Below are 64,546 nucleotides of genomic sequence, written 5' to 3'. Positions count from 1 at the left end.
GGTTAATTATAGTAAACATAATTCAATTATTTACTAACTCACATTTAGTTTCTTGAGAAAAAGACCCTCTCCATAGCCCAGCCTGTCCTGGACCTTGCTAAATTGAACAGGCAAACATTGAACTCAGAAAGAGCTGCCTGCCTTCCCCTCTCCCTTTGTCTCCATGTCAACCTCAGCCTCCACTACTGCGTCCACCTCTGCCTCTTCCTCAGCCACTGCCTCAAGAGGGCTGAGACTAAAGGAATGCAGCAAGAAGCCATGTGGAATCAAGGTTCTTTCTGTAAGGTGGATAACCACATTTTAGTGCATGACTTGATGACGAGGCCATGTGTACTCCAGGGTGCATTTTTGGAACATACCTAAAATCCACAGAGACTAAACCACATGTATTTCCAAATGGAACTTAACTCAGATTCATTTTTTTTCTGGCAATCTACCTTGTTTCAGTTGTAGGCTGTACTTGCTACAATACCTGTGAATCACTAACCTCATATGAGATGTGCTAATACTATCTTGGATATTTATTGCTTTTATGTTAAAGTTATGATTGTTTTTCTACTTCTATGAAGTGGGGCATCTGATTTTTAAGAAGGAATTGTATTCACCCTGTAAATAGAGTTTCATGGTATTTCTTTCTTCACACTATCTAACCCGCAACTAATGTGTAGGCCCAAAAGTGTACGTTCTAAAAAGAGCTATGTCCAGACTCACCCATCTAGAAAATGATAACAAACCCAGCATGGAATAATTCTACTACCTGTATGCAATGATTGTCACAGGGACAAATTTGAGTACACAAGAATAATGGAAAGCAATGGTTTAGGGAGACCTCTGGTTTTTATAACTCTCTATATGTGGTTTTAATTACAGATTTGCACACTGACATGAGATTACTGTGCTTCACTTTACACCTTAGGAGTAGTGGAAACACATTTGTCTGGATATCTTCTAACCTTGATATTATTGTTTTAATCTTTATGTATTGAAACTAAGGGTCTTGTAAAATAATCCTTATTAAAGAAGCTCAGGAAGCATTTTTTATATTAAAGCAATTCACACAATGCTGTACTTGTATTGAATCCTCAATGTCATTAATTCTCATTGTACTATTCATTGAACACATTCTTTTAAAACTATACATTGCATATTGAGCCCAGTAACTTTGTGACCAAGGCCTACCCATTCCTTAACTCTCACCAAAAATCTTAGGCATTGGTCATATGCTCAACAGCATTGCCTTCAATGTCAGGAATGGAACATGGAGGTGTGAGTAATCTAGCATCCATATATAGAGACAGCATCAGGAGATATTTGTCTGGGACTAGATACATATGGTATAATATGATTACCACGAGTTACAAGAACTCTCCTGCAATCACCTTGACTACATTCATCACTTTAGCTGAAATGGTTCTGCTGTGTGTAGACATCACATATTCCTTCTCCATTGCTCTCTTATTGGACAGCAAGATCAGCTAACAGATATTCCTGAAAAATGCTGCGATCTGTATTGATGTACAAAGCAATAATATGTTCAATTCCTTGGAATAGCATAGATGGAAAATGAGATAGACCTGGTGTTGGTGTTTAAAGTCACTCCATACTGAAATAGAGAGAGGGTAGAATACTTCACATTATACCCACCAACTTATTGGTGTTTCCTGTGGAAGAAATACTTGGAAGCCCCCTACTTTCAGTTAACTCTCCATTTCTATTCTCTAGCATCAAGAAAGACCATTTTCTAATGGGCCTGGTGTTCAAATTCAAGTAATGTCTAGAATGACAAGTCAAGTTTTCATGAACCTCCATGGATCCTTTTACTATGTACAGTAAAGCTTCACAGCCAAAGACCTGTCTGTCACTGCATCCATCTCTTCAATTACTTTCAAAGTTCTCCATCCAACTGATCATCCATCACCATGGGATGTTCCTTTGATTTTGGAATAGAAAGCCATGCCACTCTATTCTACCCCACTGCTCTAGCTCTCACTGCAATTGGGCTCCTACTTGCAGGACACTCCCTGAGCTTTGGATGAACTGCTTTGTGCATGATCCATTTCTGAGTACCAGCCTGCCATCTCACCACAGCAGCAGGAGCTGAGTCTCATCAGCCTAAACAGTGACAACTCTCTCCATCAGCAACAGAAACAAATACCAAAGGAAGGCCAGCAAGGAGGCAGACTGTAACAGTTACATCTGCACCTGAAACTACATTAATCTCCTGCAAAATTGCAAAGGTTTAGAAAGGAAATGTAGAGACCCAACCATTCCAGTCAACAAAACAGTAGCCTTTGTCTTCCCTGTAGACCTGGAACTCCTCAGTCACCAGAGATTTTGTGGTCAGTTGCAGTACAAGATTAGAATTCCCTTCTGTGCATGTGTACACATATCAAATTGGAGAGTTATTTCCAATATACCTCTCAACTCTGCCTTCTCTGTCCCAGTGTATACATCTCTCTTGACATTTTAGTATGGGGGAGAGACAGCCAACATCCTAATAGCAAATACCAGACAATTCTCCTGCAAAAGGATGGAAGAGGCTAGCTTGGTCTATGAAAGCCAGTCTGCAATCAAAAAGGGGGTTCCAGCTTGTGGCAAGTCTTACTCCTTCATAGCCTGCTACTCAATCAATTCAGCGCTATTCTACTTTGGGCTCATGACTTACACAGGAATGAAATAGTTTTCATATTCTGGGAAGTCCTAAGGACCTTCTTGGCCAACATCTCCTGAGGATTAAGCACCCCCTTGGCACTTAGCATTTAGCAGGCATATGTCTTTAGGGAGTGTCATTTTTTCACCCATGCAGGATACCGTCTTTCAAATTATTTAACTTACATTTATTTTCCTGGAGATACTGGCCTAAAATTTTATTTTACAATATTTATTTCTTACCTCTTGAAAGCTCTTTTCTAGAGAGCAAACATAAAGATAGTAGGAACTGAGAAGTGGGGACTTGGAAAAGAATTAAAAGGACTCGAGGGTTCAGAAACTAAAAACAGTATAGGCTCTTAGAGAAAAGAAGATATTTATAACACTTAATAAAAAATAATGTGCAAATGTTTAAAAATAAAAAGCACAGAAAAGATGGGAATTAAACACAGAACACCATTCTGTCTATGTATCTACATCTCTCTCTCTCTCTCTCTCTCTCTCTCTCTCTCTCTATATATATATATATATATATATATATATATATATATATGCCGTATCTATGTATCTCTCATTTCTTCTCCACTCTCAGAATTCTCAGTAACACAGGGCCACTCATGTTCTGCTCACTTGGTTCTATGCTGCTACAAGAGGACGCATTTTTCAGATTGGTCTTTGACCAGGAGCCTGGACGAACCTTCTGAATTTCAGTAATTGCCACTTGGAATGTGTCACATAATCTGACAAGTGGTCAGTCATGAAGGAAACTGCAAGGGTGAATGACATAGGCAGCCTAGTCACCTATGAAAAATGACATTCTTATTGCAGAGTTTTGCCAAGCAATCCAAAACATGAAACAATCTGCATGCAGGAACAGTTCTACTGAGCTGGGCCTGTAGTTGCTACCTACGGCACTAGCTCAGTGTAAAAGAGGTCCCAAGGGAAAGTGCTGACAGCTCATGTGAACGCAGGAGGAGAGCTAAACAGGATCCAGGGTCATTTTCAATGAGGACTGACAGACACTGTCATAGTAGTGCTTGTTGAGGAAGTTAGAGTAAGAAATGTATATAAATGCACACGACACCCATGCCATAAGACAGTCTATGAATTCACCAGTGAGTGACCAAAGAGAATGATAACAATCAAAACCAAAATGAGGAAACACACAAGATTTACCCATATTTAAAGAAAATATCATATTCCTGTCAGTGAAGATACACTGAGATGGGAAATGGGTTGTTCTTCTTTTCAAATATTAAGTGAAATTGTAGGATGAAAAAGCCAGCCAAAGGAACACACCCTAGCCCTGAAACCAGAGTGAAAATGGTAAAAAGGGCCTGTGAAGGAAACATACTTTGGCCCTGAAACCAGAGTCAAAGAAACACACTCTGCCTCTGACCCACTCAGCACAAAAATCAAGCAATCCCTAAGCAGGAAAACCTACAGACCATAATTGAACCAATCTCTGGGTTTGTCCAAACTCAGGGATTGGAATCTGAGCAATTCTCATCCTGCAAAGCTTCGCCCTGGAAAAGCTCCCCTACTAAGAAACCATACATAAGTCCTGTACCTGTTCAGTTGGTAACTGCCTTTTTCCATTCTGGCAGAGGAAGTTACCCTCCTGGATTCTTCCCCTCCAAAATTTTCTTGAATGAGGTTTAAGTGCGACATACTTTTGTTTGAAGGGAGCAGAGCAGAGAAGTAACAGTAGCCACAGTGGAGCAGAGCAGAGCAGAACTGTAACACTTCCCTAGGGGAAACATTCCCCTAAAAAGAAGAGTTGTTACATTGGAGGAAAGATTTCCCTGGAGCAGGGATGTAAGCTGCTATGCTTAAGTTCACCTTGTGCTATTCCTTGGCTCTCAACAGCTAAGATCCCTTGACACCAAGCTGCAACACTTACAAAAACACCTACATTGCTTATTTCATGTAACCCACCACCACATACCAACAAATGCCTTCCTGCTCCAGGCGTTCCTGTCTCTTTTTAGCCCTTTCTCAAAAAAAAGCATGATAGAGGATGCTAGAAGCACAGGATTCTGCAGAGACTGTTGCCAGGAGGAAGAAGCTCCAGTAACTGTCACACTCATTATACTTGTGGAAGAAGAGAGAAGGCAGCCAGAGTCAATAACAAACAACCTCAATACTGTAAAAAGGGAGGCAAGATACAAAGAATGCCCATGTGTCTGAGACCACAGTGAGATACAAGATGAGCACCCAAATAGGGGTTACCCCTCAAGTGCTTGCTATAACCATCGGCATCAAATTACAAGCATCTTCACAAGGAACAGAAGACCACTGCTTCTGGAAGTTCACCATGATACTTCCCACCACTCTAAGGATACAGGTTCAGCCTAGTTCAAGAAACAAACCCTACCAAAAAGGGATGAACAGCAGAGAAGGGAGATGTGAGTCCTGCCTGGACCAACACAGATTAAGGAAGGCATCTAGGAGAAGAAACCCAAAGAGAAGATTCTTGAAGTTCATCATCCAATGTGATCTCATTACACTCAGCCCTGTCCTTCAACACTCACAATGGAGCCCTTTGATCTCTTCCTTGGGTCATGGACTGATGATGATGGCTCATAAACCAGATCAACTGATACAGTTTCTCACCCAAATTCCCTCCTCCCATGTGGTCCTCTCCTTCCTGCCCAAGGCTACTGACTGTATGTACAGTGTATGCTGAAAGCACACTCACTCCTGGAAGGTGACACCTCATAGGAACCATAGACACAGCTTCATCGATGATCTTTATAAGAAGCTCTACCAATATCCTGAAATACCCTCCTGAAAGGGGGATTTCCATGTCAGGATTGCCTTCTTTCACTAGCACACACCACAGCCTCCATGGCTACTATAAGTCTCCTGGCATCCTTTCCAACCAATCCCATCTGTTAGCTCAGAATCTGACCTTCGCATTGGCTGCTGCCCCGTTTATGACATCATTCTCCCTCCAACCCAACCTACCAACCCTGGTAGGTTCTTGGGGTTGCCATGGCAATGCCTGTAAACAAATTTGGATCATCACAGGTCACCTGTGACCAGTGACCAGTAAATGCTGTCTGATACCAGACACACTTGCGACTTAGGTCAGCTGATCAGATAAGAACAACCAATTCTCTTGCTCCATTGTACTGTGGACTGCTGATACTCTCCCTCTGACCATGGCGGGTAAGGAAAAAAATTTTAAAGTATTAAAAAAATATGGGATCACTTCTCCCTTATTTTTACTACACTTCTAAATTTTTGTGTAATGGTTATATTATTGATGCTGATAGAGATACTGGAAATGAATGTCACATTTAGATTTGGTTCTTACTGGGGTTAGAAAATATGGGTAAAGAAAAAAGACAAATTGCAGAGATGACCCTGATGTACACAAAGGCAGTTGGGAACTGCATGTTACAGATCACTACAGATTAAATAAAAAGAAAGAGGACATTATCATGTCGCAACCCATTATTATGCAGCCACATTGTTGAGATTAATCTAGGTAAAGGTTTCCTGTCACATATAGAATACAATATCCAGCTCTAGTCCCTGGCTCTTATACTCTATCCAGCCCATCTTCCACATCATCCTCCACAATATTTGGTTGTGTTGGATGTTATCAACATGGGCTGGGTACTCCACAGTCAGTTGTTCTCTGGACAAGAACTGACACATTAGTGTGTTGCAGGAATTTTCACAAGGATTCCCAACTAGGAGAGTTACAAGAAATTAACAAATACTGTGGAAGTGTTCATTGAAGAATCAATTTAACCAACTTTTAATTAAGAAACAAACTTATTCAGAGATGAACCACGTGCTACATTAGAAATCTCAAACTGTCACTTGAAATATAGGCACTCAACATGAAATGTTATCAGCAGGTTTTATTCATGTAGTCATTTTGGATGTGTGCTGAATTTATACAAAAAATAAGAAGTAATTACTTACATAAAAAGTAGTGGGGAACAAGAGAAGGTAGATGGGATTCTTAGCTAAATACACTTCTTATCTATGAAATTCCTGATACATCATTTCATTAAGAAAGCTCACAGTAGAGCCAAGCTTGGTGGACATGGAAAGAACCTACAATGCCAGCACTCTGATGCAGAGGCAGGCCAGTCTGTGTGATTTCAAGGTCAGACTGATCTAGGTAGAGAATCTCTCTCTCTTTCTACATAGAGAAAGACTTGCATAGAACAGGACAAAGGCACAGGTATGAGAAGTTGTCTAAGGTTCTGCTACTTTAAACACTTCTGTTCTGGGACACAAGTGTGACAGTACCACATCAGGTATCAGAACAACACAAAGCAGGGCAAAGAAGGGTGTTGTCTAGTCAGAGCAAGGGTCAACGTGGATCAAGCAAGGAAGTGCTTGCCCACACAGGAAGAACAGGCAGCTCATCAAATGAGTGTCATCCTATCCATTACCAAGAATCATTCTGAACCATTTGTTTGGATTATGTGAGGGAAAATAGGTCCCAGACTCTCCTAGACAGGACAAACTGCAGATAACAAAGCTTCTCACATAAGCTACACAGATTCCATCTCACTGTTCTTTCCACTTTCCTCTTCCTTCCTACAGAAAATTTCCAAAGTGCACCTTTCCTTGGGAAAGAATGTGCTCTGCATTCCCCTGTGCTTGTGCTGAGGAATGCCACGCCCTTAGCAGGAAGTGTGTGCAACTTCTCCAGGGTCTCCACCCCAGCTGTGAGTTCAGCATGGCTGCTGCCATCAGACTCCAGCACTTGTTGACAGCAGCTCATGGACAGTGCCTACTCCTACCTACCAGCTGGCACAACCATGGTGACTGCGCTGACTGATCAGGGCCAGAGCTCTGCCTCAGCACTCTCCTATCCAGGTGTTCTCCAGTGGGATCCCACGGGAAGCACTGACAGGAGGGGAGCTGCACTCCAGGACTTCACTGTAACTGTCATTGACCAGAATACCACATTCTCTTCCTTTTCTATGACAGCCCAGGGTGACAATATTTTAGATCCCAATTCCTTAGTCCTCTCGTATCCAATACTATCTGCCAGCCTTGTTCAGGCCACACCACGATAGGTACCAAATCAAGGATACAGCCTGGCACCTTCCTACCAGGAGGGCAGCCAGGTCTATTACAATGACCTCAACAGCCTGGGCCCTCTGATGTCTGAAGAACTCAGGCAGTGCCTGCAGGCCTGTGGCTCTGTGTCCTACTCTGGGGGTCAGGCCTCTGCCCTGCAACCAGGGACGGTGATGATGCCAAAGGAGATTCAGCCAATGAATGTCCAAACACCTTTCTCCACCTCTGCCATCTACTATCCCACACCTGCTCAAGACATGGCAGACACCAGTCTTCAAGGTGAGTAAAGCCAGGAGGGGAGGACTGAGATCAGCACTCAAAGCAGACACAGCTCGCCCTTTCAGCAGTGGATGTCCTCAGGGAGAAAGGATGGGAGTCCTGAGAGCTCAGCCTTGGCCTGGCTCACCATCCTCATCTTCAGTCTCTATAATGACTGACAATTCAGGGCAATGAGTGGCACCCATCCTCCATTAAGACATGTCCAAGGACACCACCCCAGACACACACATCACTGACCTAGCTTATTAGTCCCATGCAAGGTTACACAGCAATCACCTCCATCCTAATCTATTCCACTCCAAATCTGTCCTAGAAGAAGTATTACTCACAGATTCCAAGTGCTGGAACCACAGTTCTCTTCAAAGCATAAGTGCATTGAGAGTCCAGTATACCCGGTGTACCAGTGTACAACTGCTAAGTTGGGCAAAGCTTCTCTCTCTCTCTCTCTCTCTCTCTCTCTCTCTCTCTCTCTCTCTCTCTCTCCTCTCTCTGTTTCTCTCTGTCTCCATATTATAAATGCTAAGTTGGGCTAAGATTTTCTTTCTCTTCTCCCTCTACCATTCACCATGCCCCTCCTTCTCTCTCACTCTCTCTCTCACTCTCACTCTTTCTGTCTCTCTCTGTTTCCTTTGTCTCTCTGTGTCTCTGTGTCTCTCTGTCTCTCTGTCTCTGTCTCTATCTCTCTCTTTTTCTTTGCTATGGTTATTCAGAGGTGACCCAAGGCTATGCATGATCCCTAGGATATGTTCTAAACTACAAACATAACACAAGCTAAAGATTTCACCTTCTTAAACCAATTTTCACATCATTAATAACAAGACTGTGAAATGAGAAGCTGGACGAAATCCAGGGTTGTAGAAATGATTGCCACGCAGGAGTGAGGAACTGGGTTTGGTTACCTGAACCCATTTAGAAAGTCAGGCAACTGGGGGCATTTGAGTAATGCCAAGAGTTGGAAGACAAGGGTAAGTTCTTGAAAATTGTGGACCAGACAACCTGCCTGATAGCAAACTTCGACGGAAATCAAGGTCACTATTACAGAGACATGGGAAAGGAAAGGGAGGACCACACCCCAAGGGAATTCTGTCACGTCCCCATGATCACTATGCATGCACACAATACAAAAACACCAAGGAAAACACAAACATCTGAGAAAACATGATATCACATGGTTACCAGAAATACGACAGTGGTCACAAGTCTCCAAACAGAGGTGCCGCCTGTGCTACTCAAGCAGAGCTCATAGGAATGCCTTCCCCACTGCTGTAGGGGTCTGAGTACTGAGGTGCACTGAAAAGTGGGGAGCACCTCACTTACCAGGCACTGACTTCTTCCTTGACTCTTTTTCAGTGGTGAAAATGGAGACAACCCTGGGATTGACAGCTTCAGGCCAGACACTCTATCTGCTGCAGAGTCCAGACCTCTGCAGTGCCTGCACCCAGGATGTCCAGAAGACACCACCTGTCCATGGGGACTAGTCATTAACTGCCCCCATTGACAGTTTTTTGGAATTCCTGCCCTTGCCTCCTGCTCTGAGCTTGGCACAAACAGAGAATAATGACTTGGATTTGATGACAGCTGATCTATCAACTCCTCTGGATATCTATGAGGGCATAAAAGAAAGCCAAGATCCATCACTTCTCCCTTTAGCACATGCCAACATGCAGCAGGCCCTGAAATACACTGATTCAGGGAGCCTAAAACAGAAGCTTTCTCCTGACAATGCCACCTTGGGAAGCAGCAGCCTTGGTCAGGATGAGCCTGGGGTGCTGCAGAGTGTGATGGGCTCCAGCATGGACTTTGCAGACATGACTACACTGGTGGCAGATATTCACCTTCCCCGACTCTTCAACTTAATCACTGAAATGAACCAATTGCAAGATCCCACAGCAACCCAATCCAAAGACACCAGGAGTGATCAAGCCCAGGAAAGCTCCAGCATCATCAGAGTACCTGTGGACCAAGTGAGAAAGCATGGCCAAAAAGCCTCTGAGATGTTTGATGTGTCTTCTCAGGACAGAATCCAGCTCCAGGACCTGGTGGAGGAAGAAGAGGCTGTGGGCAGTGCTGGGTCCAGTGTAGGGGCTATTGACAACATGCCTAAGCACATGGAGGCCAAATCCCAGAGAGCCACACCTAGCATGCCCAGCAGAGCTAGGGCTCAGGGGCAAGACAAGACAAAGAGAACCAGAGAAAAAAACTCCAAGAAAACAGAGGAACTGAAGCAGTCGAGGAACAGAGCCAAGGCAGAAGAAAACACCACCATGCCACAGAACAAGAGGAAGAGGAATCCACCCGAGCTCATCCATGACAGCTTTAAAAAGCCTCGAACTCACCTCGGCATGCACATGCTAGAATCTGTGCAAGTCTTTCACCCACTGGGGAAGAAGAGTGAGAAGAAAACTGGCATCTCCTCCCAGGCTCAGCTAAACTTCAGCAGCAACAAAGATCCTAGAAGATGCCCAGCCACCTCATCCCTTCTGGATGTGCCATCTGATGACGGGAGCCCTGGTAAAACCCCGAGCAATGCTCAGAGACCAGAGAGCAATGCTCACAGGGAGTGTCCATCTCCATTCCAGTATGAGCTGCCCCCACCTGGGAAGGTCAAGTTAGTACCTCTGCCTTTTCCAGCCCTGGACAAGCCACAAGCCAGACTGGTTTCTAGAAAGCCTCTCTCCCTGGCTTCACGCAGGGCCCCTGCAGTATACCCTGTGAGGCCTCATTCCCACTCGGCTCAGCCTTCCACATTCAAGCCATCTAAACCAGCTCCTGCCAGCACTTCTTTGGTGGCCTCTGACAAGACAGTTCTGCCTATTGCTACCAGGGCCACACGAGCTAACATAACCAACCCCATCCAGTCTTGCCCTGGGCCTCAGCTAGCTCTCCGTAGGCCAGAATCCTACAGGGCATCATCTCACACTTCACTACAGAGGGAGCTTGCCTATGCTGAAAAGAACAAGGCTCCATCACCTCCAAAACCTCAAATCCAATATCTGCTGCAAGACTTCAGCCGCCAACCAATTCCATGGAGGAAAGTCCACATTCCAGGGCCAGTCATCTCACAGCCCATCACAGAAGAGCAGAGACCAGAGAGGGAGACCATGAAGAGGCAGGCTCAACGGGAGAGAGAGAATGCTGCCAGGTACACCTCTCTGGGAAAACCACAGCTCTTCCTTCAGAGGCAGAAGGATATGGAAATTTCTACATATTTTGGCTATGTCATGTAAGGGCTACCCTAGACTTTGGAACACAGTACTATTCAACATAGAGAAGGTAAGATATAGAGACACATATACATGTATACATTGGATATAAAGACTTGGATGTACATGTTGATATGAAGGTATGCATTGAGTTAACGTGAATAATATGTACATCCAGATTTAATATATAAATGGTCAGACATAGTTTCTATACTTGTAAATATCTGAAGACACTAAAAGTGACTGGAGAAACTAAAGTCAGTTACATTTTATTCATTAGTAAGTATATATAGAGGGTTTTGATGGTTTCTTCGTATATTTGCTGTTATTCATTTATGTTGTCTAAGTATTAATATATGTTACATAAATACATCATATGATATAAGTCCCCTGGTAGTGTTATTTAAGGTAAAAGTAATTAGCCAAAACCTGTAGTGGTAATAAAATTATTCTTCTTGACTTTTATTTTTAAATTAAATAAAAATCTTTGAACTTGGTATGTTCCCTATAGTGTATACTGTTATAGTTAACACACTCCTATTCTCACCACACTTCCTCCCATTTTGAAACTCTCACCTCATCCCTTTAATTATTACTAGTCTGGGACAGAGCTCCTCCTGAAGTTTCATGAAATGAAATACAGGATTCCATGTGCACAACATCAAGCACCCACCATAAAGAGAAAATACACAAGGTTAACCAATTTCCTGAGTAGGGTCTCATTTGATTACTGTTTGTCTCAAGTTTTATCCATCTTTGAAATCATCCACTAATACTTTATTTTGTGTTTGTGTGTTTGTTTGTCGTCCACCTGAATTCCTGTGGAACACATGTGTGGAGTGCCCACAGAGGCCAGAAGAGGCCATCGGATCTCTGAGGTCTGTAACCAATAGAGACTGAAAGCCTCCAGGAGGTGTTCTGGAGTAAGCCTGGGGATACTTCCAGAAAAGCAAGTGTTCTTATCTACTGAACCATCTCATGAGCCTCAGTTGAACCCACATACTGCAAACAACATGACTTCATTTTCCCTATGGCTGAAATGACTTCACGTTCTACAAACATCCCATTTTCTTCACCCATGGCAATGCTCTTGGACACCGTGCTTGGTTCCCTAATATTCTTGAAACGGTTCTGCAGTCAACGCTGATGGGCAAGTACATCTGTAATATATTGAGTTCTTTGGAAAGGCATATATGAACCATGTGGTGGGCCAGGTTTAGGCTTTTGGAGGATCCTCCGCATTGACATCCAGTCAGGCTGGAAATCTTTCCATCCTCTCCAGCATGGTATAGCATTCCTTTCTGTGAACACTCTCAGTGGTGTCTGTCATTTCTTTTCTAATTGGCCTTGGGTGACATCTAGGAGGTTCACTATGCATTTCCCTGGTTCCTCCTCCATCTGAACCTTTGTATGTCCTCACTCTCCTTTTTAAGAAATCAGGGAGGATTCTCTTTCTCTTTGCACTTTACTACCTGGGTTGCCTTCTTTCTAATGACTTCTGTGTTTTATCTAATTCTAAATAATCTAAATATGAATCTTCTCACTGGCATAGCAATAACAAAGATGTCCTCCTGTTCTCTAGGACCCCCTCTTAATAACTATTACCTTTTTCTGGCAACAAATGCTTTACTCCCCTGAGAGACCATCTGTCAACTACAGCCAGGATTTCTGAGTGGCTGGTGTGTTGCTCCATTCTGGCCTGTCTGTGAACATTCAACTCTTACACATACTCTGTGCTCTCATACTGTCAGGGTTACTCACACTATTACCTCTGAGGCATTTGACATTTCTTGCACAGGGTGACATACAGGAAATATAACTCATTGACTTCTTAATTTGCTTTTAGTTCCTTGAGACAGGTTCTCTCTCCATGACCCTGCATGTTCAGGAACTAACTATGTTGATCAGGCTAGCCTTGAACTCACAAACTTCAGCCTTCCTCTACCTGATACTATCTCTGACTCTGCCTATGACTCTGTGACTGCCTCTGCAATTTCCATGGTACGGATCATGACACAAGAGTGTTGAGACTAAAGGAATGCTCCCACAAACTAAATGGAATCAAGTTTCTTTCTATCTATGTGGATATCCATGTTTCCCAGCATGTGATCAAGAAGCCATGTGTAAGCCAAGGTGCATTTTTCTTATCTACCCAAAATCTGAATATCTGAATATCTGCTGCCTTAGCAGAGATCCTAATAATGTCATCTAGCTGTTGTAGGAGCCTAAGTACAGAGGTGCACTGAAAGGAAGGGACATCCCATTAACAGGGACTGACTTCTTCCTTGACTCTTTTTCAGTGTTGCAAAGGGAGACATCCCTTGGAATTACACGTCAAGCCAGAGATTCCCTCAGCTGCAGAACAGAAGGAACTCTGCTACTCCTGCTCCCTGGATTACCAGATGAGGACACGACCTGTTGATGGTGGCAAGTCATTAACTGCCCCCATCACAACCTTCAGAATTCCTGGCATTGCCACATGATCCCTGCCTGGAACAGAGAATAAAAACATGCATGAGATGGCAACAAATCTGTCAATGTCTCTGGATGCCTATGAGTTCATGAAAGAGAAACATGATCTATCTCTCTCCCTTTAGCACACCCTGACATGCAGCATCCCTTGTACTTCACTGATGCTGGGAGCCTAGGACAGCTGAGAGTCAAGGATAGAAGCTTGCTTCTGACATTGTGACATTGGGAAGCAGCAGTCTTGGTCAGGATGAGCCTGGGACATGCACAGTGTGTTGGCCACCAGAATAGACTTGCAGACATGACTACACTGGTGGTAGAAGTTCATCTTCCAAACTGCTCAACTCCCTCTCTGAACTAAACCAATTCCAGGTTCCCACAGCCACCCAATGCAAAGACTCCATAGTTTTCAGAAGCGATCAGGCCCAGTAAAGATCAGGTGTCATCAGCACACCCTTAAACCAGTTGAGAAAGAAGGAAGAGCAAAGCCCTAATCTGCTTGATGGAAATTCTCTGGCCAAAATCTAGTGTCAGGACCTGGTGGAGTGACAGAGCCTTAGAACAGTGCTATGGATAGAGAAGTTGATATTGACAACATCACCCAGCATATAGGGGGCAAAGTTCAGAAAGCCACACTCTGCAGACACAGCAGACCTGGGAATCATAAAAGACAAGACCAAGTGTATTAGAGATAACTCCAAGAAAGCTGAAAGAGTTGATGCAATTAAGTCACAGAGTCAAGACAGAAGACAAGCCCACTGTCCTCAACAACAAGAGGATGTTCAATCAACTTGACTCAGATTCATTTTTTTCTGACAGTCTTCCTTGTTTCAGTTGTAGGCTATACTTGCTACAATGCCTGTGAAGCACTGATGCTATCCTGGGTATTTTCTACTTTTGTAGTAAAGTTATGATTGCTTTTCTACTTCTATGAATTGGGGCATCTGAGGAATTGTATTCACACTCTCCATAGAGTTTCATGGTGCTTCTTTCTTCACAATATCTAACCCCCAACTACTGTGTATGCCCCAAATTGTTCATTCTAACAAGGGTAAGTACAGTCTAACTCACCTAGAAAATGTTAACAATCCCAGGATGGAAAGATCCTACTTCCTGAATGCAATGATCCTCACAGGGACAAATTTGAGTACAGCAGAATGATGGAAAGCAATGGCTTAGGGAGTCCTCTGATTTTATCACTCCCTGTGTGTGGCTTAATGACAGATTTGCGCACTGCCATGAGACTACTGTCTTCATCCTACAGCTTAGGAGCAGCAGAAACACATTTGGATGTATATCTTGTAACCTTGATATTATTATTTTAATCTTTATGTATTCAAACTAAGGGTCTTGTAAAATAATCCTTATTTAAGAAGTTCAGGAAGCATTTTTCATATTAAAGCAATTTACACAATGCTATACTTGTATTGAATCCTCAATGTCATTAATTCTCATTGTACTATTCTTTAAACACATTCTTTTAAAACTATATATTGTATACTGAGCCCAGTAATTTTGTGACCAAGGCCTACACTATTCCTTAACTCTCACCAAAAATCTTAGGCATTGGTTATATGCTCAACAGCATTGTCTTCAATGTCAGGAACGGAACATGGAGGTGTGAGTATCTAGCATCCATATATAGAGATAGCATCGGGAGATATTTGTCTGGGACTAGATACATATGGTATAATATGATTATCACGAGTTACAGGAACTCTCCTGCAATCACCTCGACTACATTCATCACTTTAGCTGAAATGGTTCTGTTGTGTGTAGACATCACATATTCCTTATCCATTGCTCTCTTATTGGAAATCAGGATCAGCTAGCATAGATATTCCTGAAAAATGCTGCGATCTGTACTGATGTGCAAAGCAATAACATGTTCAATTCCTTGGATTAGTATAGATGGAAAATGAGATAGACCTGGTGTTGGTGTTTAAAGTTACTCCATACTGTAACAGAAAGAGGGTAGAATACTTCACATTATACCCACCCACTTATTGGTGTTTCCTGTGGAAGCAATACATGGAAGTCCCTTACTTTCAGTTAACTCTCCACTTCTTCTATTCTCTAGCTTCCAAAAAGACCTTTTTCCACCAGGGCCTGGTGTTCAAATGCAAGTAACATTTAGAATGACAAGTCAAGTAATCATGACTCTCCATGGCTCCTTCTACTATGTACAGTTAAGCTTCACAGCCACAGACCTGTCTATCACTGCATTAATCTGTTCAATTACTTTCTAAGGTCTCCATCCATCTGAGGTAATCACTGCTAAGATATCACAATGGGATGTTCACTAGATTTTGGAATTGAAAGTCATGCTACTCTATTCTACCCCACTGCTCTAGCTCTCAATTCGATTGGGCTCCTACTTGCAGGACACTCAATGAGCTTTGGGTGGACTGATTTGTGCATGATTCATTTCTGAGTACCAAGCAGCCATCTCACCACAGCAGCAGCCACTGAGTCTCAGCAGCCTAAACAATGACAACTCTCTCCATCAGCAACAGAAATATCAAAGGAAGACCAGCAAGGAGGCAGACTTTAACAGTTACATCTGCACCTTAACTACATTAACAGATCTACTGAGCTGGGCATGTAGCTGCTAGCTATGGCACTAGCTCAGTGTAAAAGAGGTCCCAAGGGAAAGTGCTGACAGCTCATGTGAACGCAGGAGGAGAGCTAAACAGGCCCCAGGGTCATTTTCAATGAGGACTGACAGACACTGTCATAGTAGTGCTTGTTGAGGCAGTTAGAGTAAGAAATATATATAAATGCACATCACACCCATGCCATAAGACAGTCTATGAATCCTCCTGTGAGTGACCAAGGAGAATGATAACAATAAAAACCAAAATGAGGAAACACACAAGATTTACCCATATTTAAAGAAAATATCATCTTCCTGTCTAAAAAGATACACTGAGATGGGAAATGCATTGTTCTTTTTTTTTCAAATATAAAGAAATATTGTAGGACAAATGAGCCAGCCAAAGAAACACACCCTATGAAACCAGAATAAAAATGGTAAAAGGGGCCTGTGAAAGAATCAAACTTTGGCTCTGAAACCAGAGTCAAAGAAACACACTCTGCTCCTGACCCACTAAGCACAAAAACCAACCAATCCATGAGCAAAAAAACCTACCCAACATAATCCAACCAATCTCTTGATTTTCCAAACTCAGAGATTGGAATCTGAGCAATTCTCACCCTGCAAATTCACCCTAGAAAACAGTCCCCGCTAAGAAGCCCTACATAAGCCCTGTACCTGTTCAGTCGTTAACTGCCTTTTTCCACCCTGGTAGAAGAAGCCACCCTCCTGGATTCTTCTCCTAAAATAAATCTCTTGAATGAGGTTTGGGTGAGACCTTCTTTTGTCAGAAGGGAGCAGAGCAGAGCGGGAACATTAGCCACAGTGGAGCAGAGCAGAGCAGAACTGTAACAGTTTCGCTGGGGGAAACCTTCCCCTATCAAAGTAGAGTTGTTACTTTGGGGAAAGCTTTCCCTGGAGCAGGGATGAAAGCTGCTATGCTTAAGTTGACTTTGTGCTATTCCTTAGTTCTTAAATGCCAAGATCCCTTTCCACCAAGGTGCAACACTTAGAAAAACACCTACATTGCTTATTTCATGTAACCCACCACCACATACCAACAAATGCCTTCCTCCTCCAGAGGTTCCAGTTGCTTTTTAGCCCTTACTCAGAAAAAAGCATGGCAGAGAATGGTAGAAGCCCAGGATACTGCAGAGACTGTTGCCAGGAGGAAGAAGCTTCAGTAACTGTCACACTCATTATACTTGTGGATGAAGAGAGAAGGTGGCCAGACACAATGACTGACAATTTCAAACTATAAGAAGGTTGAGCATTCCTTGGGTATATGCCCAAGGGTGTGGTATAGCTGGATCTTGGGGGAGATGGATTCCCAAATTTCTAAGAAAGCGCCATATTGATTTCCAAAGTGGTTGTACAAGCTTGCATTCCCACCAGCAGTGGAGGAGAGTTCCCCTAGCTCCACATCCTCTCCAGCATAAGGTGTCTTCAGTGTTTTTGATCTTAGCCAATCTGACAGGCATAAGGTGGTATCTCAGAGTTGTTTTGATTTGCATTTCCCTGATGATTAGGGATGTTGAGCAATTCCTTAAATGTCTTTAAGCCATTCAAGTTTCCTCTGTTGAGAATTCTCTGTTTAGTTCTATAGCCCATTTCTTAATTGGACTGTTGGGCATTTTGATGTCTAATTTCTTGAGTTCCACAAGAGCACTTGTTCAGCTATGTTCATATCAGCATTGTTTGTAATAGCCAGAACATGGAAACAACCTAGATGCCTTTCAACTGAAGAATGGATAAACAAAATGTGGTACATATACACAATGGAATACTACTCAGCAGAGAAAAACAATGACATCATGAGGTTTGCAGACAAATGGATGGATCTAGAAAAAATCATCCTGAGTGAGGTAACCCAGGCTCAGAAAGACAAACATGGTATGTACTCACTCATAGGAGGATACTAAATGTGGAACAAGGATGACTGGACTGCTACTCACATCACCAGGGAGGCCACCTGGAAAACAGGACCCCAAGAAAAACACGGGGATTGCCCAATGATGGAGAAATGGAAGAGATCTACATGAAAAGCCTGGACATGAGTGGGGGGTAGTGAAGGGTGAGGGTCGAGGGAAAGAGAGCTTGGGGAAGCAGAAGATCCCAGCTGGATCAACAACACAGAGGGAGAACAAGGAATAGGAGACTATGGTAAATGAAGACCACATGAGAATAGGAAGAAGCAAAGTGCTAGAGAGGCCCACAGAAATCCATAAAGATACCCCCACAACAGACTGCTGGCAATGGTCGAGAGTCAGCCCAAACTGATTTCTGGTGATGGGATGATTAAACACCCTAATTGTCATGCTAGAAACCTAATCCAACTACTCAAGGATCTGGATGCAGAGATCCATGGCTAGGCCCCGGGTGGATCTCTGGGAGTCCAACTGGCGAGAATGAGGAGGGTTTATATGAGTGAGAATTGTTGAGACCAAGGTTGGATAAAGCACAGGGACAAATAGCCAAATGAATGGAAACACGTGAACTAAGAACCAATGGCTGAGGGGTCTCCAACTGGATCAGGCCCTCTGAATGGGTGAGACAGTTGATTGGCTTGATCTGTTTGGGAGACATCCAGGCAGTGGGACCAGGTCCTGTGCTCATTGCATGAGTTGGCTGTTTGAAACCTGGGGCCTATGCAGGATCGCTTGGCTCGGCCTGGAAGGAGGGGACTGGACCTACCTGGACTGAGTCTACCAGGTTGATCTCAGTCTGCAGGGGAGGCTTTGCCCTGGAGGAAGTGGGAATGGGGGTGGTCTGGGGGGACCAGGAGGGGGTGGGAGGGGGGAGAACAAGGGAATCCGTGGCTGATGTGTAGAACTGAATTATATTGCAAAATAAAAAAAAAAAACTATAAGAAGGGAGACAATATAGAAAGAATGCCCATGTGTCTGAGACCAGAGTGAGATACAAGATGAACACCCAAACAACAGGGGTTACCCCTCAAGTGATTGCTACTACCAGCAACACCAAATTACAAGCATCTTCACAATGAACAGAAGACCACTGCTTCTGGAAGTTCACCATGATACTTCCCACCACTTTAAGGATACAGGTTCACCCTAGAACAACAATCAAACCCTACCAAAAAGGGATGAAAAGCAGAGAAGGGAGATATGAGTCCTGCCTGGACCAACACAGATTAAGGAAAGCATCTAAGTGAATAAACCCAAATAGAAGATTCTTGGAGTTCTTCATCCAAGGTACTCTCAATACACTCAGCCCTGTCCTTCAACACACACACAATGGAGCCCTTTGATCTCTTCCTTTGGTCATGGACTCATAAACCAGATCCAGTTTCTCACCCCGAGTTCTCACCCCGAGTTCCCTCCTCCCATGGGGTCCTCTCCTTCCTGCCCAAGGCTACTGAATTTATGTACAGTGTATGCAGAAAGCACACTCACTCCTGGAAGGTGACACCTTATAGGAACAACAGACACAGCTTCATCGATGATCATTATTAGAAGCTCTGCCAATACCCTGGAATAAACCTCATTAAAGGGGAACTTCCATGCCAGGATTGCCACCCTCACTAGCACACACCTCAGACTCCATGGCTCCTGATGGTTTCCTGGAATTCTCTCCAACCAGTCCCATCTGCTAGCTCAGAATCCCATCTTCCCATTGGCTTCTGCCCTGTTTATGACATCATTCTCCCTCCAACCCTACCATCACCTGGTAGGTTCTTGTGGTTGGCATGGTAATGCCTGTAAATAAATTTGGATCATCACAGGTCACCTGTGACCAGTGACCAGTAAGTGCTGTCTGATACCGGACACACTTGTGAGTCAGGTCAGCTGATCAGACATAGACAACCAATTCTCTTGCTCCATTTTACTGTAGATTGCTGATACTCTCCCTCTGACCATGGCAGGTAAGGAAAGAAATTTTAAAACATTAAAAAAATAAGAGATCACTTCTCCATTATTTTTAATATACTTTTAAATTTTTGTGTATTGGGTATACTATTGTTGCTGATAGAGACATCTGGAATTGAATGTCATATTTAGATTTGGTTCTTACTGGGGTTAGAATATATGCAAAAAAAAGACAAACTGCAGAGATGACCCTGGATGTATATAAAGGTAGTTTGGAACTGAATGTTACAGATAACCACAGATTAAATTAAAAGACATGAGACATTATCATATCCCAACCCATCATTATGCAGCCACACTGTTGAGATTTGTCTAGGTAAAGGTTTCCTATCACATTTAGAAAACAATATCCAGCTCTAGTCCCTGGCTCTTACACTCTATCCAGCCCATCTTCCACAGCATTCTCCACATCTTTTGGTTGTGTTAGATGTTATCAACTTGGGCTGGGTACTCCACAGTCAGTTGTTCCCTGGACAAGAACTGACACACCAGTGTGTGCAGGAATTCTCACAAGGATTCCCAACTAGGAGAGTTACAAGAAATTAACAAATACTGTGGAAGTGTTCATTGAAGACTCAATTTAACCAACTATTAAATTAAGAAATAATCTTATTCAGAGATGAACCACATGCTACATTATAAATCCCAAGATGTCACATGAAACATAGGGACTCAACATGAAATGTTACCAGCAGGTTGTATTCATGTAGTCTTATTGGATTGGATGTGTGCTGAATTTATATAAAAAAGTAAGAGATAATGACTTGCATTAAACGTAGTGGGGAACAGGAGGATCTAGATGACCAAGGGATTCTTAGCTAAATACAGTTCTTATCTATGAAATTCCTGATACATCATTTCATTAAGAAAGCTCACAGTAGAGCCAAGCTTGGTGGACATGGAAAGAACCTACAATGCCAGCACTCTGGTGCAGAGGCAGGCCAGTCTGTGTGATTTCAAGGCCAGACTGATCTAGGTAGAGAATCTCTCTCTCTACATAGAGAAAGACTTGCACAGAACAGGACAAAGGCACAGGCATGAGAAGTTGTCTAAGGTTCTGCTACTTTAAACACTTCTGTTCTGGGACACAAGTGTGACAGTACCACAACAGGTATCAGAACAACACAAAGCAGGGCAAAGAAGGGTGTTGTCTAGTCAGAGCAAGGGTCAACGTGGATCAACTAGGAAGTACATGCCCACACAGGAAGAACAGGCAGCTCATCAAATGAGTGTCATCCTATCCATTACCAAGAATCATTCTGAACCATTTGTTTGGCATATGTGAGGGAAAATAGATCTCAGACTCTCCCAGACAGGACAAACTGCAGATAACAAAGCTTGTCACATAAGCCACAAAGATTTCATCTCACCATTCTTCCCACTTTCCTCTTATTTCCTATGGAAAATTTCCAAAGTGCACCTTTCTTTGGGACAGAATGTGCCTTGCAGCCTTCTGCACCTGTGCTGAGGAATGCCACGCCCTTAGCAGGAAGTGTGTGCAACTTCTTCAGGGTCTCCACCCCAGCTGTGAGTTCAGCATGCCTCCTGCCATCAGACTCCAGCACTTGTTCCCAGCAACTCATGGACAGTGCATACCCCTGCTTACCAGCTGGCACAACCATGTTGACTGCACTGACTGACCAGGGCCAGAGCTCTGCCTCACCACCTTCCTATCCAGGTGTTCTCCAGTGGGATCCCACGGGAATACTGGCAGGAGGGGAGCTGCACTCCAGGACTTCACTGTAACTGTCATTGACCAGAATACCACAATCTCCTCCTTGTCTATGACAGCCTAGGGTGAAAATATTTTAGATCCCATTGCCTTAGTCCTTTCCTATCCAACACTGTCTGTCAGCCTTGTTCAGGCCACACCACCACAGTTGCAAAATCAAGGATACAGCCTGGCACCTTCCTACCGGGAGGGCAGCCAGGTCTATTACAATGACCTCAACAGCCTGGGTCCTCTGATGGCTGAAGAACTCAGGCAGTGTGGCTCTGTGTCCTACTCTGGGGGTCAGGCCTCTGTCCTGCAACCAGAGATGGTGATGATGTCAAAGGAAATTCAGCCAACGAATGTCCAAACACTTTTCTCCACCTCTGCCATCTACTATCCCACACCTGCTCAAGACATGCCAGACACAAGTCTTCAAGGTGAGTAAAGCCAGGAGGGAGGACTGAGATCAGCACTCAAAGCAGACACAGCTCGCCCTTTCAGCAGTGGATGTCCTCAGGGAGAAAGGATGGGAGTCCTGAGAGCTCAGCCTTGGCTCTGGCTCACCATCCCCAACGTCCATCTCAAAAGTAAGAAACATGCATGATAGGGACTGACATCCATCCTTCATTAAAACATGATCAGCTACCACAACACAGACACACATATCACTGCCTAAGCCAATCAGTGCCATGCTCCATCACACTATAATCACCTCCTTTCTACGATAGTGCTCAAGGTTCTAGAAGACATCATGAATTTTATATTTGGTTAGCACTTGATTTTTCCTGAGTTGAAATCGGATACCTGATCAACACAACTGCAAATCTCTCTCTCTCTCTCTCTCTCTCTCTCTCTCTCTCTCTCTCTCTCTCTCTCTCTCAAACTTACTCACTCTCTTGCTGTATCTTCTCTTATTCTCTTTCTTTTTCTCTGTGATTCTTCAGTGTTGACACAAGTCCATGATCATGTACCCATGTTCTCTATAACAAAGTCACACTCAAGCCACACTATTTCACTTTCTTCAAGTAATTTTCATATCACTTATAACACATCTGTGAAATGGGAGCTTGAGGATAGCTGGGGTTCTTAAACGGCTTGCATTTCAGGAGTGAAGGACTGGGTTTGCACACTGAAAACCCAAAAAATCCAAACATCCTGTTGCACATGAGTAATGCCACTACTTGAAAGAAGTCAACAGGTTGTGTAAGTTTTGGAAATTATAGGCCAGACAAACTGCCTAATGGCACACTTCCAAATAACTGAGAGGAACTGTTTCAAAGTCAAAAGGAGGGCAAGGAAGGACCACACACCAAGAGAATTCTGTAACCTCCCCATGACCACTATGCATGCTCACACCAATAAATGATATGGAACACACAAACATCTGAGAAAACAAGACATTGCATGGTCACCAGAAACAACTGAGTAGTTACTAAGTGTCTGTAAACAGAGATGCTACACTTGCCACTCAAGCAGAGTTCATAGGAATGCCTGGCCCACTGCTACAGAGGCCTGAGTGCTGAGGTCCACTGAAAGGAGGGGATCATCTCATCTCACTTACCAGGCACTGACTCCTTCCTTGACTCTTTTCCAGTGGTGGAAAGGGAGAGGGCCCTTGGATAGATAGCTTTCAGCCAGACACTCTGTCTGCTGCAGAGTCCTGACTTCTGAAATGCCTGAACCCAGGATACTCAGATGAAGATACTACCTGTTGATGGGGACAGGTCATTAACTGCCCTTATTCACAGTCCTTCAGAATTCCTGGCCTTGCCTCCAGCTCCAAGCCTGGAACAAACAGAGAATAACAATGTAGAAGAAATGATTGCTGAGCAATCAAAGCCTCTGAATGCCTATGAGGGCAGTACAGAAAACCAAGGCTCATCACTTCTCCCTCTAGCACACTCTGACATGCAGCAGCCCCTGAACTACACTGATGCTGGGAGATTAACGTAGAAGCCAGATTCTGATAATGCCATCTTGGGAAGCAACAGCCTTGGTCTAGGAGAGCCTGGGTCTTTGTAGAGTGTCATGGTCTCAAGCATGACGTGGAAGACATGACTACAGTGCTGTCAGATATTCACCTTCCCCAAATCTTAAACTCCCTCACTGACCTAGACCACCAGGAAAATCCCACAGCAATCCATTCCAAAGACTCCACAGTCATCAGGAAGGATCAGGCCCAGGAAAGTTCCAGCATCACTGGACTTATAAAAGGTGAACAAGAAAGACCAGAAAGTATCTCATCTGCTTCATGTACCTCTTTAGGACCAAATCCAGCACCAGGACCTGGTGGAGGGAGCAGAGGCTAGAACCAATGCTGGGGCCAGTGAAGGAGATATTGACAACATGGACAACAAACACTTGGAGGTCAAAGCTCAGAAATCTGCACCCAGCAGGCCCAGGGTAGCTAGGGTGCAGGGGCAAGACAGGACCAAGAGGACCAGAGAAAACAACTTCAGCAAAATACAGCAGCTGGAGCCATCAAGTCAGAAAGTCAAGACACAAGAGAACCCCACCATCCCCAAGACCAACAGGAAGAGGAATCCATCTGAGCTGAGCAATGACGCCTTTAAAAAGCCTCAAACTCACCTCGGAAAGTACATGCTGGCATCCACTCAGGTCCTTCACCCATGGGGGAAGAAGTGTAATAACAAAACTGGCATCTCCTCCTCCCGGACTCTGCTAAACAACAGCAACAAAGATCCCAGGACAGGCCCAGCCACCTCATCCCTTCTGGATGTACCATGTGATGGCTGAGGCCCCAGTAAAACCCCCAGCAACGCTCAGAGACTAGAGAGAGCAATGTCCACAGGGAGTGTCCATCTCCATCCCAGTATAAGCTGCCCCCACCTGGGAAGGTCAAGTTAGTACCTCTGCCTTTTCCAGCCCTGGAGAAGCCACAAGCCAGACTGGTTTCTAGAAAGCCTCTCTTATAGTGGTATTTTATTTGTACTGAAATGTGATTTTAATTGTATATTAATAAATAAAGTTGCCCAGAGGTCAGAGCTATTAGTGCCATAGCAAGAGCATGGTGGTGGTGGCGCAAGCCTTTAATCCCAGCACTTGTTAGACAGAGCTAGGTAGATCTCTGTGTGTTCAAGGATACAGCCAACATTGAAGACACAAGCTTTTAATCTCAATACCATAGAGGACCTGGAGGGCTGTACACACAGGCAGTGATGAGGCAGTCACTTGTTTGGGTTTACAACCAATGAGAAGGCAGAACAGAAAGACTATTTAAAGACATACACACAGTAAATAGGGCCCCTTTTCGGAGAGCTCTCTTGGCTGAAGCAGGAAGGGTAAGGCTCTTAGTTCTGACCTCTTGGCTTTCTTCTCTGAATCGGCTCTGTGTTTCTTATTTAATAAGACGGTTGGTTACATCTATACTCTCTCCCTGGCTTCATGCAGGCCCCCTGCAGTATACCCTGTGAGGCCTCATTCCCACTCAGCTCAGCCTACCACACTCAAGCCATCTAAACCAGCTCCTGCCTGCACTTCTTTGATGGCCTCTGACAAGCCAGCTCTGCCTATTGCTACCAGTGCCACACGAGCTAACATATCCAACCCCATCCAGTCTTGCCCTGGGCCTCAGCCAGCTGTCTGTAGGCCATTATCCTACAGGGCATCATCTCACACTTCACTGCAGAGGGAGCTTGACTCTTCTAACAAGAACAAGGCCCCATCAACCCCCAAACCTCAAATCCAATATCTACTACAAGACTTCAGCCACCAACCTATTCCATGGAGGAAAGTCCACATTCCAGGACCAGTCATCTCATAGCCCATCACAGAAGAGCAGAGACCAGAGAGGGAGGCCATGAAGAGGCAGGCTCAACAGGAGAGAGAGAATGCTGCCAAGTACCTCTCTGGGAAAACCACAGCTCTTCCTTCAGAAGCAGAAGGATATGGAAATTTCTAGATATTATGACTATGTCATGTAAGTCCTACCCTAGTTTTTGGAACACAGTGCTATTCAACACAGACAAGGTAAGATATAGACATAGATATACATGTATACGTTGGATTAAAATCTTGGTGAGTGTGTAGGTAAGTAGGTACATATGGAGTTAAGGAGATTAATTGGTAGATCCAGGGATTTATATATAAATGGTCAAACAGTTTCTATACTTGTAAATATTTGAAGACACTAAAAGTGATTGAAGAAATTAAGTCAGTTATATCATCCATTAGTAAGTATATATAGAAGGCTTTGATGGTTTCTTCACACCTTTGTTATTGTTCTTTAATGTTTCCAAAGTAGAAATATGTGTTACATAAATTCATCATATGCTAGAAATCACTGGTAGTGTTATTTAAGGTAAAAGTAATTAGTCAAAACCTGTTGTGGTTATAAAATTATTCTCCTTGACTTTTTTTTTTTTTTGGTTTTTTTGAGACAGGGTTTCTCTGTGTAGCTTTGCGCCTTTCCTGGAACTCACTTGGTAGCCCAGGCCGGCCTCGAACTCACAGAGATCCGCCTGGCTCTGCCTCCCGAGTGCTGGGATTAAAGGCGTGCGCCACCACTGCCCGGCTCTCCTTGACTTTTATTTTCATTATACTGGTTTTTGAACTTGGTATGTTTCCTATAGTGTATACTGTATAGTGAACACACTCCTGTTCTTCCAACACTTCCTCCCATTTTGTACCACTAACACTAGTCCTTTATTCATTACTGGTCTGGGACAGATATCCTCCTAAAATTTCATTAAATGAAATATAGGATTCCATGTATACACTATCAAGCACCCACCTTAAAGAGAAAATATACAAGGTTGAACATCTTCCTGAGAAGGGATTCATTCATAACAATGTATGTCTGAAATTGTATACATCTTTGAAATCATCCTTTACATACTTTAATTTATTTTGTGTGTGTGTTTTTGTGTGTCACCCATCACTATGTATTTCCCTGATTCCTCTTCAATCAGAACATCTGTATGTGCTTATTATCTTTTTATTATATCAGAGTAGAATGTCTTTTTCTTTGTCCTTTACTACCTGGGTTGCCTGATTTCTTATGATTTATGTATTTTATCTAATTCTACATATTCTAGATATTAATACACTTACTGAGGTAGCAATAGCAAAGATGTCCTCCTGTTCTCTAGGACCCCCTCCCAAATATCTGTTTCTTTTTCTAGTAACAAATGCTTTACTTCCCTGACAAACCATCTGTTAACTACAACCAGGAATTCTTAAGTAGCTGGTGTGTTGCCCCATCCTGGCCTGTCTCTGAACATTCAACACTTTGACATACATTGTACTGTAATACTATTGGGGTTACTCACACTATAGCCTCTGAGCCATTTGACATTTCATTTTACAGTGTGACACATAGGAAATATAACTCATTTGTTTATTAATTTGCTTTTAGTATCTTGAGACAGGTTTTCTCTCCAAAACCTTGCATGCTCATAAGTATGTTGATCAGACTAGCTTTGAAATGAATAACATCAGCCTGCCTCTAGCTCTGCCACTATCTCTGCCTTTGCAATTGCCCTGAACCTGGCCCTGGCTCTGACTGAAGAGTGCTGAGACTAACAGAATGCTCGCACAAACTAAATGGAATCAAGTTTCTTTCTGTCTGTATGAATATCCAGATTTCCAAGCATGATTGGATGAAGAGGACATGTGTAAGCCAAGGTGCATTTTTGGTACCTACCCAAAATCCCAAGAGACTTAACTGAATGTGTTTACAACTGGAATTCAACTTTGACTGATGTTTCTGAATATCTGCAGCTGTGGCAGAGATCCTAAGAATGTCATCCAGCTATTGTAGGGGTCTAAGTACAGATGTGCACTGAAAGGAGGGGACATCCCACTTACCAGAGACTGACTTCTTCCTTGACTCTTTTTCAGTGGTGCAAAGGGAGACTTCCCTGGGAACCACACATCAAGCCAGAGACTCCCTCAGCTGCAGAACAGACCTCTGCTACTCCTACACCCTGGATTACCAGATGAGAACACCACCTGTTGATGGAGACAAGACATTACCTACCCCAACTACAACCTTCAGAATTCCTTGTATTGTCACAAGCTCCATGACTGGAACTGCATTCCCAGATAAGGACACCAACTATTGATGGGGACAAGTCATTAACAGTCCCCAACCTTCAGAATTCCTGGTATTGCCACAAGCTCCATGCCTGGAACAGAGAATGACAACCTGCATGAGATGGCAGCAAATCTGTCAATGCCTCTGGATGCCTATGAGTGCATGAAAGAAAACCAAGACCCATCTCTCCTCCCTTTAGCACACCCCGACATCCAGCATCCCTTGCACTTCACTGATGCTGGGAGCGTAGGGCAGAAGCTTGCTTCTGACAATGCCACCAGGGAAAGCAGCAGTCATGGTCAGGATGAGCCTGGGACATGCACAGTGTGTTGGCCTCCAGCATAGACTTGCAGACATGACTATGCTGATGGCAGAAGTTCACATTCCCAACTGCTTAACTCCCTCTCTGAACTAAACCAATTCCAGGTTCCCACAGCCACCTAATGCAAAGACTCCATAGTCTTCAGGAGCAATCAGGCCCAGTAAAGATAAGGTGTCATCAGCACACCCTTAAACCTGTTGAGGGTGAAGGAAGAGAGACACTCTAATCTGCTTCATGGAGAATCTCTAGCCAGAATCCAGTATCAGGACCTTGTGGAAGGAGAGAAGCTGTGGCTAGTGCTGTGGCCAGAAGGAGATATTGACAACACAGACAAGCAAATGGAGGGAAAGCTCAGAAGATCACACTCTGTAGGCTCAGTAGACCTAGGGTTCATGGGCAAGTTGAGACCAAAAAGAGCTAGAGAAATCAACTCCATGAAAGCTGAAGGATCTGAAGCCATCAAGTCAGTCATGGCAGAAGAGAAGCCCACTGTCCTCCACAACAAGAGGAAGTGGAATCCACTTGAGCATAGCCATCATAGCTTTAAAAAGCCTCAAACACACCTCGGCTTGCACATGCTGGTGTCTGTGAAGGTCTGTCACTCACTGTGGAAGAAGGGAGAGAAGAAAACTGGCATCTCTTGAACCTTCAACTCTTTGTGCTACTCTGTGCTCTAATAGTATCAGAGTTTGTTACACTTTGGCCTCTGAGACATTTGTCATTATCTTTTTCCAGGGTTACATATACTAAACAAAATAATTTATTTGTTCACTCACTTTTAGATTCTTGAGACAGGGACCCTCTCCATAGCCCAGCATGTCCTAGAACTGACTACATCGAACACGCAACATTGAACTCATGAAGATCTGCCTGCCTCCCCCTCTGCCTCCACCTCCATCTCAGCCTCTGCCTCCCCTTCTGTCTCCACTTCTGCCTCCTCCTCCTCTGCTGCCTCAAGAGTGCTGAGACTAAAGGAATGCTCCAAGAAGCCAGGTGGAATCCAGATTCTTTCTGTACATGTGAATAACATTTCCATGCATGTCTTGATGAAGAGGCCATGTGTACTCCAGGGTGCATTTTTGGTACATACCTAAAATCCAAAGAGACTAAACCACATGTGTTTACAACTGCAACTTAACTCGGATTAATCTTTTCCTGACAATGTGCCTTGTTTCAGTTGTAGGCTGTACTTGCTACAATACCTGTGAAGCACTGACCTCTAATGAGGTGTGCTCATGCTATCCTGGGTATTTTCTGCTTTTGTGGTAAAGTTATGATTGCTTTTCTACTTCTAGGAAGTGGGGCATCTGAATTTTACTGAGGAATTGTATTCACCCTTTTCATAGAGTTTCATGGTTGTAAATGAATTTTTAAACAGTCTTAAATAAATAAAAAACACAAAGCCAAATATAGGGGTGAAAGCGTTAGAGATCAGGGAAATAGTGATAGCCACCAACCTTACCTCTCCAGCCCTGCAGCTTTCAAAAGTGAGGTACTTTCTCTCTTACCCTCACCTTTATTGTCTTGCTGTTCTGTCTTCTCATTGGCTCTTAGCCCTGCTACCTCACTTCCTTGTCAATGCCTATCTGTACAGACCTCCAGGTCTCTATGGTTGGTGCTGGGTTTAAAGGCTCCACACTAGGCTGTTCCCTAGTGCATCCTTGAACACATAGTGACCCTGTCTGCCTTTTGACGGGATTAAGGTATGTGCTACCACTGCCTGATTGCTGTGTTTACTTAAAAGTGCTTTATTTATTAAGAATAAAATTTATAAATAATATAAGAAAAACTATATACAATAAGTACAACTATATACAATATATACAAGCAATAAATACATCAGCAATTTGACAAATTTAGAGAAAATATTACATTATCTACTCTATTTTTTGTGAGTTCAAAATGTACCTAATTCACTTTCTACCTGAACTTGTATTACCAACAGAAAATTGTCCTGTAATATTCCTTAGAACTTATATACTTTTCACCTCTTAGTGAGTTTCTTTTTTTTTTTTTGAAATTTCTTAACAAGGAAAAATGTAACTATGACTATCAAATCTTCAACTCCCTCAGAGACCAAGAAGGAAATAATATTACCGAGTAAAACAGGAATTGCAAACAAGCAACTTCTGGAAAATTGTGAGTTGACAGAAACAGCCAGCTGTCTGGACAGTCACCTGAGGTTTTCTGCAATGTTGGGGCATCATCTTCAGCCTACAGGCTTAGCATATCTGACAGACTCATTTGTGATGTAGGATATACACAAGGCCTACAGCTCAACCTCACATTCGGCATGAGTATTCCATGTACCAGATAAAACTGAATTCTACCAGTGTCCTGTCATGATTCAGGATTTTAAATCCTGGAAATTGCTGGTGTTTCTGGAATTCATCTGCTTATTCTTCTCAGCTTGTGGATGGCTTCATTTCGGCATCCTGTTCTTCTCTGCATCCCATTCTTCTCGGCTTGTGGGTGGCTTCATCTTCTTTATCAAATGCCAGTCTACCATTAAGAGGTTAGACTCTATCAGCCTAGTTACTCTTTCAAGAATAACTGTTTCAGCTACTGTTCCACTGCATACCAGAAGACATCGGTCCATTGCCTGTTGAGCTGCCTTCTTAGAAAGGGGCCCTGTACCTTTTCCAGATTGCAAAGGCCACTTTAGCGATGGTGCCATATAGTCTTGGCATCAGAGGATGCCTGTTGCTAAAGCCACAACCACACTTGTTTTGGCAAGGATTGGTAGTCCTTTGCTTTGTGTCCTCTTGGTCCATTTTGGATAGCATACTCTCAGCAGTTGATATGAGGGCACTTTGTTGCCCAGTGGCTAACTTTTGCCATAATGAAAGTTAACTCCATATGCAGTTTCTTCAATGCCCATATCTTCTCTGAAGTAGATTGGTGCTGCCAGAAGCCAACAAGTCTCATAATCATAAAAAAATTGTAAGTTATTAAAACATTTAAATGCCATATTCTGTAGATCTCTGAAGGATTTGAAGATGACCTGTCTATCTAAAATATATCTCTGCTTAACCTTGAAAACACCTAATATGATGACAAGTTCAATTGTAATGACTAACTACTAATTCTCATTTCTCTATATCCTAAGTGTTGATAATAATAACTTTCAAGGATTAGCAAATTGTTAAATGAACTGTATAGGTACAATATCCTGAACAAGATTAGCAATATACATACAGCATTTTCTAACAATATCAATCTCAATATATATAATTTGTGTACAATATATAAAAATTCAATCCAATGTAAAGTACTTAAAACTAGTAGTTTTCTTTTAAAAATAGATTCAATAATCTACTTTTTTAACTGTATCATATCTATATCCTCTCGTTTTTTTCAGAGTAGATTCAATAATGTACCTTTTATTCTATCATTTCTATATCTTTTTTTTCAGAGTAGATTCAATAATCTACGTCTTATCTATATCATCTTTTTTTCCAAACAAGAATCTTAAATCTAATCTCCTTTGTTTAGCCCTTTTCCTGACCATTAACTACAACAACTTGTAACCAAGCCTCCTAAACAATGACAACTACCCCAAACCCAAAACCCATTGAAAAACCAAAAACCACCCGCCCCACCTCTTGGGAATGTGGACATAGTGCTCTGAAAAGTTGCTTTCTGCAGTTTGTTGGTGATAGCATCTTTAGAAGATTCTGAAAAGAAAATTTTTGGGTTAAATGTCAAGTTCCAGGAGAGGTAGCTATATCATTTGTTGTCCAGTCTTGGTATAATGCCAAAGTGCAGGGCTTATCTCAAGTCCTTGTTCAAGTAGTCTGTGAAACAGGATCATCTCAGCTAGCCATCTCAAAATTGTTCTGAGCAGTTTGTAGTCCAAAGATGATCTTTGGGTGATGTTTGTCAGCTTAGTGGTATTATTATAGTCCATATGGAATCATTGTTATGGGACTCCATCATCTTTCTGGAGACTTCAAATTCGAGGTTAGGCCTGGTCATGATTCCCTGCAGAAAACTGATAGAGACTCCGACACAAAAACATGTATAGGCAGCTAAATTAAGCCTTTTTCTAGAATTAGTTAGTACTCTATATGACCAATAATATCATGACAAAGTTATATACATATATAAATCTTGTAAATTTTGATATAAAATTCATAACTTAAGAAAAGTTTAAAGACTCAAAATAGAACCAAAGAATTGAGATTAGTGGCAAAAAAACCAGTTCCTTAATTTTTTGGTTTTCTTCTGTCCTATATCAGAAGATGGCTCTTTCATCTGACATGACACAGAGATTTTCCATTTTCCTTTTAACAACATACGTGGGTTTAGAGAAGGAAAGAGCCATTCTCCAACTTCAAAGCCAGCTTTAATTGTTAATTGAACTAGGACTACAAAAAGACCATTTGTGTTAGTGGTCTGTAGAGAAGAGCAGAAACAAATATTTAGGAAGACTTAAGAAATTTTACATGTGATACACCAACAGGCCAAATTACTCTTTTTCTTGGGACATTTTTCTAGATGATTTGTCCTTTTTCTTCAAATGTCTCATTTGTCCAGTGTTCTTCAGATTCCTTGGCCTTCATTCTCCTGAAAGACAAAAACAAAAAACGCTTCCCCAAACCTAACTTTGGAGAGGTTCCCTTTTGGCAAGTTATATCTGATTAAATAAAAAGGCATTTGTTAGTGGTATAAGTTAGTTTAAATTGGATGGTCATGCTGGTTGATGAACTATCACCTCTTCTAATTAAGGGGTCTCTGTTGTTCAAATTGAACCTATATCAATTTTGATGGTATCCACAGCTTATCTTTTCCTATAGAAACAAAAGCAAAACCTCGTTCCCAACATAACACATATCCTGGTTTCCATTCTGAGGTCAGCACATCCTTAAAGTATATAGGCCGATTTAATTCTGCAGTTTTATCTATTATCCAATGTCTCTCTGCAGCTATTGTCCCTTTCTCATTAGCTCTGAGAAAATTCAAAGTTAATAGAGCATTATGTAATCTATTTCTGGGGGGGGGTTGTTACCCCTTTCTGTTTATTTAGCATATCCTTTAGAGTTCTATTTGATCTTTCTAAAATTGCTTGGCCTGTAGGATTATGTGGTATAACTGTAATATGCTTATATTGTAATAAGCAAAAATTTTCGTTTTACGAGAGACATATGCTGGAACATGGTAAGTTTTAATTTGTGCAGGTATACCCATGATGGCCATAACTTCTAGCAAATGCATGATTACAGGTTCAGCATTTTCAGAACCAAAAGCATTTCTGCACTGAAATCCTGAATAAGTATCAATGGTATAGTGTACATATTTTAGTTTTCCAAATTCTGCAAAGTGAAACACATCCATCTGCCAGATTTCATTCCTCTGAGTACCCTTTGAGTTACATCTAGCTGGTAGCAGAGTCTGGTTATAAAAGGAAAAATTAGGACATTTCCTTACAATATCCTTAGCTTGTTGCCACGTTATAGAAAAATTCTTTTTTAAATCTTTACTATTGACATGATGTTTTTTATGAAATTCTGAAGCCTCCATCACATTTCCTATCAATAATTTATCAATCTTGTCATTACCTTGTGCTAGAGGGCCTGGCAGACCCATATGGGATCAGATGTGAGTTATATATAAGGGATGCTCCTATTCCTGATTATATCTTGTAACTGAATAAATAGTGAAGTTAATTCTGACTCATCAGGGATAAATTCTGCAGTCTCAATATATAATACCACTCTTTCAGCATACTGAGAGTTTGTAACTATGTTGAGAGGTTCTGAAAAATCTGTTAATATCAAAGAATATCATACAATTCCATTTTTGAACTGAATTATAATGACTTTGAACCACTTTACTTAAATTTTCAATTTTTTTCCTGCTTCCTCAATTCTGTCCCATGCATTCATGGCTGCCATGCGGCATAGAATTAAGGTTTGATTATCATATAAACATTGTCTTTGATCCTGGGCAATGTCCACACCTCTAATTCTACATGGTGTCTATTGCCTTAGCCTCCTCCTTAAGCCATTGTCACCACTGTAATTGTGCTCTGGATTCTAGAACATCTGTTACCAACTCTTTCCAGTCCTGAGGAATAATCCTATTACAAGTTGACCACGAGTTTAACATTTGCTTTACAAATGGAGAATGCATTCCATAGGATACTATAGCTTCTTTAAATCTCCTTAAATCTACCATTTCCACTGGAGTCCAATTCGCTTGTACATGCCGTTGAGCAGGTAGTTCCTATAAGGCTACCAGATGAATTAAGTTTGATTGTTTGAAAAGAGGCTGTCTCTCTGTAACCATATAATGCGTTCCTGAAATAATTTCACCTTTAAAGTCTTCTGCCTGGGTCTGAATTTCTCTATAATTCATTTTAACCTTTTTTTTCCTCAAGCTTTTGTCTTGGCACTTAACTTCACCAATCCTTTTAATACTAAAATAAGGATAATTAAACAAATAATAGTTATAACTGATGTTTCCTACATCCTATCAGCATTAATTATCCTCTCATTTAACTGTACAGTTTTCAGACTGTCTAATGAATTATCAAACAAAGACTAATTTCCTTTTATTGAAAAATATTTCCTATTTTTTAATATGGAAAAAAAATGTTCTCTTTTAACTAGTTTCTCCCTTTAAGATATCTGATATCTTAATTGACTTACCAAGTCTGCATAGAACAGTAGAAGTCCAAGGAATTTCAAGGCAGCTACCAAGCATGGTGGCAGTCCAAAATGGGAATCAGAAAGACAGAGAGAGAGAGAGAGAGAGAGAGAGACAGAGAGAGACAGAGAGAGACAGAGAGAGACAGAGAGTCAGAGAGACAGAGATAGAGACAGAGAGACAGAGAGAAAGAGAGAGAAAGCACGTCCTAAAAGCTAAAAACTAAATAAAAAGTCCAGCCACGTGCTCTGGCCTGAACGAGCGGCTCTGTAAACATACAAGCAGTCCAGCTGCTTGCAGCTCTGCAACCTTGCAGCTCCAGCAACATGAGTAGGAGATCTGGCTGCAAGTAGCTCCAGCTGCATTTAGCTAGATCTCATGTAGCTCTGGCCAAGCCAGGAGGCCTGTAAACCCTGGCCTATAAGGCCATCAATGGGTTTTTTTAATGAATTCTTGCCATGTGAGCACCAATTGTAGATGAATTTCTAAATGGTCTTATTAAATAAGAAACACAGAGCCAAATATAGGGGTGAAAGCCTTAGAGATCAGAGAAATAGAGAGAGCCACCAACTTTACCTCTCCAGTCCTGTACCTACCAAAAGTGAGCTACTTCCTGTCTTACCCATGCCTTTATTGCCTTGCCCTCTCATTGGCTCTTAGCCCAGCTGCCTCACTTCCTTGTCAATGCCTGTCTCTACAGACCACCAGGTCTCTGTGGTTGGTACTGGGATTAAATGCGTGTGTCACCATGCTTGGCTGTTCCCTAGTGTGTCCTTGAACACACAGAGACCCTATGTCACATGATCGAATTAAGAGCGTGTGCTACCACTGCATCACTTCTATGTTTACTTAAAAGTGGCTGGCCGTTTTACCCTTGATCTCCAGGCATGCTTTATATATTAACATACAAATAAAATATCACCACAAATGGTGTATCTGTCTTCACAATATCTAACTACTATGTGGGACCAAAATTGTTCATTCTAAAGAGAGCTATTTCCAAAGTCATCCATGTAGAAAATATTAACAAACCCACCATGAAAAGATCCTACTACCTGTATACGATGATCCTCACAGGGACAAATTTGGGTACAACAGAATAACGAAAAGCAATGGCTTAAGGAGGCCTCTGGTGTTATGCTGTCTTTGTGTGGCTTTAATTACCGATTTAAGCACTGCCATGAGACTACTGTGCTTCACTTTACATCTTAGGAGCAATAGAAATGCATTTGAATAGCTATCTCTAACCTTGATATTATTACTTTAATCTTGATGTTTTCAAACTAAGGGTCTTGTAGAATAATTCTTATTAAACAAAGCTCAGTAAGCATTTTCATATTAAAGCAATTCATATAGTGCTGTACTTGTATTGAATCCTTCTCAATAACATTAGTTCTCATTGTACTTTTCATTGAACATATTCTTTTAAAACTGTATATTGTATACTGAGCCCAGTAACTTTCCTTAACTGTCACCAAAAATCTTAGACATTGACATCTGCTTGACAGCATTGCCTCCCAAGTCATGAATGGAACCATGGAGATATGTGTAATCTAGGATCCATATACACAGACAGCATCAGGAGATATTTGTCTGGGACTGGATACATATGGTATAATATGATTATCATGAGTTACAAGAACTCTCCTGCAATCACCTTGACTGAATTCATCACTTCAGCTGAAATGGTTCTGTTGTGTGTAGACATCACATATTCCTTCTCCATTGCTCTCTTATTGGAAAATATTCCTGAAAAATGCTGCGATATGTACTGATGTGCAAAGCAATATCATGTTCAATTCCTTGGAGATGTATAAATGGGAAATGATATAGACATAGTGATGGTGTTTAAAGTGACCTCATACTGAAATAGAGAGAGGGTAGAATACTTCACATTATACCCACCAACTTATTGGTGTTTCCTATGGAAGCAATACTTGGAAGCCCCCTACTTTTAGTTAACCTCTATTTCTACTCTCTAGCATAAAGAAAGACCATTTTCCAATGTGCCTGATGGTCAAATGCAAGTAACATCTAGAATGACAAGTCAAGTTTTCATGAATCTGCATGGCTCCTTCTACTATGTACAGTTAAGCTTCACAGACACAGACCTGTCTATCACTGCAAATTTCTGTTCAATTACTTTCTAAGGTATCCATCCATCCAAAGTAATCACTGCTAACATATCACAATGGAATGTTCACTTGATTTTGGAATAAAAAGCCATGCTACACTATTCTACCCACTGTTCTAGCTCTCAATTTGATTGGACTACTAGTAGGACAATCCCTGAGCTTTGGAAGGACTGCTTTGTGCATGATCCATTTCTGAGTACCAGCCAGCCATCTCACGACAGCAGCAGCCACTGAGACTCAGCAGCTGAAACAATTACAACTCTCTCCAGCAGCAACAGAAACAAATGCCAAAGGATGGCTAGCAAGGAAGCAGACTGTAACTGTTACATCTGCATCTGCAAATACATTAATCTCCTGCAAAACTGCAAAGGTTTAGAAGGGAAATGGAGAGACCCAACCATTCCATTCAACAAAACAATAGCAGTTGTCTTACCTCTGGGACGTAGGAACTACTCAGTCACAGAACATTTTATGGTGGATTGCAGTACAAGATAAGAATTCCCTTCTGTGCATGTGTACAAATAACAAATTGGAGAGTTGTTACAAATATATCTAACAACTGTGCCTTCCACTTACCAGTGTATAATTCTCTCTTGACATTTTAATATGTGGAAGAGCCATCCAACAACCTAATAGCACAATTCCTGACCATTCTCCCCCAAAATGATGGAAGAGCCTGCTTGGTCTATGAAAGCCACCCAGCTGGCTATCAGAAAGGGGATTCCAGCTCCAGGCGAGTCTGAAATTCTCATATTCTGGAATTCATTCAATTTGGCCCTTTTCTACTTCTTGCTCATAACTTACAACAGGATCACAATAACTTTCATATTTTAGGAGGTACTAAGGACCTTCTTAGCCAACATCTCCTGAGGCTTAACCCTGCCTCTGTTACTTAGCATTTAGCAGGCATCTTTCTTCCAAGAGTGCCATTTTCCCACACATACAGGATGCCATCTTTCAAGTTATTTAACTTACATTTACTTTTCTTGGAGATGCTGTTCTAAAAAATATTTTATCATATTTGTTTGTTATCTCTTGAAAGCTTTTTCTTTTGTAAAGAGGGAGAGAATGGTAGTATGTACTGAGAAATGAGGACTTGGAAAATAATTGAAAGGAGTGTGGTAACTAAGTTTGGTATATGTGGTTAGAGGAAATAAGTCATATTACACTGAAAGAAAAATAATATGCGAATATTAAAAAGTAAAAAACACACTGAACACAGTTCTATCTATCTACTTACTAATCTTTCATTTTCTCTCCACTGTCAGAATTCAAATAACACAGGCCCCGGCATGTTCTACTCACTGGTTCTAAGCTCCTACAAGAGAACAGTTTTTTCTGATAGATTTACAACCAGAAGCCTGGATGAACCTTCCAACTTTCAGTCATTGCCACTTGGAATGTGTCACATTATCTGACAAGTGGTCAGTCATGAAGGAAACTACAAGGGTGAACGACAAAGGCAGCCTGCTGGCCTATGAAAAAGGACAGTCTTATTGCAGACCTTTCCCAAGCACTACAAAACATGATACAATCCACATGGAGGAAAAGTTCTACTGAGCTGGACATGTACCTACATGATACAGCAGTAGCTCAGTGTAAAAGAGGTCCCAAGGGACAGTGCTGACAGCTCATGTGAAGGCAGGAGGAGAGCTAAACAGGCTCCAGGTCATTTTCAATGAGGACTGACAGACACTGTCACAGTAGTGCTTGTTGAGGCAGTTAGAGTAAGAAGTGTCTATAAATGCACACTACACCCATGCCATAAGACAGTCTATGAACCCTCCAGTGAATGACCAAAAATGATAACAATCTAAATCAAAATGAGGAAATACACAAGATTTCCCCATATTTCATCAAAATTTTGCATTCCTGTCTGTGAAGATACACTGAGATGGGAAATGTGTTGTTCTTTTTTTTTCAAATATAAAGGGAAATTGTAGGATAAAAGAGCCAGCCAAAGAAACACACAGTGACCCTGAAACCATGGCTCTAAAAGAATAGCCAAAAGCTTAAAAAGGGCCAATAAAAGAAACAGACTATAGCCCTGAAACTAGAGCCAAAAGGTTAAAAATGGCCAGTGAATAAAAACACACTTGGGACCTGAAAACAGAGTCAAAGAAACACACTCCACCCCTGATACACTCAACACAAAAACCAACCAATCCCTTAGGAAGAAAACCAACCAATCCCTGAGCACAAAATGTAACAAATCTCTGGGTTTGTCCAAACTCAGGGACTGGAATCTGAGCAATTCTCACCCTGAAAAGCTCCCCCACTAAGAACCTCTACTACATAAGCCCTGTACACGTTCAGTTAGGAAATGCCTTTTTCCACTCTGTTAGAGGAAGCAACCTTCCTGGATTCTTCTTCTCTAATAAATCTCTTGAATGAGATTTGGGTGAGACCTTCTTTTGTCAGAAGGGAGCAGAGCAGAGAGGGAACATTAGCCATAGTGGAGCAGAGCAGAGCAGAACTGTAACTTTTGAAAAGCTCCCCCACTAAGAACCTCTACTACATAAGCCCTGTACACGTTCAGTTGGAAAATGCCTTTTTCCACTCTGTTAGAGGAAGCAACCTTCCTGGATTCTTCCCCTCTAATAAATCTCTTGAATGAGATTTGGGTGAGACCTTATTTTGTCAGAAGGGAGCAGAGCAGAGAGGGAACATTAGCCATAGTGGAGCAGAGCAGAGCAGAACTGTAACTTTTGCTGTGGAAACTTTCCCCTAACAAAGCAGAGTGGTTGCATTGGGGAAAGCTTTAACTGGAACAGATGTAAGCTGCTAGCTTAAATTGACTTTGTGCTATTGCTTGGCTCCCAACTGCCAGGATCCCATTCCAACAAGCTGCAACACTTACAAAAACACCTACATTGCATTTTCATGTAACCCACCACCACATACCAACAAATGCCTTCCTGCTCCAGGTGTTCCATCTCTATTTATCCTTTTCTCATAAAAAAAGCATGGCAGAGAATGCTAGAAGCCCAGGATTCTGCAGAGACTGTTGCCAGGAGGAAGAAGCTTCAGTAACTGTCACATTCATTATACTTGTGGATGAAGAGAGAAGGCAGCCAGACTCAATAACTAACAACTTCAAACTATAAGAAGGGAGGCAAGATACAAAGCCAGAGTGAGATCCAAGATGAGCACCCAAACAACAGGGGTTACCCCTCAAGTGCTTGCTACAACCAGCAGCCTCCAATTACAAGCATCTTCACGATGAACAGAAGACCATTGCTTCTGGAAGTTCACCATGATACTTCCCACCACATTAAGGATACAGGTTCACCCTAGTCCAAGAATCAAAGCCTACCAAAAAGGGATGAAAAGCAGAGAAGGGAGATGTGAGTCTTGCCTGGGTCAACACAGACCAAGGAAGGCCTCTAGCAGAAGAAACTCAAATAGATGATTCTTGGAGTTGATCATCAAAGGTGCATCAATACCCTGTTCTTCTACCCAGTCATAAGGGAGCCCTTTGATCTCTTCCTTGGGTCATGGACAGAGGATGACAGCTCATAAATCAGATCAAGTGAGACGGTTTCACACCCACGTTTCCTTCACGAAGTTGTTCCTCTCTTTCTTGCCCAAGGCTACTGACTGTATGTACAGTGTATGATGATGGGACACTCTATGCTGGAAGGTGACACCTCATGGGAACAATAGACACAGCTTCATCGATAAATCTTATAAGAAGCTCTGCCAATACTCTGGACTAAACCACATGAAAGGGGAACTTCCATGCCAAGATTGCCTCCTTTCACTAGCCCACACCTCAGCCTCTGTGGCTACTGTTTGATTCCTGGCATTTTCTTTAACCAATCCCATCTGTTAGCTCAGAATCCGATCTTCCCATTGGCTGCTGCCCTGTTTATGACATCAATCTCCCTCCAACTCTACCATCACCTGGTAGGTTCTAGGGTTTGCCATGGTGATGCCTGTAAACAAATTTGGATCATCACAGGTCACCTGTGACCAGTGACTAGTAAGTGCTGTCTGATACTGGACACACTTGCCACTCAGGTCAGCTGATCAGACAAGGACAACCAATTCTCTTGCTCAATTGTACTGTGGATTGCTGATACTCTCCCTCCAACCATGGCAAGTAAGGAAAGAAACTTTAAAACATTTCTTTTGATCACTTCTCCCCTTATTTTTACTATAATTTAAATCTTGGTTTAGTGGGGATACCATTGATGCTGATAGAGTTACCTGGAATTGAATGTCACATTTAGATTTGGTTCTTACTGGGGTTAGAAAATATGGAAATAAAAGAAGACAAACTGCAGAGATGACCCTGATGTACACAAAGGCAGTTTGGAACTGAATGTTACAGATAACCACGGATTATATAAAAAGGCTCAAGACAATGTCACATCCCCACCCATTATTATGCAGCCACACTGTTGAGATTAGTCTAGGTAACCGTTTCCTGTCACATATAGAAAACAATATCCAGCTGTGATCCCTGGCTCTTACACTCTATCCAGCCCATCTTCCTCATCATCCTCCACATTTTTTTGAACACTGCTTGTGTTGGATGTTATCAACATGGGCTGGGTACTCCACAGTCAGTTGTTCTCTGGACAAGAACTGACACACCAGTGTGTGCAAGAATTCTCACAAGGATTCCCAACTAGGAGAGTTACAAGAAATTAAGAATTACTATGGAAGTGTTCATTGAAGAATAAATTTAACCAACTACTAAATTAAGAAATAACCTTATTCAGAGATGAACTCCACAATACATTTGTAGTCGCAAGACATCACATGAAACACAGGCAATCAACATGAAATGTTATCAGCAGGTTGTATTCATGTAGTCATATATGTATATGAGTTGAATGGTTATATAAAAGTAAGAGGTAATGACTTACACAAAAAGTAGTGGGGAACAGAAGGAGCTATATGACCAAGGGATTCTTAGCTAAATATAGTTCTTATCTATGAAATCCCTGATACATCATTTCATTAAGAAAGCTCCGAGTAGAGCCAAGCCTGGAGCACATGGAAAGAACCTACAATGCCAGCACTCTGGTGCAGAGGCAGGCCAGTCTGTGTGATTTCAAGGCCAGACTGATCTAGGGAGAATCTCTCTCTCTGCATAGAGGAAGCTCTGCACAGAACAGGACAAAGGCACAGGCATGAGAAGCTGTCTAAGGTTCTCCTACTTTAAACACTTCTGTTCTGGAACTAACGTGTGAGGCAGTACCACAGCAGGTATCAAAACAAGACAAAGCAGGGCAAAGTATGGTGTTGTCTAGTCAGAGCAAGGGTCAATGTGGATCAACTAGGAAGTGCTTGCCCACACAGGAAGAACAGGCAGCTCATCAAATGAGTGTCATCATATTCATTACCAAGAATCATTCTGAACCACTTGTTTGGGATATGTAAGGGAAAATAGGTCTCAGACTCTCCCAGACAGGACAAACTGCAGATAACAAAGCTCCTCACGGGAAGCCACACAGATTCCATCTCATAGTTCTTCCCACTTTCCTCTTCCTTCCTACAGAAAATTTCCAAAGTGTAGCTTTCTTTGGGACAGAATGTGCTCTGCAGCCCTCTGTGCCTGTGCTGAGGAATGCTACTCCCTTAGCAGGAAGTGTGTGCAACTTCTTCAAGGTCTCCACCCCAGCTGTGAGTTCAGCATGGCTCCTGCCATCAGACTCCAGCACTTGTTCCCAGCAGCTCATGGACAGTGCCTACCCCTACTTACCAGCTGGCACAACCATGGTGACTGCATTGACTGACCAGGGCCAGAGCTCTGCCTCAGCACTCTCCTATCCAGGCGTTCTTAGTGGGATCCCAAGGGAAGCACTGACAGGAGGGGAGCTGCACTCCAGGACTTCACTGTAACTGTCATTGACCAGAATACCACATTCTCCTCCTTGTCTATGACAGCCCAGGGTGACAATATTTTAGATCCCATTGCCTTAGTCCTCTCCTATCTAACACTATCTGCCAGCCTTGTTCAGGCCACACCACCACAGTTACCTAATCAAGGATACAGCCTGGCACCTTCCTACCAGGAGGGCAGCCACCTCTATCAAATGACCTCAACAGCCTCGGTCCTCTGATGGCTGGAGGACTCAGGCAGTGCATGCAGGCCTGTAGCTCTGTGTCCTATTCTGGGGGTCAGTCCTCTGCCCTGCAACCAGGGATGGTGATGATGCCAAAGGAGATTCAGCCAACGAATGTCCAAACACCTTTCTCCACCTCTGCCATCTACTATCCCACACCTGCTCAAGACATGCCAGACACCAGTCTTGCCAGGAGAGGAGGAGTGAGATCAGCACTCAAAGCAGACACAGTACAACTTTCAGCAGTGGATGTCCTCAGGGAGAAAGGATGGGAGTCCTGAGAGCTCAGCCTTGGCCTGGCTCACCATCCCCATCTTCAGTCTCTATAATGACTGACAATGCAGGGCAATGAGTGGCACCCATCCTCCATTAAGACATGTCCAAGGACACCACGACAGACACATGTCACTGACCTACTTAATCAGTCCCATGCACCGTTACACAGCAATCACCTGTGGGAAGCCTTCCTTGGCAGTGGATGGGTTCTGCAGAGAATGTAAGGAGTCAGTGGTGAAGGAAGTGAGCCAGGCCATGGTGGTTGGGAGAATCTTGTAGCCTGACTAACTAGCAGCCAGAGTGTTTTTCTTTATTTATACAGAATTTAGTTAGCAGACATTCATGATATTCCAAAACATGGATCATATCATTTTTGGTTTTGGACACTTCCTTTTGCTCATCTTTTAGTAATCATTTGTAAAATATGACCAAATAGAGTTATTATTTCCAATCATTTTCCCTCAAGTTTTGACATCATTAATAAACAGAGTAATCATTCTTACTCATTAGCCCCATAGCCCTATTTTTAATAATCTAGAGGCATATGATAGTCTGTGCTCAGGCCTGTTGCTTTGGTTACTTCAAGGACACTAGACCAAAACAAAATCCTCAACCATGCTGGGCATTTTGTCATGTCCCAAGCAATGTATTATTAACTCTTAGTGGTCAGAGTACCCAGGAGAAATCCTTAGGCTAAAGATGCTGCAGTTATTATTCAAATTCTGACATAATTCAATGTTCACATTTATCTCCTTATAGAATTTGTCTATATGTTTAATCCTGGCATTCTGTTGTTCCTCGGTCATGTGACATTATGTTGGCTCTACATGAGCTAACTTCTAAGACAGGGAGGTTGTAACCACTCATACTTTCATCGTCTTTCCACTCCATACTTTACTTATCAATATGTCTCTATGTAGGGCAGAGTTGTATGTCATGTAATTGTCAGATTGTACAGTGGGAAGAGCCTTGTAATCTGAACTGTGGACAATTCCTCTAGCCCACCAAATCTTGTTGACCTTTTTAATTTTACTTTGTTTTGAATAGCTTGTCCCTGTGTAAGTACAGGGACAGATGTTTCAAGAATATCTAATAGCCTCTTGAAGAAACCTCTGGCTTCTTTATGTGTCACAACATCCAAGGCGTAAAGAAGACCTTCAAGTAGATAAGGATATCTCCCTCAAAGTGTATGTGGGGGGAACAGTATGTTCTGGACTTTACTGGGTAAGTTTAGAAGCAGCATGCCTGGGAGAAGGCAGAAATGATTCATAAGGAATTTTCCATCGATACAACATACCCAAATTGTACAAATATTAAAAGTGCCCCATTAAAAGTGTCACAGGTGAAAACCAAAGGTGGCATGGCAGCCATCATGTGGCTCAGCTTTGCTGGATCTTTGTCAAGCAGCAGTTCTGGCTTTATAACTTCTGTCATTCCATTCAGATATGGCTGTGTCAATCACCTACTTCCTAATCTGTTGCTCAGTGCTATAGAAGAACCAAGGCATTTCTATTTGGTAGACCTTTATATTCTCTGTGCTGAATTCTGACTCTAGAGCAGTGCAACTCCAAATCTGTCCTAGAAGAAGTATTACTTGCAAATTCCAAGTGCTGGCCCTGCCATTCTCTTACAAGCATAAGTGCGTTGAGAGTCCAGTATACCCGGTGTACCAGTGTACAACTGCTAAGTTGGGCAAAGCTTCTGTCTCTCTCTCTCTCTCTCTCTCTCTCTCTCTCTCTCTCTCTCTCTCGCTCTCGCTCTCGCTCTCGCTCTCGCTCTCGCTCTCTCGCTCTCTCTCACTTTCATTGGCTCTGTCTCTCTCTCTTCTTTTTTTTTGAAAGGGTTATTCAGAGGTGAGCCAAGTCTATGCATGATCATTAGGATAGGTTCTCTACCACACAGTCACACAAATGTAACATTTCACCTTCTTAACCCAATTTTCATATCATTAAAACAAGACTGTGAAATGTGGAGCTGGAGGAAATCCAGGGTTGTAGAAATGTTTGCCTTGCAGGAGTGAGGAACTGGGTTTGGATACCTGAACCCATTTAGAAAGTCAGGCAACTTTGAGTAATGCCAAGAGTTGGAAGACAAGGGTAAGTTCTTGAAAATTGTGAACCAGACAACCTGCCTGACAGCAAATTTCCATGGAAATGAGGGTCATTCTTACACAGACATGGGAAAGGAAAGGGAGGACTACACCCCAAGAAAATTCTGTCACCTCCCCATGATCACTATGCATGCACACAACACACAAACACCGAGGAAAACACAAACATCTGAGAAACATGATATCACATGGTTACAAGAAAGAAGACAGTGGTCACAAGTCTCCCAACAGAGATGCTCCCTGTGCTACTCAAACAGAGCTCATAGGAATGCCTTTCCCCCTGCTGTAGGGGTCTGATTACTGAGGTGCACTGAAAAGTGGGGAGCACCTCACTTACCAGGCACTGACTTCTTCCTTGACTCTTTTTCAGTGGTGAAAATGGAGACATCCCTGGGATTGACAGCTTCAGGCCAGACACTCTGTCTGCTGCAGAGTCCAGACCTCTTTAATGCCTGCACCCAGGATGTCCAGAAGACACCCCCTGTCCATGGGGACTGGTCATTAACTGCCCCCATTGACAGTTTTTTGGAATTCCTGCCCTTGCCTCCTACTCCAAGGTTGGAACACACAGAGAATAACGACTTGGATTTGATGACACCTGATCTATCAACTCCTGTGGATGCCTATGAGGGCATAAAAGAAAACCAAGACCCATCACTTCTCCCTTTAGCACATGCCAACATGCAGCAGGCCCTGAACTACACTGATTCAGGGAGCCTAAAACAGAAGCTTTCTCCTGACAATGCCACCTTGGGAAGCAGCAGCCTTGGTCAGGATGAGCCTGGGGTGCTGCAGAGTGTGATGGGCTCCAGCATGGACTTTGCAGACATGACTACACGGGTGGCAGATATTCACCTTCCTCTACTCTTCAACTCCCTCACTGGAATGAACCAATTCCAAGATCCCACAGCAACCCAATCCAAAGACATCATGAGGGATCAGGGTCAGGAAAGCATCATCAGTGTGCAATTGGACCACATGAAAAAGAATGGCAAGAAAATCTTGGAGATGCTTGATCGAACTTCTCAGGCCAGAATCCATTCAATGACCTGGTGGAGGGAGAGGAGGCTGTGGGCAGTGCTGGGTCCAGTGAAGGGGCTATTAACAACATGCCCAAGCACATGGAGGGCAAAGCCCAGAAAGCCACATCCAGGATGCTCAGCAGAGCTAGGGATGAGGGACAAGATAAGACCAAGAGAACTAGAAAAAACAACTCCACGAAAACAGAGGAGCTTAAACAGTCAAGGAACAGAGTCAAAGCAGAAGTAAACACCACCAAGCCAAAGAACCAGAGGAAGAGGAATCCACCCGAGCTCTGCTATGACAGCTTTAAAAAGCCTCGAACTCACCTCGGCATGCACGTGCTAGAATCCGTGCAAGTCTTTCACCCACTGGGGAAGAAGAGTGAGAAGAAAACTGGAATCTCCTCCTCCCGGGCTTGGCTGAACCTCAGCAGCAACAAAGATCCTAGAACATGCCCAGCCACCTCATCCCTTCTGGATGTGCCATGTGATGGCCGGGGCCCTGGTAAAACCCCGAGCAATGCTCAGAGACCAGGGAACAATGTCCACAGGGAGTGTCCATCTGCATCCCAGTATGAGCTGCCCCCACCTGGGAAGGTCAAGTTAGTGCCTCTGCCTTTTCCAGCCCTGGACAAGCCGCAAGTCAGACTGGTTTCTAGAAAGCCTCTCTCCCTGGCTTCACGCAGGCCCCCTGCAGTATACCCTGTGAGGCCTCATTCCCACTCGGCTCAGCCTACCACACTCAAGCCATCTAAACCAGCTCCTGCCAGCACTTCTTTGATTGCCTCTGACAAGCCACTTCTGCCTATTGCTACCAGTGCCACACGAGCTAACATAACCAACCCCATCCAGTCTTGCCCTGGGCCTCAGCGAGCTGCCTCTAGGCCTGGACCCTACAGGGCATCATCTCACACTTCACTACAGAGGGAGCTTATTTCTACTGACAAAAACAAGGCCCCATCACCTCACAAAACTCAAATCCAAAATCTGCTGCAAGACTTCAGCCACCAACCAATTCCATGGAGGAAAGTTGACATTCCAGGGCCAGTCATCTCACAGCCCATCACAGAAGAGCAGAGGCCAGAGAGGGAGGCCATGAAGAGGCAGGCTCAACCAGAGAGAGAGAATGCTGCCAAGTACACCTCTCTGGGAAAACCACAGCTCTTCCTTCAGAGGCAGAAGGATATGGAAATTTCTACATATTTTGGCTATGTCATGTAAGAACTGTCCTAGAATTTGGAACACAGTACTATTCAACATAGACAAGGTTAGATATAGTCACAGATATACAAGTACATATTGAATTTAAAGACTTGGATGTACATGTACATATGTAGGTACATATGGAGTTAAGGAGATTAATATGTACATCCCAGGATTTATATATAAATGGTCAGACAAGGTTCTATACTTATAAGTATTTGAAGACACTAAAAGTGACTGGAGAAGCTAAAGTCAGTTATATTTAACCCATGAATATTATATATAGAGTGATTTGATGGTTTCTTCATACCTTAGGTTTTTTAATTTATGTTGCCAAAGTGGAAAATATTTTCCATAAATACATCATATGCTATAAGTCAGTGATAGTGTTTATTTAAGATGAAAGTATCTAGCCAAAATCTTTAGTGGAATTAAAATTATTCTCCTTGACTTTTATTTTTCACTATACTGGTTTGGTATGTTTCCTATAGTGTATACTGTATAGTGAACATATACCTGCTCTTGCCACACTTAATCCCATTGGGAAACACTCACTCCAGCCCTTTAATCACTATTGGTCTGGGACTGAGCACCTCCAGGAATTTCATGATGAGATACAGGATTCCATGTATACACTATCAAGCACCCAACTTAAAGAGAAAATATACTATGTAGACTATCTTCCTGAGATTGATTTCATTTGATTACTATTTTTATCTTAAGTTGTATCCATCTTTGAAATTATCCATTTAATACTTTAATTCATTTTGTGTATGTGTGTGTGTTTGTGTGTTGTCCACCCGAATTCCTGTGGAACACGTATGTGAGGTGCCCACAGAGGCCAGAAGAGGGCATCAGACCTCTAAGGTCTGGAATTAAGAGAGATTGAAAGCCACCAGGAGGCAAGCCTGGGGACTCTGCAAGACAACCAAGTGTTCTTATCTACTGAGCCATCTCATGAGCCTCAGTTGAATCCATATACTGCAAACAACATGACTTCATTTTCTCTATGGCTGAAAAGACTTCACGTTCTACAAACATCCCATTTTCTTCACCCATGGCAATGCTCTTGGACACCATGCTTGCTTGGTTCCCTAATATTCTTGAAATGGTGCTGCAGTCAACACTGATGGGCAAGTACCTCTCTAATATATTGAGTTCTTTGGAAAGGCATATATGAACCATGTGGTGGGCCAGGTTTAGGCTTTTGGAGGATCCTCCACACTGACATCCAATCAGGCTGGAAATCTTTCCATCTTCAGCATTGTATAGCATTCCTTTCTGTGAACTCTCTCAGTGGTGGCTGTCATTTCTTTTCTAGTTGGCCTTGGATGGCATCTAGGAGGGTCACTATGTGTTTCCCTGATTCCTCCTCCATCTGAACCTTTGTATGTCCAAGCTCTCCTTTTTATGAAATAGGGGAGGACTGTCTTTCTCTTTGCAGTTTACTACCTGGGTTGCCTTCCTTCTTACGATTTATGTATCTAATTCTAAATAATCTAAATATTAATCTTCTCACAGGGGTAGCAATAGCAAAGATATCCTCCTGTTCTCTAGGACCCCCTCTCGATTAACTGTTTCTTTTTTTCTAGCAACAAATGCTTTACATCCCTGAGAGACCATCTGTCAACTACAGCCAGGATTTCTTGAGTGGCTGGTGTGTTGCTCCATCCTGGATTATCTCTGATCATTCAACACTTTCGCATACTCTGTGCTCTGATATTATCAGGGTTACTCACACTATTGCCTCTGAGGCACTTGGCACTTCTTTGAGAGGGTGACACATAGGAAATATAACTCATTGACTTGTTAATTTGCTTTTAGTTTCTTGAGACAGGTTCTCTCTCCATAACTCTGCACGTTCAGGAACTAACTATGTTTATCAGACTAGCCTTGAACTCACAAACATCAGCCTGCCTCTACCTCTGCCAATATCTCTGCTTCTGCTTATGACTCTGCCTCTGCCTCTCCAATTGCCTTGGCCATGACCCTGGCCGTGGCGCTGCCACAAGAGTGCTGAGACTAAAGGAATGCTCGCACAAACTAAATGGAATCAAGTCTCTTTCTGTCTATGTGGACTTCCAAGTTTGCCAGCATGATTGGATGAAGAGGCCATGTGTAAGTCAAGGTGCATTTTTGGCACCTACTCATAATCCCAAGAGACTTAACTGAATGTGTTTACAACTGGAACTCAACTCAGACTGATGTTTCTGAATATCTGTAGCTAAAGCAGAGATCCTAAGAATGTCACCCAGCTGTTGTAGAGGCCTGAGTGCAGAGGTGCACTGAGAGGAGGGGACATCCCACTTACCATGGACTGACTTCTTCCTTGACTCTTTTTCAGTGGTGCAAAGGGAGACTTCCCTGGGAATCACACCTCAAGCCAGATTCTCTGTTTGCTGCAGAGCAGAACTCTGTACTCCTGCAACTGGATTACCAGATGAGGACACCACCTGTTGATGGTGGCAAGTCATTAACTGCCCCCATCCACAACCTTCAGAATTCCTGTCATTGCCACAAGATCCATGCCTGGAACAAACAGAGAATGACAACCTGCATGAGATGGCAGCAAATCTGTCAATGCCTCTGGATGCCTATGAGTGCGCGAGAGAAAAACCAAGACCCATCTCTCCTCCCTTCAGCACACCCCAACATGCAGCATCCCTTGCACTTCACTGATGCTGGGAGCCTAGGGCAGAAGCTTGCTTCTGATAATGCCTAATTTGGAAGCACATTAGTGGTCAGGATGAGTCTGGAACATGCACAGTATGTTGGCCTCCAGCATAGACTTGCAGACATGACTACACTGATGGAAGAAGTTCACCTTCCCAAATGCTCAACTCTGTCTCTGATCTAAACTAATTCCAGGTTCCCACAGTCACCCAATGCAAAGGCTCCAGGTCTTCAGGAGCGATCAGGCCCAGTAAAGATAAGATGTCATCAGCACATCCTTAAACCGGGTGTGGAAGAATGAGGAGAAATGCTCTAATATGTTTAATGGAGCTTCTCTGGCTAGAATCTAGTGTCAAGATCTTGTGGAGGGAGAGATGCTGGGGCCTGAGAAGGGGATATTGACAACATGGCCCAGCAAATGGAGGGCAAAGCTCAGAAAGCCATACTCTGCAAGCCCAGCAGTCCTAGGGTTCATGGGCAAGACCAGGCCAAGAGAACTAGAGAAAACACCTCCAAGAAAGCCGAATGAACTGAAGCCATCAAGTCACAGAGTCAAGACAGAACACAATCCCACTATTCTCAACACCAAGTGGAAGCAGGATCTATCTGAGCTCAGCCATGGTAGCTTTAAAAGCCTTAAACCCACCTCAGCATGTACATGCTGGAGTCCATGAAGGTCTGTTATTCACTGTGAAAGAAGGAAGAGAAGAAAAATGGTATCTCCTGAGCCTTCAACACTTTGTACTAATCTGTGCTCTAATAGTATCAGAGATTGTCACACTTTAGCCTCTTATGCATTTGGCATTTCTTTTTCCAGGGATACATATTGTAAACAGAATTCATTTACTTATTAACTCACTTTTAGATTCTTGAGACAGGGACTCTCTCCACAGCCCAGCATGTCCTGGAACTGGCTACATTGAACAGGCAATCACTGAACTCAAAAAGTCCTGCCTGCCTCCCCCTCTGTCTCCTCCTCCATCTCAGCCTCTGCTTCCACCTCTGTCTGCTCCTCCGCTGCCTCAAGAGTGCTGGGACTAAAGGATTGCTTCAAGAAGCCAAGTGCAATCAAGGCTCTTCTGTGTAGGTAAATAACAACATTTCAGTACATGACTTCATGAGGTGGACTTGTGTACTCCAGGGTCCATTTTTTTATCATACCTAAAATCCAAAGAGATGTGTTTACAGATGGAACTTGACTTGGATTCATTTTTTTCCTACAATCTGCCTTGTTTCATTTGTAGGTTGTACTTAGTACAATGCCTGGGAAGTTCTGACCTTATATGATGTGTGCCTATCCTATCCTGGGTATTTTGAACATTTTGGTAAAGTTATGATTGCTTTTCTACTTCTAGGAAGTGGGGCATTTGAATTTTACTGAGGAATTGTATTCACGCTCTCCATAGAGTTTTATGGTGCACCTTTCTTCATAATATCAAACCCCCAACTATTGTGTAGGCCCCAAATTGTTCATTCTAATAAGGGCTATGTCCAGACTGACCCATCTAGAAAATGTTAACAAATCCACCATGAAAAGATCCTACTAACTGTATGCAATGATCCCCACAGGGACAAATTCCGGTAGAAGAGAATGATGGATATCAATGTCTTTGGGAGGCATCAGGTTTTATCACTCTCTGTATGTGGTTTTCATTATAGATTTGGGCACTGCCATGAGACTACTGTGCTTCACTTTACAGCATAAACGCAATAGAAAGACATTTAAATGTATATCTTCTAACCTTGATATTATAATTTTAATCTTTATGTTTTCAAACTAAGGGTCTCGTAGAATAATCCTTATTAAACAAAGCTCAGGAAACATTTTTCATAATAAAGCAATTCACACAATGCTGTACTCGTATTGAATCCTTCCTAATAACATTAGTTCTCATTGTACTATTCATGGAACATGTTCGTTTAAAACTGTATATTGTATAGTAAGCCAGTAACTTTGTGACCAAGGCCTACCCATTCCTTAACTGTCACCAAAAATCTTAGACATTGACATCTGCTTGACAGCATTGCCTCCCAAGTCATGAATGGAACCATGGAGATATGTGTAATCTAGGATCCATATATACAGACAGCGTCAGGAGATATTTGTCTGGGACTGGATACATATGGTATAATATGATTATCATGAGTTACAAGAACTCTCCTGCAATCACCTTGACTGAATTCATCACTTCAGCTGAAATGGTTCTGTTGTGTGTAGACATCACATATTACTTGTCCATTGCTCTCTTATTGGACAGCAAGATCAGCTAACACAGAAATTCCTGAAAAATGCTGCAATCTATACTGATGTGCAAAGCAATAACATGGTCAATTCCTTGGAATAGTATAGATGGGAATGAGATAGACCAGGTGATGGTGTTTAGAGACAGTCCATACTGAAATACAGAGAGGGTAGAATACTTAACTGTATGGCCACCAATGTATTGGTATTTCCCGTGGAAGCAATACTTGGAAGTCTCCTACTTTCACTTAACACTCCACTTCTATTCCTTAGCATCAGAAAGACCATTTTCCAATGGGCCTCGTGTTCAAATGCAAGTAACATCTAGAATGACAAGTAAAGTTTTCATGAATCTCTATGGCTCCTTCTACTATGTACAGTAAAGCTACACAGCCACAGACCTATCACTGCATCCATCTCTTCAATTACTTTCTAAAGTCTCCATCCATCAGAGATAATCACTGCTAACGTATCACAATGGGATGTTCCTTTGATTTTGGAGTAAAAAGGCATGCTGCTCTATTCTACCCTACTGCTCTATTCTACCCTACTGCTGCTGTAGCTCTCAATTCGTTTGTACTCCTACTTGCAGGACAATCCCTGAGCTTTGGATGGACTGCTTTGTAAATGATCCATTTCTGAGTACCAGCCAGCCATCTCACCACAAGAGGAGCCACTAAGTCTCAGCAGCTGAAACAATTACAACTCTCTCCAGCAGCAACAGAAACAAATGCCAAAGGAGGGCCAGCAAGGAAGCAGATTGTAACAGTTTCATCTGCACCTGAAACTTCATTAATCTCCTGCAAAACCACAAAGGTTTAGAAGGGAAACATAGAGATCCAACCATTCCAGTCAACAAAACAATAGCAGTTGTCTTCCTTTTGGGGTGTAGGAACTACTCAGTCACAGAACATTTTGTGGTGGATTGCAGGACAAGATAAGAATTCCCTTCTCTGCATGTGTACACATATCAAATTGGAGAGTTATTGCAAATATATTTAACAACTGTCCTTTCTCTGTACCAGTGTATACATTTCTCTTGAAATTTTACTATGTGGGAGAGACATCCAACAACCTAAGAGCACAATTCCTGACCATTCTCACTCAAAATGATGGAAGAGCCTGCTTGGTATATGAAAGCCAGCCAACTGGCTATCAGAAAGGGGGATCCAGCTCCGGGCGAGTCTGAACTTATCCTATCCTGCAAATCATTCAGTTTGGCCCTTTTCTACTTCTTGCTCATAACTTACAACAGGATCACAATAACTTTCATATTTTAGGAGGTACTAAGGACCTTCATGGCAAACATCTTAGGTTTAAGCCCTCCTCTGGCACTTATCATTTAGCAGGCATCTGTCTTTAGGCAGTGCCATTTTTCAACCCATGCAGGATACCATCTTTCAAATTATTTAACTTACATTAACTTTTCTTAGAGATGCTGTCACAAAACAATATCTTATCATATTTTTTGTTATCTTTTGAAAGCTTTTTCTTTTGTAAAGAGGGACAGAAGGTTAGTAGGTACTGAGAAGTGAGGACTCAGGAAAGAATTAGAAGGAGTACAGGGTGTGAAAACTAAGATCACTATAGGTTGTTAGAGGAAATAAGTTCATTATTACACTGAAAGAAAAATAATATGCAAATGTTTAAAAATAAAACAATAGAAATGATAGAAACTAAACACAGAACACAGTTCTACCTATCTGTCTCTACCTATCTCTCTATATCTATCTATCTATTTATCTATATCTCGTTTTGCTCCACTCTCAGAATTCTCAGTAACACATGCCAAGTAACATTCTACTCACTTGGGTCTAGGCTGCTAAAAGAGGGTGCTTTTTTTTCTGTATGGTCTACAATCAGGAGCCTGGATGAACCTTCCAACTTTCAGTCATTGCCACTTGGAATGTGTCACATTATCTGACAAGTGGTCAGTCATGAAGGAAACTGCAAAGGTGAAAGACAAAGGCAGTTTGCTGGCCTATGAAAAAGTACGGTCTTATTGCAGAGTTTTGCCAAGCACTACAAAACATGAGCAAATCTGCATGCAAGAACAGTTCTACTGAGCTGGACATGTAGCTGCTAGCTACGGCACTAGCTCAGTGTAAAAGAGGTCCCAAGGGAAAGTGCTGACAGCTCATGTGAATGCAGGAGGAGAGCTAAACAGGCTCCAGGGTCATTTTCAATGAGGACTGACAGACACTGTCACAGTAGTGCTTGTTGAGGCAGTTAGAGTAAGAAATGTCTATAAATGCACACTACACCCATGCCATAAGACAGTCTATGAACCCTCCAGTGAGTGACCAAAGAGAATGATTACAATCAAAACCAAAATGAGAGAATACACAAGATTTACCCATATTTAAACAAAATATCATATTCCTGTCTAAGAAGATACACTGAGATGGGAAATGGGTTGTTCTTTTTTTTCAAATATAAAAAAAAAAATTGTAGGACAAATGAGCCAGCCAAAGAAACACACCCTAGCCCTGAAAACAGAGTGAAAATGGTAAAAAAGGCCTGTGAAAAAAACACACTTTGGCCCTAAAACCAGAGTCAGAGAAACACACTCTGCCCATGATCCACTCTGCACAAAATCCAAAAAGTCCCTAAGCAGGAAAACCTTCCCAAAATAATCGAACCAATCTCTGGGTTTGTCCAAACTCAGGGATTGGAATCAGCAATTCTCACCATGCAAAGGTTCACCCTGGAAAAACTCCCCCACTAAGAAGCCATACATAAGTCCTGTACCTGTTCAGTTGGTAACTGCCTTTTTTCATTCTGGCAGAGGCAGTCATGCTTCTAGATTCTTCCCCGAAAATAATCTCTTGAATGAGGTTTGGGTGAGACCATCTTTTGTCAGAAGTAAGCAGAGCAGAGAAGGAACATTAGCCACAATGGAGCCACAGCTGAGCAGAGCAGAGCAGAACCATAACACTTTCCCTGGGGGAAACATTCCCCTAAAAATAAGGGTGAAGCCAGGCGGTGGTGGCACACGCCTTTAATCCCAGCACTCGGGAGGCAGAGGCAGGCGGAACTCTGTGAGTTCGAGGCCAGCCTGGGCTACCAAGTGAGTCCCAGGAAAGGAAAGGCGCAAAGCTACACAGAGAAACCTTGTCTCGAAAAACCAAAAAAAAAAAAAAAAAAAAAAAAGGTGGTTACATTAGGGAAAGCTTTCCCTGGAGCAGGGATGAAAGCTGCTATGCTTAAGTTCACTTTGTGCTATTCCTTGGCTCTCAACAGCCAAGATCCCTTTCCATCCTGCTGCAACACTTACAAAAACACCTACATTGCTTTTTTCATGTAACCCACCACCACATACCAACAAACGCCTTCCTACTCCAGGTGTTCCAGTCTCCTTTTAGCCCTTTCTCAGAAAAAAGCATGGCAGAGAATGCTAGAAGCCCAAAATTCTGCAGAGACTGTTGCCAGGAGGAAGAAGCTTCAGTAACTGTCACACTCATTTTACTTGTGGATGAAGAGAGAAGATGGCCAGACTCAATGTCAAACAACCTCAATACTGTAAGAATGGAGAAAGATACAAAGAATGACCACATTTCTGAGACCAGAGTGAGAAACACGATGAGCTCCCAGTCAACAGGGGTTACCCCTCAAGTGATTGCTACTACCCCCAGCACCAAATTACAAGCATCTTCACGATGAACAGAAGACCACTGCTTCTGGAAGTTCACCATGATACTTCCCACCACTCTAAGGATACATGGTTCACCCTAGTCCAAGAATCAAACCCTAACAAAAAGGGATGAACAGCAGAGAAGGGAGATGTGAGTCCTGCCTGGACCAACACGGATTAAGGAAGGCATCTAGGAGATGAAACCCAAATAGAAGATTCTTGGAGTTCATCATCCAATGTGATCTCATTACACTCAGCCCTGTCCTTCAACACACTCACAATGGAGCCCTTTGATCTCTTCCTTGGGTCATGGACTGATGATGATGGCTCATAAACCAGATCAACTGATACAGTTTCTCACCCAAATTCCCTCCTCGCATATGGTTCTCTCCTTCCTGCCCAAGGCTACTGACTGTATGTACAGTGTATGCTGAAAGCACACTCACTCCTGGAAGGTGACACCTCACAGAAACCATAGACACAGCTTAATCGATGATCATTATAAAAAGCTCTGCCAATACCTTGGACTAAAGCTCCTGAAAGGGGGACTTCCATGTCAGGATTGCCTTCTTTCACTAGCATACACCTCAGCCTCCATGGCTACTGTTGGTCTCCTGGCATCCTCTCCAACCAATCCAATCTGTTAGCTCAGAATCCGACCTTCCCATTGGCTGCTGCCTCGTTTATGACACCATTCTCCCTCCAACTCAACCTACCAACCCTGGTAGGTTCTTGGGGTTGCCATGGCAATGCCTGTAAACAAATTTGGATCATCACAGGTCACCTGTGACCAGTGACCAGTAAGTGCTGTCTGATACCGGACACACTTGCGACTCAGGTCAGCTGATCAGACAAGGACAAGCAAATTCTCTTGCTCCATTGTACTGTGGACTACTGATACTCTTCCTCTGACCATGGCAGGTAGGGAAAGAAATTTTAAAACATTAAAAAAATATGAGATCACTTCTCCCTTATTTTAACTACTTTTTAAACTTTTTGTGTAATGGGTATATTATTGATGCTGATAGAGATATCTGGTATTGAATGTCACATTTAGATTTGGTTCTTACTGGGGTTAGAAAATATGGATATAAAAAAGGACAAACTGCAGACATGACCCTGGAGGTACACAAAGGCAGTTAGGAACTGAATGTTACAGATAACCACAGGTTAAATAAAAAACACAAGAAATTGTCACATCCCAACCCATTATTATGCAGCCACACTGTTGAGATTAGTCTAGGTAATGGTTTCCTATCACATGTAGAAAACAATATCCAGCTCTAGTCCCTGGCTCTTACACTCTATCCAGCCCATCTTCCACAGCATTCTCCACATCTTTTGGTTGTTTCGGATGTTAACAACATGGGCAGGGTTCTCCACAGTCAGTTGTTCCCTGGACAAGAACTGACACACCAGTGTGTGCAGGAATTTTCACAAGGATTCCCTGCTAGGAGAGATACAAGAAATTAACAATTACTGTGGAAGTGCTCATGAAGAATCAATTTAACCAACTTTTAATTAATAAGTGTTCATTGAAGAATCAATTGATCCAAATTTAATTAAGAAACAATCTTATTCAGAGATGAACCCTATACTACATTAGAAATCCCAAAATGTCACTTGAAACATAGGGACTCAACATGAAATATTATCAGCAGGTTGTACTCATGCAGTCATATTGGATATGTACTGAATTTATACAAAAAATAAGAAGTAATGACTTACATAAAAAGTAGTGAGGAGCTAGATGATGAAGGGATTCTTAGTTAAATACAGTTCTTATCTATGAAAATCCTGATACATCATTTCATTAAAAAAGCTCAGAGTAAAGCCAAGCCTGGTGGACATGGAAAGAACCTACAAAGCCAGCACTCTGATGCAGAGGTAGGCCAGTCTGTGTGATTTCAAGGCCAAACTGATCTAGGTAGAGAATCTCTCTCTCTGCATAGAGGAAGATCTGCACAGAACAGGACAAAGGCACAGGCATGAGAAGCTGTCTAAGGTTCTCCTACTTTAAACACTTCTGTTCTGGGACACAGGTGTGAGAACAAGACAAAGCAGGGCAAAGAAGGGTGTTGTCTAGTCAGAGCAAGGGTCAACGTGGATCAACTAGGAAGTGCATGCCAACACAGGAAGAACAGGCAGCTCATCAAATGAGTGTCATCCTATCCATTACCAAGAATCATTCTGAACCACTTGTTTGGGACATGTGAGGGAAAATAGGTCTCAGACTCACCCAGACAGGACAAACTGCAGATAACAAAGCTCCTCACGGGAAGCCACACAGATTCCATCTCACTGTTCTTCCCACTTTCCTCTTCCTTCCTACAGAAAATTACCAAAGTGCACCTTTCTTTGGGACAGAATGTGCCTTGCAGCCTTCTGCACCTGTGCTGAGGAATGTCATGCCCTTAGGAGGAAGTGTGTGCAACTTCTCCAGGGTCTCCACCCCAGCTGTGAGTTCAGCATGGCTCCTGCCATCAGACTCCAGCACTTGTTCCCAGCAGCTCATGGACAGTGCCTACCCCTACTTACCTGCTGGCACAACCATGGGAACTGCACTGATTGACCAGGGCCAGAGCTCTGCCTCAGCACTCTCCTATCCAGGTGTTCTCCAGTGGGATCCCATGGGAAGTTAATCCCAGCACTTGAGATCTCATGTCTTGCTTGGGAAAGACACATGCCTTTAATCCCAGAAAGTGATGGCAGGAAGCAGAAAGGTATATAAGGCATGAGGACCAGGAACTAGAGGCTTTTAAACTTTTAGGCTTTTTAGCAGCAGTTCAGCTGAGATCCATTCCAGTGAGAACTCAGAGACTTTCAGTCTGAGGAAACAAGATCAACTGTGGAGTTAATGAGGTGAGGTTGGCTGTGGCTGGTTCTGTCTCTCTGATCTTTCTGAATTCACCCTAATATTTGGCTTTGGGTTTTTTCTTTATTAATAAGATCATTTGAGATTCGTGTTACAGAGTTTTGTCCATATAAGCCCCAATAACACATGTCTCAAAGCCATACAGCTGGAAGTTTCTAGATGGTGGCCCTGACAAGATTCCATCTTGGTCAATATTTAAAATTTTAATAAAAAGCTAATTTTTATCTTTACCTTCTGTCCTTAATATACATCTGTTTCAAACCTGGGGCAGGAGACTGAGGTACCTATTTAACATATTAAAGCTGGACCTTGCTGCCAGGTTCTCTCACTGTCCCTCAGTCCCTACCTGTTACAGGTTATATGGCTGCCCCAAAATTACAATTTTTATAAAACTAACAGTGGTCCCACCTTTACCAACTCCCAATTCACAGCCTTGGGCTTACAGTGGAAGATTCCCCACCACAGAGATTCCTTACAATTCCCAGGCCAAGGGATCATAAAAAAAATCAAACTCTAAAGCTCAAAAATAAAATAATGAGCATCCACACCTCTAATATCCACACCTCTTTTATACATCCAACTCCAAACACCTTCCCATCTTAGTACGATGACATTACCCCATGGATACAATATTGAAGGGACCCATCTCCCTCCTCACAATGGGGAAGAGGTCTTTTGCTTGTGTATTTTTTTCCACAGAAAGGACCGACCAAAGCCTATTTAGATTCCAGCCAGAAATGTCCAACATCACCCCACCAACCAAAAAGATGGTTAATCTCTCATTGGCTGGTCAGGGACAGAGAAGGCTGAAAAAACCCCACCCCTAGTAAACAACAAAATCTCCGGAAAGGACATCCATGATCTGGTGGCAACTGCTCAAGCCATATGTCGTTCCCCACCCCATCCTCCTTCTCTGCTATTTTAATGGCAGCCTTTGTTATATTACAGGCCTGTCTGCCACTTTTTAAGCCTCTAGTTCTCAACTCACACCCACCACTGGAATTTTTTTCCCTTCAGGAAACCTATGAGGACAAAAATCCAGGAGAGTGGATCCATGGATTGCCCCAACCAAGGATGCTGTTTCTGTTTCAAAATGTAAATAATCATTTCACCATTATTATAAATGACCTCTGAAATGAAAGATAAAGAGCAAGAATCATGGAAAAACTGCATCTCACTGGTTATGCTGTGTATCCCTCTGCTGCTATTCATATTTTTCAACAGCTGGTGCAGACCTCCCAGTTCATACTAACCCATAAAAATATTCTTCAGCGGAAGATATAGCTAAGAAGACATGCTCAGTCCACCCTAGCTACAGTATGTTCAGTATGTTGTTAACTTTCTCCCTTTCACCATCCACCCTAATGCATCTAACTGCTTCCTTTATACAACCAACAATAGACCTCTGCTGACAGCTGTACTGGTCAGTACCGTCTCCTTTTCCCCAAGACAATGTCTCACTAACATCACTATTTCCAGGCTGACATGCATCGCCCTTCCCCTTCCTCTGTGCTGTAAGAGAAAACTAACTTCCTGCATAGACAACCCCTTTTAGGGTTTTGCACCACAGTTGTGATTATTCCATAGGTCTATCTATATGAGGAGAAAGAATTGACACTGCTTCTAACCAAAGATGAAATATATTCCTTCCGTTACTGTTAGAAATAGAACTTGCCATCTCCCTTGGATGTTCTGGAGCTACAACAACAACCATTGTCCAGATACTCATCTAGCTAGAGACTTCAGATACAGACTTGATCAGGCCATAGCATCCATACCTGAGAGCCTTGAGTCACTTCAAAGACAAATGAACTCTCTTGTCGGAGTTTTACTCCAAAACAGAAGATCACTGGACGTAATAACTGCTGAACATGGGGGAACTTGTATGGTCTTGAGAGAAGAACATTATTTCTTTGTCAATGAGTCCAATTTAATGGAACAAAATGTAAAGACACTTGAAGCCCAATGCAAAGATCTCCTGGCCCAGCATCAGTCCCAGAAATCTTTATCCTGGATCCATAACCCCTTGTTTTCCTGGCTCCTATGCTTTATTGGTTCTCTGATTATGCTATGTTTTATATTGATGCTTGCCCCTGCTTTATTCAATTCCTCTGGCCACAGATCACCACCATTGCTAAACTTATCAGCAATGAGGTCATGGTTCACTACCATGCCCTGGACCCTTCTGAAATGAGCAACAGGTTTCATAGGGCTTACAATGACACCTCTCCATTATAAAATAAGGCAGAGGGAGATGTTAGAAGACATTGTTGGCTGATAGAGGTTGTTCTCGACTCTACCATAGCTTGGCAGTTTTCTCTAAGCTTCACAATATGGAAAAGCCCTCCCTCTCCAGCAAAGCTTCCCCCTCTCTACCCAGCCTTATCTGAAGGATGTCTGTAGGCCCAGGATGCCTGACTTATTCCAAGGGTGACCCTTGATATAGCATAGTTCCCTGAAAAGGCTCTTTCCTTGTTGACTCACATGGTAATTAGGCAAGTGCTCTAGCCATTTTGATAGGACCTTACTGCCAAATACAAAGCCTTGTAATAGAAGTGTGTCACTTAATGCAAATTAGGGTTCATCCCCAGGCTCCCCAATCCTATATATTTCTTATACTTTGGGATAAAGTTGAGTTGATTCACCAAAGTCTATCTCCCTGAGAGCTGTCTCCATTAGTGTTCATGGGCCGCATACAAAGCTTTCTGTGTCTGCCACTGACTCTTGCCCTCCCAACCTAGTGGCTGACAGGCCAAGAGGAAAAGAAGACCCCCCACAAAGGATGGACTTTGGTAGTAACAGTGTTCAATATGGCTTCTTAGATCTTACCAAGTGCAGCACTCCGGCAAGAGAGGATGGTAACAGGGAGAAAACGCTCAAGGAAAGGGAAATTACTACCCCTTCCACTTGAGGCGTCATGGAGCTTAAATCAGTTATAAAAACAAAGTCCATTAAATAAAAATTTTCTTAAAATGACTCACCCAACTGTAGTTTGCTTTCAATTACATCACTTTAAGTTTAGTGACATAAGTCAATTAACTACAGTGTGCTCAAATAATATATATAAAATACTAAGCTATATGAATTTCAGATAGATACAACAGATTTTGGAGCAAAGAAAGTTACTAAAATTGGATATACAAAAACATAAAAGGATAAAAAGTACGAGTAATATGCATACACCCCAAGAGTTCATTCAACTTTAATGTAGAAGCAAAACCTGATAGGAATGAAAGGGCAATAAAAGAGTTAATAATTATAGTTGCATGTTTCAGCAACTATAGTGTATGTCTATGTGCGTGTGTGCACATGTTTGTGTATCTTTTGTCAAGACTCTGTGAAGGACCTATGCAAGAATTTTGTACTTTAATTTGTGTGACTGATTTTACTTCTAAATTTTAACAGTTTTTGAATATATCAGACACATGGCACCTATCCAATCTGTTCCTGGTGCCTTTCATAGAGAAGACAGTTAGTCTTCATAAAGTCTCTTATTTAAGGATCTTTTTAGTGGTGTTTTATAGCCTTTCAATTTATCTCTGAACATATCTCTGAATGATGGTTTTCCTCTCTGCATTTATTTTCAGGTTACTGGGTTGGTAAATTATTTAAGGTCCTCTAGAGGAACAAAGCCGAGAGAGTGGATCTATATTATGAAGGGGATTTACTAGATTGTTACACATGATATGCACTGGATAGTACAGAGATGGCCGTCTGCACAGTGGAGAGACAGAGAACAGAATAGCTGATCAGTCCACCAGGCTGGGTGTGGTTCAGTCCACCAGGCTGGGTGTGGTTCTAGTTCAGTCTGGAGGATGGAGGATTCTTGTTGAGCCACCATTCTTCAGTCCATGTCAGAAGCCCAGGGAAGTTGGGTTCTGATGCCAGGAAAGGATCCCAGACACAGAAGCAGCAAGAGTAGGTACACTTACAAACAAATAGAAAAGGAGGGCAGGCAAAAAGCAAATGTTTTCCCCTCAGAGTTCTTTACATCCGGATCTCTACTGGAAAGTGTTGTCTGCTCTGGGTGAAGGTCTTCCCTTTCTGTTCTTCCTGGAAATGCCCTCACAGACCTATCTACAGATGTCTGTTAATGAATCCAAGATCAAGTCAAGTTGACAATCAAGCTTATGCATTCTAGTCAGAATTCCCCTGGTAGTAACCTCCAAACAACATTGAGGCTGACAAGCACAGCAGGAATGCCACTTGCTTGAGGTTACAGTGAAGAAAAGATCATTTAGTGCTTCTGGATAACAATATTCTTGATTATTTGGAATAAAACATCAAATGAGTTGGCTCAAGATAAAGTGTGACAATCTCTTGGAAAACTGTTTATGTTATCTTGCCCCAATTTAACTCATTTTCTCCCTGATGAGGTTAATGATATTTGGGAATTCCATTTGACTTAAAAGAATATATATTCAAAACATTTCTGTATATATATATATATATATATACACACACACACATATGTATAGAGTTTCTAAACAAATAAGAGAAGTTTATATGTACACTTTATTCTGCTTTTCTGACTCTGTCTGTACCAGTTTTTATTAACTCCTGTGAGGCAGAATCTGTTTCTGTTGCCATGATCATGTCTGACTGTCTCTCTCTTCTTTGGAAAAGGACTCAAATTCACTTATTAAACTTCCTTTTCAGGTAGAATCCATCATTTCATTAGAGTATGTAAGCATTTATAAAAAGAATTTTGACTTTTTGTCTCTCAGAAGGTAAAGGTTTTGGCTTTCTCATACTACAGGTGTTTCCAATACTTACGGTATAAATTGAAACAAGAATAAGAATTGCAGCCCCAGTTGCAGGCCAGCAGGCAGGACTCCTATAGGCAGGCCTGACTACTACCACACACCATCAGACCCTGTAACCTACAAGCCACACTCTACCCCTAAATCCCACCCATTCCCCTAGACCACAGCTGCTCCCTGAGACATGGAGTCTGCCAGCTCTGATTGGACCAAGATCTGAGTAATCATTCCCCTAACCAATCACCCCAGGCTCTAGGACTTCTGAGACACTGTTTGCACCAATTGGAGCAACAGATGGGTAGATACCAGTGCAAGAATACATTCAACAACATAAAGAGCAATATGACACCACCAGAACCTAGTGGTTTTACTACACCAAAACCTGAACATGCCAATGTAGAGGATACAGAAGAAAACAACCTTGAAATGACTTTATGAAGACGACAGAGGCCTTTAATCTGTGCCTGTAAATTTCATGATATCATTGTTTTTTATTGCTGAGTAGTACTCCATTGTGTATATGTGCCACATTTTCTTAATACATTCTTTGGTTGACGGGCATGTAGGTTGTTTCCAGGTTCTGGCTATTACAAATAATGCTGCTATGAACATAGTTGAGCATGTATTCCTGTGATATGTTTGAG

The 64,546-nt window shown here is 42.4% G+C and overlaps 4 long non-coding RNA genes and 2 pseudogenes across 4 annotated transcripts; 4 read left to right on the top strand and 2 right to left on the bottom strand.

Annotated features, from left to right (window-relative positions):
- The first annotated feature begins 5,816 nt into the window (after window positions 1-5,816).
- LOC131924726 (uncharacterized protein C2orf78 homolog) lies at window positions 5,817-12,555 on the top strand (annotated as a pseudogene).
- Window positions 12,556-19,935: 7,380 nt separating this feature from the next.
- Window positions 19,936-29,646, top strand: LOC131922913 (uncharacterized). Its single transcript, XR_009382433.1, has 2 exons — window positions 19,936-20,140; window positions 27,721-29,646. It is a non-coding gene; the product is annotated as an uncharacterized LOC131922913 (long non-coding RNA).
- Window positions 22,139-56,777, bottom strand: LOC131922859 (uncharacterized). Its single transcript, XR_009382421.1, has 6 exons — window positions 55,953-56,777; window positions 55,382-55,483; window positions 54,439-54,577; window positions 50,027-52,954; window positions 27,688-27,831; window positions 22,139-23,643 (listed from the first exon to the last, which is right to left on the bottom strand). It is a non-coding gene; the product is annotated as an uncharacterized LOC131922859 (long non-coding RNA).
- Window positions 29,963-38,653, bottom strand: LOC131922933 (uncharacterized). The gene is made up of 2 exons (XR_009382438.1): window positions 38,265-38,653; window positions 29,963-37,529 (listed from the first exon to the last, which is right to left on the bottom strand). It is a non-coding gene; the product is annotated as an uncharacterized LOC131922933 (long non-coding RNA).
- LOC131922358 (uncharacterized protein C2orf78 homolog) lies at window positions 40,010-52,241 on the top strand (annotated as a pseudogene).
- LOC131922885 (uncharacterized) lies at window positions 55,794-59,973 on the top strand. The gene is made up of 3 exons (XR_009382427.1): window positions 55,794-57,185; window positions 59,035-59,126; window positions 59,839-59,973. It is a non-coding gene; the product is annotated as an uncharacterized LOC131922885 (long non-coding RNA).
- The last annotated feature ends 4,573 nt before the right edge of the window (window positions 59,974-64,546 follow it).

The sequence above is a fragment of the Peromyscus eremicus genome, chromosome 1 (genome assembly GCF_949786415.1).
Source record: "Peromyscus eremicus chromosome 1, PerEre_H2_v1, whole genome shotgun sequence".
Lineage (NCBI taxonomy): Eukaryota > Metazoa > Chordata > Mammalia > Rodentia > Cricetidae > Peromyscus > Peromyscus eremicus.
Note: the sequence above shows the minus strand (reverse complement) of the source record. Positions and strands in the feature narration are given on the sequence as shown.